Genomic DNA, 68,308 nt, shown 5'->3' on the forward strand with positions numbered 1-68,308 from the left:
TGAATCATATCATATAAATATAACTCGCGTTTCAGACAGACTGATTGTATATGCAACAAGTCCGGCAACTGCAGGTGTATTTAATACTTTAACAGCGCTGTTGTTGTAGCACTCGTGACTGTGTGATGGATAGGGAAGTAAAACCCACATTCCACAGACACAGAATTCGTTGCCATGTTACTATGGAAATAATCAAATTTCGTAGTCATGTTACGCTGGAAGAAATCACATCCGTTGACATGTTACTCTGAAAGTAATTACATCCGTTGACATGTTACATTTGTAAGCAATCCCAATTTGCCACTCTACATAATAAGTGTATCATTTTAGGAACAGGACATTTTGAAAAAGTAAGTATAAAGTGGGAGCACCTGTGCCATTTCTATATACAATTTACCCAGTAGTTAAACCTTTTGCTAAATCTGCTTGGAAACCCAGACACATGGAAGGGGAGAGTCTGTGAGTGGGTGGGGTAAGCTGCGTGAGCTGCTGTATACAGGTCATGGGGGCGGGGCGCATGTTGACTATTGCGATGTAGGGAGATATGCTAGCGTTGTCAGGTAAATGCGTTGTCTGGTGTGTAGCGGAGTCATTAACGCAACGATGTGTTGTCATGATTGTTGTCATGGATGAAAAGCGTATAGCTTCTTCTCTTATACATATTACTTTATCTTTATCTTTGCATTAATTATCAGTATTCTTTATCAGGTTTAAAGATCTTGATAAGTACCCGGTGTACATTTCGAGATAAAGCCAGGCATATTTGTTGAAGGTGTTGAATTGATGTACGTATTTTAGGATTAAATTCAACATTTTCATCCCACCTGTGTCCCCCCTCCATCCCACCCTCATACACTGAATAAGCTTAGTCTGCGTAACCCCGCATAGCAAAACTCTTATATACGTAGGTATATTCGTGTATTTCGTTAGAATCAAGCCGCGTTAAATATTCTACTCAGGATGAGCAAACAGCGAATCAAATACTCCCGCTACGTGTATCCATCCGCTCGCGGTCCCGTGCAGCAGCCGTGTGGGCGAGCAGGGGTGTGTTTGATTGCATTGGCCTCATCTCGGAGAGATCTCCGTGACCTCGAGCTTTGTGCTCTGAAGTATCTTTCAAGACCCTTACGTCTAAAGACTATGTACAGTGAACAGGGCCTGAATCTAGTTTAGGTATTTAGGTTAGTCTTTTAAAGAGGCTCTATAAATAAAAGCGACAAATACGATCATGATCAATATATATAAAGTTGTTGTTTTTTAAAAATCTCTACAAACACTTGATGCAAGGCATTTATATACGAAAATAAATGAATCATTAGTTCAATATGATATGATTAATTCCTCCAACAACGAAAGAAATTGTCCTATACGACACTCAGCAATGGTACAAGTAGACTATCAGCAAGTCTATCGATGACTCACCTATGCATTGACATGAAAGTAGCACAGATGCCGAATAAAACGCAGCCGAACATAGAGCCGACAGATCACAGGCGAGTCGATGGCCCATGACTGATGTTGTCAGGTGGCTATGAAGACAAGTCGGCCATGTTCTACACACAGGATGTCTACCTGGCATAACGTTGTCGCCAGGGGGAGCTACAAGGGATCAACTGCGGTCAAACAACTATCATAGCTACTTTTCTATTTAGGATTGTCACGGTGTGCGTTGATAGGAGCCATTAACCTACTTACAAGAAATGGAATATTATCATAAACATCTGGCGAATATTTCTCTATGTGTGAAGCAAATTAATCTGAATAAAATCTAGATGTCTGTCAGTGTTTCATGCATGGATATGTGGAGGAAAATATGACATAGCAATACTGGGTTGTCCATAGCAGATCGAAGACATATCAGTCGCCTAGTGAATTACAACACGTGCATAAGAATTTTTTTTAAAAAAGAATATGAATACATGTATTTCCAGATTTGGTGTGGATCATCCTGCACAAATAATGTGTAACTTTCAGTGCATTACGTTCCACGGAATTCAACATTCCTAACAAACTTTATAGCGTCAAAATCCTATAATGAAAGAATATTAGGCTAAAGTCAGTGAGTTGGGTTTAGGGTATCTTTGGTCAGTATTTCACTTATATCATACTGTGTCAGCTCGATGTGATGGGAAGGCCCTGATTGCTGTACATATGAGAAGTTTACCACTTGGTGAACCCCACGAGCACGGGTATGGTGCTGACAAACGTAATCAAGGCGCATCTGGGATATGACGTCACCATCATGGAATTCCAATATACATAAGGGAAGAACACAGCACAGCGAATAATGGAGCCTTGACCCATACCACTACTTTCCAAAAGCGTTCAATTGAAAATAAATTTGTTCTAAAACATCCTGGATTATATATAAACATTATCTGGTGGACGACCTGAAACATGCATTGACCAATCAGTTCATGCAGGCCGCTCGTGGCGTCATCAAGGACATAGCCATCAAGGTTCGTTTAAAGACGTTAGAGGCTGCCAGTGCACGAGGTGCCCTGTCAAAGGTTGTCTATTCCAAGATGTTTGACTACATTGTTGATGAAATGAACATGTTTGGCTTCTCTCTTTAGAGAGAAAAATATATTTTTTGACCGATTGTCTGTCTAATTCCAGTTTTCAAGTGTAAACTTTCTTTTGCCGGGCAGTTTAGTTTACCATTGCCGCGACAGTACTGTGTATACACTTCCAGTTCTATATCATGTATAACAATTGTTCACTTGTCTTGCAGATTGACTTTTAAACCTCTCAACTCGACACAATGCCGTTTGGACTTGGAAGGAAGGGCAGCAGTGCCAAAAACCTCATGAAGACCAAGGTAACGACATAATATAGAAACAATCATGGCTTGTCTTGCCAACGACAGGGTGCTCGCACGCTGTGTTCACAATTCACCTCTATCGTGTTGCCTGTCCGATACATTCCGTCTACAATATTCTTCCACGTATCAGTACATCATATAGTCGACCCGTGAAGATTCCGGGATTGAATAGGTCTTCAGCAACCCATGCGGGATCGGGTGGTCAGGCTCGCTGACTTGGTTGATACATGTCATCGGTCCCAATTGCGTGGATCGATGCTCATGATATTAATTACTGGATTGTCAGGTCCAGACTCGAATATTTACAGACCGCCGTCATATAGTTGGAATATTGCTGAGTGCGGCGTTAAACAACAAACCAACCAACCAACAACATCATATAGTCAAATAGTGCCAGATTACTCTGCACTGACTTTGTTTGTGGAAGCTGGTGTTACGAAACGTTGTAACAGACCTGTAGTGTGCCATTTTGTAGTGTTAATCAGAAAATGAAGCCAAAACTAAAGACTCTATTCCAGAAATATTTATAGGTAGACGCTAGTATATATGACTATTAAAACTAGCTATTAAAAAATGTGCTGTTGTGTTCTCTAATATCACCATAGTGTAACTATGACTACAACTAGAACTAGAATTCTACTTAGTCTCACAGTACACATACTATCAATAATATACTGTCCAAATGGACATGGAAGAAGCCATGCATGCTAATAAACATCTCCAAAAACAGGCGAGTGTATCTGGTAGTTTAGATAATAAGATTTTTCCATGGAACTGAATGATCTTGATCTTGTTAAATGGCCACAATGAAGTCAGTTGCCATATCAGTCTGTAAAAAAGTTCTCCATACAAGGAAGTAAGTTCTTCAAATTCCATATTAATCTGTAAAAGAGTTTTCCATAAGTTTTTGAGTTTTTGAATAAAGATGTCAATGATTTCATCTATTTTTTGGACAGGTGGATGACCTTGAGTCCGCAAAGACCAAGCTGGAGGAGGATGTGGAGAAGTACAAGACGGAGGTAGAATCATACAAGAAAGAGGCTGAGGGCGCAAAGAAGCAGGTCGAAGAGGTGAAAGTCAAGGCCGAGGAAGAGATCAATACTGCCAAAGAGGAAGTACAGACCGTGAAGAAGGAAGCGGAGGAGACGAAAACTGGACTCATGGATCAAATAGCAATGTACAAGAAGCAGGCTGAGGACGCTCTGAAACAGGTGGCGGACCTCAAGAACAAGCTGGCACAGTTCACATCAGGGGAGGGACTCGGGAACATCAAGGTGAGTTTTCAAAGCTAAAGAGGGAGTATGTTCCACGATCTGGTGCCCATTTTCGGCGAGGGTTCAAATGCAATCAGTGCCTTGTATGAAAATACCATATAGCCTTTATACGATTAAGGTACAATGAACAGGCTAAATCTTTTCATTTTGTCTTTGTTCCCTGGATCTGATCTTAACTGAAAAATCCAGCTTCTGAATATGCACCTCTTCTCCAAAACAAGTGTTACAGAGTTATGTCCCTTCACTAGCTTTCGGATTGCATGTACTACTGCAGTGCGACACTCGTGTATATGAACTTGTTCTCGTTGCTATGTGGACGAAATAATGCCGATGCGACGTTAAATTTCAACTCACTCTCTCCTGCGAACTTGCTGTAATGTATAGATGTGGCATATGGGCTTCGGGATTATGACATGGCCTCAAATGTTGGAACAGCTGGTGAAAGCCAATTGGCAGATGCTGGTGTTCGTCATGGTGCATGTACCCAGGGAAGTTGTCGATGGTTGGTTACAAGGTCCATCGTAATGGAGACAGACATGTTGAAACACATGTACAACACAAGTTGACACGCCTTGATATAACTGGAGTACTATTCAAAGCGGCTTGAACCCAAACTCGCTCATTACATTGGTGTGTAGGAGATACGCAGAGTTCTATGTTATTGTATCACGTTCTTAAAGAGGACGCTTTGGTGAGTTAGCAGTTAAGACGTTTCAAGTTGTATGTTAACAAATGTGTAACGTAAAGCGTGTACATTGTGAATATATCTCCCTACTCTGTTTGTTCCAGGAAGCAGCAAGCGGCATGTTCTCACAAGGTGCCTCAAAGATTGGCTTCTAGTGTCCGTCATCTTACAGACTGTTGTGTCGCTTCAGTTTCATCTTCTCTTGACTTTGTGAGAACAATGTGACAGTTCACTCAATTAAATACATATCTGCATCTCTCAGCAGGTTAGCGGCAACAGAAACAGGGTCACATCTCCGGCGAAAACACACCATTGATTACAAGCTGCTGTCAAATATAGACGAGTTGTCTCCCTTCTATCATTCCCCGTCAATAGGTTTTGGGGAGTGTTTTGGTTCATAAAAGGGCGATTTATGACCCACAACCATGCTTAAAGTACATTGACTATGGAATAATAACTTGGTACTAGTATGCTATATCTAGTTATTATATACCATCATTCAATCACAGAACGAAGAACATAGAAGCTATAGATGAATGGAAAGCATATAATATGAGGTATTGATTCAAATGCAATTATTGGCATGTCAACAGATATATGAATGTCAGCAGCGTTTTTGACAAGATTAAAGTATTTAGGTGCCTTCTTCAATGTAGTGTTGATGTACCACATGGCAGCCGCAACGTTTGTCTGTTTGACGTACAATGTATTCGTCAGTATGTATCACCTGTGATCCCTGTGCCGTGAGGCTAACACGTTCTCGTAGAAAAAAACAGTAGATAAAACCAATACTTATATACCTTTTTTCAGATATCTTTTAAATAAGTGCGAAAACGTTTTAGGTTATGTCCTATATATATGCTTGAAAATATTGACATCGATGTGAATAATTGGTACTATATGTGTGTCGAGTCATCATTTTGTGGATCAAATCTTCTGTATAACACCTGATGATAATGATCAACCAGACCTTTAACTAGATGTTTTTGTGCCAGTATTAAACAGTTTATCTGGCAGGCATGAAGTGTCTCACATGGGGCGCCAGTGTGTTCTGATGCAGAGTGATTTGACCACAAGGTGAATGACAGGGAGGTATGGAGGGCAGCATTGTGTCGAGTTTGTTCTTGATTTCTGTGTTTGTGTTACTCGTAGTTGGAACCAGTTGTGATTGTAGTTTTCTCTACTGTATGTTACGAGATTAAATATTTGTATAATCTATCCAACATATTCTTGTTTGTTGTATTTAATTACATATATATGATGATGCTTCAATGAACAATTGTAACAACTGTCGTTTTTGTCTGAAAGAAACACGATGTCAAAATTAGATTAAAACTGCTCGTATGTATCAACACATTAAGACATCAACAATTACGGGATTTCTTAAGCCCGGCTTGGACTACGCCATGGAGAACTTTACCCTGAACAGTTCATGGTGACAGGACGTACACTGAACAAGTGGGGTGTATCATGGTGACAGGACCTACACTGAACAGTTAGAGAGTATCATGGTGACAGGACCTACACTGAACAGTTGGAGTGTATCATGGTGATAGGACCTACACTGAACAGTTGGAGAGTATCATGGTGACAGGACGTACACTGAACAAGTGGGGTGTATCATGGTGACAGGACCTACACTGAACAAGTGGGGTGTATCATGGTGACAGGACCTACACTGAACAGTTGGAGAGTATCATGGTAACAGGACCTACACTGAACAGTTGGAGAGTATCATGGTAACAGGACCTACACTGAACAGTTGGAGAGTATCATGGTAACAGGACCTACACTGAACAAGTGGGGTGTATCATGGTGACAGGATGTACACTGAACAAGTGGGGTGTATCATGGTGACAGCACCTTAACCTGAACAGTTGGAGTGTGTCATGGTGACAGCACCTTAACCTGAGCAGTTCGAGTTTATCATGGTGACAGGGCCTACACTGAACAGTTGGAGAGTATCATGGTGACAGGGCCTTCACTGAACAGTTGGAGTGTATCATGGTGACAGGACCTACACTGAACAGTTGGAGAGTATCATGGTGACAGGGCCTACCCTGAACAGTTGGAGTGTATCATTGTGACAGTAACCTACACTGAACAGTCGGAGTGTATCATGGTGACAGGACCTACCCTGAACAGTTGGAGTGTATCACGGTGACAGGACCTACACTGAACAGTCGGAGTGTATCATGGTGACAGGACCTACACTGAACAGTTGGAGTGTATCATGGTGACAGGACCTACACTGAACAGTTGGAGTGTATCATGGTGACAGGACCTACACTGAACAGTTGGAGAGTATCATGGTGACAGGACCTACACTGAACAGGTGGAGTGTATCATGGTGACAGCACCTTAACCTGAACAGTTGGAGTGTGTCATGGTGACAGCACCTTAACCTGAGCAGTTCGAGTTTATCATGGTGACAGGGCCTACACTGAACAGTTGGAGAGTATCATGGTGACAGGGCCTACACTGAACAGTTGGAGTGTATCATTGTGACAGTAACCTACACTGAACAGTCGGAGTGTATCATGGTGACAGGACCTACACTGAACAGTTGGAGAGTATCATGGTGACAGGGCCTACACTGAACAGTTGGAGAGTATCATGGTGACAGGGCCTACACTGAACAGTTGGAGAGTATCATGGTGACAGGGCCTACACTGAACAGTTGGAGTGTATCATGGTGACAGGGCCTACACTGAACAGTTGGAGTGTATCATGGTGACAGGGCCTACACTGAACAGTTGGAGTGTATCATTGTGACAGTAATCTACACTGAACAGTCGGAGTGTATCATGGTGACAGGACCTACACTGAACAGTTGGAGTGTATCATTGTGACAGTAATCTACACTGAACAGTCGGAGTGTATCATGGTGACAGGACCTACACTGAACAGTCGGAGTGTATCATGGTGACAGGACCTACACTGAACAGTTGGAGTGTATCATGGTGAACAGGTGGAGTGTATCATGGTGACAGGGCCTACACTGAACAGTTGGAGTGTATCATGGTGACAGCACCTTAATCTGAACAGTGGAGTGTATCATGGTGACAGGACCTACACTGAACAGTTGGAGTGTATCATGGTGACAGGACCTACACTGAATAGTTGGAGTGTATCATAGCACCAGTTTCACTTTGAACGTATGACCCACAGACTATTTGAAATGTAAATGTTAAACAAATACATGTCACTGCGTTACTAGGCAACCCAATCATAAATATGTGCTCTGTTTTGTGTGGAATTTATAATTACTGAAACTCGTTCAACACTTAATTAGGTGCACATGTTGCACGAAGTGCTTACTGACACTTGCTGAATTATAAACCCGTACCATAAACCAAAATTATATGTAGTTGGAAGGGCGACCCCGTATTTCTACCAGAAGCATATGTAGCGGGATGGGCGACCCCGTATTTCTACCAGAAGCATATGTAGCGGGATGGGCGACCCCGTATTTCTACCAGAAGCATATGTAGCGGGATGGGCGACCCCGTATTTCTACCAGAAGCATATGTAGTGCGAAGGGCGACCCCGTATTTCTACCAGAAGCATATGTAGTGGGATGGGCGACCCGTATTTCTACCAGAAGCATATGTAGTGGGAAGGGCGAACCCGTATTTCTACCAGAAGCATATGTAGTGGGACGGGCGATCCCGTATTTCTACCAGAAGCATGTGTAGTGGGAAGGGCGGACCCGTATTTCTACCAGAAGCATATGTAGTGGGATGGGCGACCCCGTATTTCTACCAGAAGCATATGTAGTGGGAAAGGCGACCCCGTATTTCTACCAGAAGCATGTGTAGTGCGAAGGGCGAACCCGTATTTCTACCAGAAGCATATGTAGTGGGATGGGTGACCCCGTATTTCTACCAGAAGCATATGTAGTTGGAAGGGCGACCCGTATTTCTACCAGAAGGATATGTAGTGGGAAGGGCGAACCCGTATTTCTACCAGAAGCATATGTAGTGGAACGGGCGACCCCGTATTTCTACCAGAAGCATATGTAGTTGGAAGGGCGATCCCGTATTTCTACCAGAAGGATATGTAGTGGGAAGGGCGAACCCGTATTTCTACCAGAAGCATATGTAGTGGGACGGGCGATCCCGTATTTCTACCAGAAGCATGTGTAGTGGGAAGGGCGACCCCGTATTTCTACCAGAAGCATATGTAGTGGGATGGGCGACCCCGTATTTCTACCAGAAGCATATGTAGTGGGAAAGGCGACCCCGTATTTCTACCAGAAGCATGTGTAGTGGTAAGGGCGACCCCGTATTTCTACCAGAAGCATATGTAGTGGGAAGGGCGACCCCGTATTTCTACCAGAAGCATGTGCAGTGAGAAAGGCCATTCTGAGTTTCTACCAGAAGTACTGGCATGTGTAGCGAGAAAGAACAATCTGAGTTTCTACCAGAAGTACCGGCATATGGTGTGAGAAGGGCGATCCTCTGTTTCTACCAGAAGTATATGGAGTGAGAAGAGCGATCCTAAACTACAGTTAAGGATAGTGACAAATGGCCTTCCGAAACCTGAAAGTAATAGGCACTGCTGACCAAATTGAACCTTGCTTGCCTTTCGCCAAGGCACCCTTTCCAACCCGTGTTCAGCTTAACCGCGGTGACATTCGGAAAGGCCCTGGTTGTACAAGCATAGTGCAATGTTTATTTCTGGTTAATGTCGCTCTCAGCAATATACGGATCGTCAATGCAAGAGAATAACCAGGCTTGATCATCCGCCGTAACAGATTAAATTTGACGTAAAGGGCAAAATAGATGTGACAAGTATATGAATGCACCAATGAAAATCAGTAATGACACCAGGTGTTCCCGAAAAGCTTATGTTATGAACAATGAAACCACGGCTGACCACGGGTCCGTGTGGTTGCCTCTAAGATCAGCATAGGTTTGTGGAGGCATGTTCTTTATGTAATATCGGAATAACCACAGGGAGAGGACAGAGTAAGAATAAACTATGTCCTTGTTTAAAGCCATGTTCATTTCGGAGGAGAATTCACCATATGCGTATACGGGAAGGGCGTGGTTGGTCTGGATCTTGAAGTGGACTGATTTATATAATGAGTGTATGATAGGAAAATATATAGCCGGATATTCTCTCTGATGACAGATATTACGGACACCTGATGTACATTAATACATGACGAAATATCTGCATAGGCGTGCGCCACGCCTACTTGTAGAACAGTCGCGACTGTTCAACATAGAAAACCACATACAACCATGTTCCGCATACCGTCCAGCATTAAGCAACGGCGACTATGAAATTTTGTGACACTGTATCTGATCCTAACAGTCATGGGCAATAACTGTCAATGAATCAATGTAAAAAATAACGCTAAAAAGTGAGTGAATGTGTGAACGACGAAGTTGACGACAATCTCAAAGAGTAAAGTTTTGTAGATTATATGCTTTTGCTGTAGGGCACAAAATAGAATTACCATGAACTCTTGTGGTATGTATTCGTTCACATTTAAGTGTGTTTGTTTTATTGTAATATAAATATGCACTTAGCTGCTTCTCAGCTATATGAAAACACCCTTTAAATATTCCGGACCAGACAATACTGTGATATTATTAGCAACAATCCGCGCCGTCGTGTTACGCGGACACAGACAGCGAACCGGTGACCACTCCATCCATCTGGTACCTTTTTACGACCAGCAAAGTTGTTGGTCACCTATTCTGACCTGGCATCTCCACGGGGCTATCACATACGCGAAATTCACAATCCTTTTATATTTTGTATAATTCTACAAATAGCTAGGGATACTACTTACATATATATTAATGTTAACTAAACTTATTTTAAAATGTCTCAAAAGTGGGTTAACGGGTAGTTCTCCAAGGTTTCCAAAGTGGAAGTAACACCCTAATGTTGTATTTAAGTCATATTTACTCGATTCATGAGTCGTGTTTCTCATCATTTGTTACTACCATTTTAGTTTCGCTCCCCTAGGTCACTGAAACAGAGTATAAGTACTTGTAAAACATTGGAGTTTCATAATCTTAAGTCATATGAAAGCATAAAGAAGTAATTGTGGAGTGAAAATCAATTTATCTCGCATATGTCAAGGACTTGGTATGTCCTAAAACGTGTCTGTGCACGTACATTGTTTTATACGTGTCTTGTATCTATCTTCATGTCTTGACTGAATCTTGTTGTGATTATATAGAAATGGTTGTGATTATACAGAAATGTTTGTATGAGCTAAACTTGGTTGTGATTATATAGAAACGGTTGTGATTATATAGAACTGGTTGTGATTATATAGAACTGGTTGTGATTATATAGAAATGGTTGTGATTATACAGAAATGTTTGTATGAGCTAAACTTAGTTGTGATTATATAGAAACGGTTGTGATTATATAGAACTGGTTGTGATCATATAGAACTGGTTGTGGTTATACAGAAATTGTTATGATTAAATGGAAATGGTTGTGATTATATAGAAACTGTTGTGATTATATAGAACATGTTGTGATCATATAGAACTGGTTGTGATTAAATAGACATGTTTGTGCTAATATAGAACTGGTTGTGATTATATAGAAATGGTTGTGATTATATAGAACTGGTTGTGATTATAGAGAAATGGTTGTGATTATACAGAAATGTTTGTATGAGCTAAACTTGGTTGTGATTATATAGAAACGGTTGTGATTATATAGAACTGGTTGTGATCATATAGAACTGGTTGTGGTTATACAGAAATTGTTATGATTAAATGGAAATGGTTGTGATTATATAGAATCGGTTGTGATTATATAGAACATGTTGTGATCATATAGAACTGGTTGGGATTATATAGAAATGGTTGTGATTATACAGAAATGTTTGTATGAGCTAAAATTGGTTGTGATTATATAGAAACGGTTGTGATTATATTGAACTGGTTGTAGTTAAATAGACATGTTTGTGATATTATAGAAATGGTTGTGGTTATATAGAAATATTTGTTATTTTACAGAGATGGTTTGTATGATATAGAATCGGTTGTGATTATATAGAAAACCTGTGATCATATAGAAATAGTTAACATTTTCCCCTCTCCTATGTAGGAACACCGTGGCGATTACCGTGCCGATCACGTATCCACAATACATGCATATGAATACAAATTGGTAGTTTGGCTGACTCAGTATATAAAATAAAGTTGAAACTGTGTTGTAGTGTCGGTGTATATTATCGGTATTTAATGTTACTACGAGATTATTCTGTTTGAGGTTTTTTCGTTGGGCAATTCGCTGTGCAGAGGTTCGTCAATAAACGATACCAGGATCCGCTGATCGTGGGGTCGCGTCCAATTTCGCTCTGTGGATTATCATCCCCAGTTTATCAGCACCACACCAGTGGACACTGGTTGCATAAAAAATGTGCTTTCTTCACATTAAAATTGGTGCGTCGTGATGTGACTGAAATATTATTAAATGAATAATATTTTATACCTAATTATTAGAGTAAGTGAGTCAGATTTAACGGCCCTTTTAACAGTATCCCAGTTATATCACGGGTGTCAGCTTAATGTGGGAGGAAATCACGAAGTGATGCAGGTCTCAGACGATTACCAATTTGGTGAATCCCACGATCACGGGTATGGTGCTGACAAACCTAGAAACATAATCTGGGCGAGCCGAACCCACAATCAGAGGTTTCTGCCGCGCCCAAGGGACGCAACTCTATTTGCGGCGCATCAGGCGACTGGGCCATGCGCGAATGCGAAAAATAACATCGGTCCAAAATGTCGCGTTCTGGAATGCTCGGGTTATAATACATTAAAATAGAAAATCTATTTACAGAAAGGACGTTTTGTTTTGTTTTTCAAATTACCAGAACGCAAGACCATGGTACAGCAAAACGTCGTTTATCAGGACAGCAGATTACCACATTTCAAGAGAACCGAGCCATTGTCTTTAGGGGATGTAGCTTTGCATATTTATATAGACATCTGCTGGATCTTCGGCCTTCGTGACAAACCCAATTTAGGTTCATATTTGAATTACTTCAGTGGTCCGATTTTCGCCGACAGTCATACAGATAGAAGGATCATATTAGTTGAATTTTAAAGTGTACTAACTAGCCTACGTTTACGGGATTTACCTGACACTAATAGCTTTTAAGTGTTATTCTGATATGACTACAGAACTTGTATTCCAGACACACGATCAATCATAAACTATACCTAGTATCTACAACATGAGGATGTCTCTTTGCAGAGGGAATTAACACACACAAAATCAACACTACTCATTTGAAAAAGCTTACTCGTCCATTTTCACCAAACTCATTGTTAACCATAAATTGTATTCAGCATCACTGAACGTGATAAGAATAGTGTCCTTGTCACTATGGTGACCAGCTGGATGGGTGTGTCAGTCACGACGGCATATAAGGACATACATCCACTGACTGCAACCACTTCACACAGCTGTTGGGAGACTTGGAATCACACAGTACTGGCACCATGTTTTCACTGCCGACGGTATGTACCTTTCTTCATATTACGTTAGGTATGTTCTTATTCTTCTCATCTATATGTGGTGTGACTGCCGCAAATGACATTGATAAGGGAGCAGACGGGTCTGGATGTTGTGTGGGACTAGCTGTGATTTGTTTGTTGTTTAACGCCGCACTCAGTAATATTCCGGCTACATGACGTCGGTATGTAAATAATTGAGTCTAAACCAGACAATCCGGAAGAGGATCTAGAGGTTGTGTGGGACTATCTAGAGTGGAAGAAAAGGGTAAGCGGATGAGGAGGTTGCGTGGAGGAATGGGTAAGCAGATCCTGAAGTTATGAAGGACTATGTAGGGTGGAAAAGAAGGGAAGAAGGTTGTACAGGACTATTATTTAGGATAAAGTTTAATAGGACTTTGTGGATTTTGAGGTTAATGTTGTACAGCATGGACTCTGTTGATCAATAGATATTATCAAGATTACAGTAATTATCAAGTTCCTGATATCATCACTATTTGATAGTGATTGATATACAAATGCTCATGAATCGTACAAACGACTTTGCAACCATCGAGATTTACTATGAATTGTGAAAAGGGTTTTGGCGCTTTCATTTCAATCCCATCTTATGTGTAACAATCAACACTAACATGCTGTTGGTTCTCTCGAACTAAATACTTTTGCAGGCAGGATCGGATTTCCTTTTCTGTGAAATGCTTCAAAAATATCATTTGTCCTCAGGTTTTAGCCAAAATAATCTTACATTTAATATGAAAAATAAAGTGCCGTGGGTCACCAAAGCACTGTTTGTCTCCTGTTGTGGAATTCGTACAAAATATGTCCCTTGTGTTCCAGGTCTCTAGTGTAGGGGAGGTTGTGAAAAATGAAGTAGAAAAGGGCGTTGAAACATTGAAAGAAGAAAAGGATATACTTTTGGCAGGAGAGAAAGAGTTAGAAAAGAAGGTGGGGGAAGAAATAGAGGAGGTAAAGGAGGAAGCAAGCGAGTTAACGGAAGAAGTTAAGAAAGAAGTGGAAGAAGCGACGGAAGAGGTAAAAGAAGCGGGAAGAGAAATCAAAATAGAGGAGGCGGTAGAAGAGAAGGGAGCAGAAGAAATCAAAGAAGAGGAGGCGGTAGAAGAGAAGGGAGCAGAAGAAATCAAAGAAGGGGAGGCGGTAGGAGAGAAAGTAGCAGAAGAAATCAAGAAAGAGGAGGCGGTAGAAGAGAAGATAGCAGAGGAAATCAAAGAAGGGGAGGCGGTAGAGGAGAAGATAGCAGAGGAAATCAAGAAAGAGGAGGCGATAGAGGAGAAGATAGCTGAGGAAATCAAAGAAGAGGAGGCGGTAGAGGAGAAGATAGCAGAAGAAATCAAAGAAGAGGCGGCGGTAGAAGAGAAGGTAGCAGAAGAAATCAGAAAAGAAGAGTAAGAACAACAGAGATCGGCAAAGTGAGTATTTCGTGGTAGCAATGAATCCAGGAGAGTGTTTTAGGAATCTATGTATTGGTGCACGTGGTTGTCCCAAAACCCGAAAGAAGCGATTCAGAATGTGGGTCTTGTTATGTGTATCAACATTCACTGTACTCATTGTGTCAGTTCCTCTATCAATATCTCAAAAAATAAGTTAAATGTAAGGCTTGGAAGTTTCCTTATCAATGAGCAAGTTTTAAGCATTAAATAACATTGATTACAGTGTACTAATCCAGTTGCTGAAGGCATGAATAGGCAGCAGTTTAAAATATGTCTAGATATGACAAAGCTATTTATTGATATGTCAACCAGTGTGTTGCTGGTAAGACTCGAAGCATGTACTGGTAACCTCTTGTTGCGGTTGTATAATGTAACCAGGCCGAGTAAAATTCTACTGACAATTATTTGAATTAACTTAATACGTTTCTTATCCATGTAAAGTTTGAGTAAAATTACTAATCGTTAACAAAAGTCAGTACTCTGATTTAACAAATATGAGGAAGTAGAAAATATGTATTCATTGTTACGACAAGAAAATCCTGTACAGTGGTGATAGTTTTATCCTGCTTTTCAGCAAGGGATGCTACCACCCAGAAGTAGCCAGCCGCAACTGTGTGTAACAGCCGCCATGCATGTCTCGATGCATGTACGTAATGAGTATACCTGAACTGATGTGCCTTTGACAGCGGAAATGGTCATATGAAAAATAAAGTGCATAAATAGATTTGACGTCTTGATTTTGACTTGCCACCAGTATCTTATACTGGTTCACATCACATAAAAGGACTCAACACCAGATATGTTCTCGTAATACCATGCCCAGTCACGTTATAACACGCTAATAACAGAGTGAAACTCAATGAAAGTAACTGCCCTTTCCAAACCACGTCCCCTTTACTTGGGCTAACCATATAAGGAGAATGGTCCTTGGGTTAACGGTATCAGGAGACTGGTCCTGGGGCTAACAGTATGAGGAGACCGGTCCTTGGGTTAACGGTATGAGGAGACTGGTCCTGGGGCTAACAGTATGGGGAGACTGGTCCTTGGGTTAACGGTATGAGGAGACTGGTCCTGGGGCTAACAGTATGAGGAGACCGGACCTTGGGTTAACGGTATGAGGAGACTGGTCCTGGGGCTAACAGTATGAGGAGACCGGTCCTTGGGTTAACGGTATGAGGAGACTGGTCCTGGGGCTAACAGTATGGGGAGACTGGTCCTAGGGATAACGGTATGAGGAGATTGGTCCTTGAGATAAAGGTATGAGAAGACTGGTCCTTGGGATAACGGTATGAGGAGATTGGTCCTTGGGATAACGGTATGAGGAGATTGGTCCTTGGGCTAATGGTATGAGTGAGTGAGTGAGGTTTTACGCCGCTTTTAGCAATATACCAGCAATATCACGGCGGGGGACACCAGAAATGGGCTTCACACATTGTACCCATGTCGGGAATCGAACCCGGGTCTTCGGCGTGACGAGCTAACGCTTTAACCACTAGGCTACCCGACCGCCCCCACTTACGGTATGAGGAGATTGGTCCTTTGGCTAACGGTGTGAGGAGATTGGTCCTTAGGCTAACGGTATGAATAGATTAGTCCTTGGGCTAACGGTGTGAGGAGATTGGTCCTTGGGCTGACGGTATAAGGAGACTGTCCTGGGGCTAACAGTATGAGGAGATTGGTTCATGGGCTAACGGAATGAGGAGACTGGTTCTTGGGCTAACAGTATGAGGAGACTGGTCCTTGGGCTAATGGTATGAGGAGACTGGTCTCGGTGCTAACGGTATGAGGAGATTGGTCCTTGGGCTAACGGAATGAGGAGATTGGTTCTTGGGCTAACGGTATGAGGAGACTGGTCCTTGGGCTAACAGTATGAGGAGACTGGTCCTTGGGCTAACAGTATGAGGAGACTGGTCCTTGGGATATTGGTATGAGGAGATTGGTCCTTGGGATATTGGTATGAGGAGATTGGTCCTTGGGCTAACGGTGTGAGGAGATTGGTCCTTGAGCTAACAGTATGCGGAGATTGGTCCTTGGGCTAACGGTATGAGATTGGTCCTTGGGCTATCGGTATAAGGAGACTGGTCTTGGGGCTAACAATATGAGGAGATTGGTCCTTGGGCTAACGGTATGAGATTGGTCCTTGGGTTAACGTAATGAGGAGACTGGTTCTTGGGCTAACAATATGAGGAGACTGGTCCTTTGGCCAATGGTATGAGGAGATTGGTCCTTGGGCTAATGGTATGAGGTGACTGGTCCTTGGGCTAACAGTATGGGGAGACTGGTCCTTGGGATAACGGTATGAGGAGATTGGTCTTAGGGGCTAATGGTATGAGATCGGTCCTTGGGCCAACGGTATGAAGAGATTGGTCCTTGGGCTAACGGTATCAGGAGACTGGTCCTAGGGGCTAACAGTATGAGGATACTGGTCCTTGGGCTAACGGTATGAGGAGACTGGTCCTGGGGCTAACGGTATGGGGAAACTGGTGATTGGGCTAACAGTATCAGGAGATTGGTCCTTTGGCTGACAGTATGAGGAGACTGGTCCGATGCCAAGGTGACAACATGTAGGTTCCATGGCGAATCGGACACCATGGACCGCATGTGCAAAAAGAATTTGGAAAAACTGCTCCACAGCGATATTTCAAATGAAAAACTAATTTCTTAACAGTGCTCAGATAGAAAAAAAATATTACTGACTGGAGCTATTTTGGAGGTGTGTCAAAGGACACAATGGCCACCTACAAACAGTTATGTTACACACTGCAACCCCATCCTTATTGTAATCGGTCCTTTGACAGCTATTTATTTGTGGATTGCATGAATGGAAATGTCTGCATCCCAGTTCAATAGTCGGCTCAGAGTCTGAGTGGGTTATTCATGTCAAACTGATGCATGGTATCTCAGTTGGCTAGCACTATAAAATCGTCATTATTCCGGACTAGTACAAGCAGATACACACACACACACACACACACACACACGCGTGCATCCACGTAACTGTTTAAGCGCAATAATCTTGAATGCAACGTTTAACCCCATTTCAACTCACCAGACAGGGTAACAACAAGTAGTGATCTTTTAACGTCTTTGGGTATGACACGTCCGGGGATCGAACGCCGGACCTACCGCTCTCTGGGAGGACGATCTACCACTAGACCACGGAGGCAAGTCAGGTGGTGTAGAACAGCTATGAAGATGCAGACCTGGGATTTGCAACATGCGAATATATTTTGTTGACTGTGACACATTTAATTAGAAAAGGGAGAAACACAGGCCTCAGAAAGTCATCCAAACAAATATTGGTATGTACCATATGAGTAAGTTTTATTTTTAACGTCGCTTTGAACAGTATTTCAGTCATATCATGGTGGATCAGCTTGATGTGAGAAGAAACCCTGAAAAGTGCTGCAGGTCTTACACTTTAGTGAAACCCACGAGCATGAGTATGGTTCTTAAATAACAGCCATCAATATCCCCCGACACAGCATATCTAGTTCTGATTAAAATGCAATGAATATGAGAAAATATATGAATTCAACAAGGAAAGATTGGGAAATGCAAGGTTAAGAAATAGTGGAAAAGCCACAACTAACAAGCTCACAATCAAGTATACACAAAGCCATGTACAAGGCAACTGTGAGATAATCAGTTCCTGTAAGAATGTCGCTCACTGTACGGCAACAAAAGGCCAAAAAGTAGATTGTTTTCACACATCTTTTCAACGACCCTTTCAGCATACAAAGACTCTGTAAAATATAAAATTTTGATGATGCTTTTTGAAATCTATCAACAAAAATGTTTATCCTTGTAAGGACAATATGTGACCTTTCAGCCATAGTTCCATGACCACATCATCCAGAAATAATGTTGGATTTGCCTGTTCTTGTAAGCGGACACAGTCCAACACGATGTCTGATGTACACACACTAACATCTCTGCACCAATACAACTCTCAGACGTGGAAATACACCCATATGTGCACCTAAAACTTTCATATTGAAAATTCTTTTTTTAAAACCTAATAAAATACCTTCTTTTTTTGAAACTGATAGCAGAAATCTAAATGGTACACATCGTGGACATTAATGACTTGGTAAATGCGAAAAGGCAGCTTGATGACAGAAACGTTGCATGTTTGTGGTGCTTTTTCATTTTACAGTATGGAAAATAATGTGCTAAAATTCCATACTATTTGATATACAGACTAAAATGCAACACTGCCTGTCAAAATTGAAACACACCCTTTTGCATTGGCAGAGGAGCATTCTCGTTCTTGAAAGTAAGCCCTGATGTAAAAATGCCACAAGGGTTATTGGTGGAAAAGAATTGAACAGAATGCAAACTAGGTTGAAGGCTACAGTATTTCAGATGTAACTGCTTACTGTTGGAAGAAAGCACAATGGATCGCATTTTGTGAATGGTTACCACTTCCGCGAAACTTTGGTTTCATGTAAAGCCTCTGACAGGAATGGATCTGCTTGCCAACAATTCATCAATCGAACCAATGCACAAGGATTAATATCTTATTAAAACCTATGTACAGATATGCATTGTACATGGGTACAATGTGTGAAGCCTATTTCTGTTGTCCCCAGCGTGATATTGCTGAAATATTGCTAAAAGCGGTGTAAAAACATACACATTCACTCACTATTGCCTATGTGTGTACAGTATTACATACCTTGGTATATCCAATGTATGTATAGAGATGCATACCTTGTCATATCCACTGGATGTACAGAGATGCATACCATGTCATATCCTATGTATGTACAGTATTGCATACCTTGGTATATCCAATTTATGTACAGTATTGAATACCTTGGTATATCCAATTTATGTACAGTATTTCATACCTTAGTATATCCTATGTATGTACAGAGATGCATACCTTGTCATATCCAATGTATGTAGAGACATACATACCATGTCATATCCTATGTATGTACAGTATTGCATACCTTGTCATATCCAATGTATGTACAAAGATTCATACCTTGGTATATCCAATGTATGTAGAGAGATCCATACCTTGGTATGCATACCTTGGTATATCCAATGTATGTACAGAGATACATACCTTGGTAAAGTCAATGTATGTACAGTATTACAAACTTTGGAATAGCCAATGTATGTACAAAGATGCATTATCATACATCATCAGGGAACAATGACCCACAATCAGCCAACTTAGAGACTGACCACCAGATCCCAACTCTAGCCAGCTATAAGCATGAGAACAAGCACTAGGCACCAAATTTGAGCCAGAATCCTCATGGAATATAGTCAAGCCTGTGAGCACTTTTCAAAGTTCACGAAAATGGGCCTAGTAGTTAAAATGTCAAAATTTACAACAGTCTGCCACATAAATGTTACAAAACTTCTCATAAACTTTCATTTCAGTCAAGCTCAAAATAATCTGTTGTGACCTCACGTACAGCAAGGGAAAAAAAACACATCCCATAACAAATAAAACAGCTGTGCAACAGTTATAACAATATCTTTGTGCCCCATTTTCTTTTTCAAAATAAGTTGTTACAGTGAATTCAGCAATTCAAAAACACAACAAATGAAAATTTATCATTCATCATCACTATTTATTAAATTTCAGCAACAAAAACAACAGTATCAATAAATACTTGGAAACGCATAAAAGATGTACCTATATTTACCACACCATACAATATAATATACAAAATAAGGTCAATAAAGTGTTTACAAAATGTAACTTATCCACTAACAAATGCAACTGTTTTTAAAGGTGACTCTCACCTATTAAGGTATCTCAGTCTTCACTTTCATCAGCGGTATGTTAATTGTGCAACCGAAACGCTTGTAAGTGTGAAGTCAATGATACAGATATCTTTATTAAAATAATATATTTTGAATAATAGCAACGAAGAAATGTTTTGCTTGGTTTTTGTAAGCTGGTTTACAGATTTCACCAAGCCTAGCACAAAATGAAAAGTGACCAAAAGAATAAAAACCAAAAAGAAATTTCTTTGATACGTTGAACTATTATAGGTTACCATAGTGGTGAGACAAGCTTCACACTGCATACATGGCAACATATTCATAAAACATTTTGAAGAACAAAAAAATAATCATTTCTGTTTTCACTTTATATTTAATACCAATTTTTCACACAAAAGTCTGTAAGTGTAAGCCAAAAAACAACATTCTGGTCCATATAAGATCATGTGTAACACAACCATCCAATTAGCATGTTAATATAAGTGACCTTATCTTGTATGTAGACACAATTCTTGCATTATATATTGTCATCTAAAAGACGAAAGATATATGTGAAAACATATAGTAAATCTAGAAAAGCATCCGTGAATTTTACTGAACAGCTTTACAAGCAGTAGAAATTAACCCTTTTCAGTCACTTATGTCGATTTATAGAAAAAAACTTCAAAATGTTGAAAAGTTCAACTATTCTTATTGAGCATATTGGTGCTGACTAAAGGGTCCAGGGCCAGTTTCTAACACTGAATATGTTCCCGTTGTTTGGATCCGAGTGAACAATGAAATTTCTGTTTAAATATTAGATACTGCATCCTTTAATGTAACGTCAGCTCTGGTATCACATTCACCTTTCAATATTATCACAATCATCTATCTCACCATGTGTAAGTACCATGACTAACTCAAACCTACAAGTGGCAGACTTTCAAAGGACTAAAACATTTACCGGTATGCAAGAAGATTTTGAAGTAATCAGGAATTCAGTCATCCAAAGAAATATTACCCACTCGTGTATATAACATCCTCTTCAAAACCCACTTGATAATATATTCAACAATATAATATGTTATAGACTTGACTTTGTGGCTTGTGATACTTTGGACCCTGACTTCCGACCAAGGGCATTGGAGATAAAACTCCCAGCTTCTATTAACTTGTGAATGTTGACCCCCTGAAAATATAGAAACAAGTAGTATCAAAGTAAGTGAGTGAGTTGGGTTTAACGCCGCTTTTAACAGTAATACATTTGAGTTATGTCATGTCAGCATAATAAGGGAGGAAAGCCCTGAAGGAATGCAGGTCTCAAACGTTTACCACTTCGGTGAAACCCACGAGCACTGGTATGGTGCTGACAAACCTGGAAACATAATCGGGGCGAACCGGGATTCGAACCCACAATCATAGGTTTCTGGGGTGCCAAAGGCGACGCAACTCTTCACAGTGAATTGCGGCGCCTTAGATGACTGGGCCACCCATGCCCCCAGTAGTCTCAGAACATACATTCATCAGCATTCGGGAGTGCCACAGAAACAGTGAAATAGTCAATACTAACAGCAACAGAAACTAACAGTTTTAGTCCACTAGTCCTAAATGATACATACAGCAAAACAAGGGCCATTTTCTACTAGTCCTTACGATACCTTAACTACTGGGCAGTCTCGCAAGGAAAATAGGACAAGTGCCAATTGCTAATGCTGACTAACTTGATATATACTACTATGTCATGTACGTAGTGGTGGAAACTGAGACTGATGCGTATGGATGTGAAGTTGGCTAGTTAGTGATACTATCTACTACTAATTTCAACTGCACATACATGATTAATTAAAACCTGAATTATTATTATTATGTTGTGTGACAACAAACTTAATTCAGCCGTAAATTCACATTAAATTTTGTATATAATGAATGTAATCCTCAGAGCTCCATTGAAGCTGCACATTTGCATAAAATACGCAAAATATTTCACCATTACCCAATTGAGTTGCTTGCATCCAAATACACACACAAATCTTTTTTAAACCCAATAGTATAATAACAATCTGTGTAATTACCCAATATATTATATTCGCCTTGCATAGATGCATGCATTACACATACATGAACTTTACTGCAGTGAACAATGCATAAAATGCATCTTGCCCATAGAAAACTATCAATACTCAATGTGAATGAAAACATGTATGTAAATACTCAATGGCTAACAAATTATCTGGCACCCTGTGTTCTGTGCAATAATTACAGCACTTTATATGATAAGCAGCTTCTTTAAACCATCCTCCAACCATGTAGAAATGTGAGTAACATTATACTTACAGTTTTGATTGCCATTCCATTCATCATATAGACCACATCCTCTGTGGATACATTTCCACTAGCACCCTTGGCATAGGGACAGCCTCCCAGCCCCGACACGGAACTGTCCACCACACTGACGCCCATCTGGGACAACAAGAACCTCATTAGTAAACTAGTGACATCTTTTGATTGTATGATGCTTTTCAATTCATACTTTTAAAAGCTTTGTAAATCTTTCTTAAATTCTGAAATCTAAAACATGTATATGTAAATTGGAATAACTAATTATACTGAGAAAACACAAGCATTTATGGTGTTTACCAGGACATCACACAGTAAGATACCCATTTCAGTATTACAGAGGAGGAGCAGAAGAGAGAAGATGTATGGAGTATATTAGAACAGAATATACCGGTATTATTAGACCCATGTAAACAGTAAAGAGAGGATGTATGGAGTATACGAGGACATCACATGGTATTTACCTGTGTCAGCAGAAGAGAGAGAGAGTGAGTGAGTGAGTGAGTGAGTGAGTGAGTATGGTTTTACGCCGCTTTTAGCAATAATCCAGCAATATCAAGGCGGGGGACACCAGAAATGGGCTTCACACATTGTACCCATGTCGGGAATAGAACCCGGGTCTTCGGCGTGACTAGCGAACGCTTTACCACTAGGCTACCCGACCGCCCCAGCAGGAGAGAGAAGATGTATGGAGTATACAAGGACATCACATGGTATTATACCCATGTCAACTGGAGAGAGAGGATGTATGCAGTACATTAGAACAGCATATACCGGTATAATTAGACCCATGTAAACAGTAAAGAGATGATGTATGGAGTATACAAGGACATCACATGGTATTATTAGACCCATGTAAACAGTAAAGAGATGATGTATGGAGTATACAAGGACATCACATGGTATTATTAGACCCATGTAAACAGTAAAGAGAGGATGTATGGAGTATACAAGGACATCACATGGTATTATACCCATGTCAGCAGGAGAGAGAAGATGAATGGAGTATTCAAGGTCCTCACAAGGTATTATACCCATGTCAGCAGGAGAGAGAGGATGTATGCAGTACATTAGAACAGCATATACCGGTATAATTAGACCCATGTAAACAGTAAAGAGAGGATGTATGGAGTATACAAGGACATCACATGGTATTATTAGACCCATGTAAACAGTAAAGAGAGGATGTATGGAGTATACAAGGACATCACATGGTATTGTACCCATGTCAGCAGGAGAGAGAAGATGAATGGAGTATTCAAGGTCCTCACAAGGTATTATACCCATGTCAGCAGGAGAGAGAGGATGTATGGAGTTTTCAAGGTCATCACATGGTATTATACCCATGTCAACTGGAGAGAGAGGATGTATGGAGTATTCAAGGTCATCACATGGTATTATACCCATGTCAGCAGGAGAGAGAGGAGATATAAGACAGGACAGTACATGATTCTAAAAGAACTGTCCTGTCGGTGTCAGCAACAGAAAGAGAACAAACCTACCTGTAATGCAGCAAAGATGTTAGCCAGAGCCTGGCCGTAAGTATCATGGCAATGTACAGCTAGTCTGTCCACGGGAACCTTCTTGCTGACCGTTGCTATCAAGTTCTTCATGCCTCTAGGTGTTCCTACACCGATGGTGTCCCCTAGGGATATTTCATAGCACCCCATGTCGTACAGACTCTTGGCAACCTAGGCACACATATATACACCATGTCAAAAAGTCTTTTCATTAGCGGCGACTATCCAGGGCATATTTGCTATCAGTGCTACTATCGCAATAGATTTCCGTGCATTATCAATCATTCAAAATAGTGACAAAACAGAAAACATCCCCCAAGTCAAAGATGCAGCTGTTTGCCCGGAAAGTTGAAGCACATAACACTGATTATTGGCTGAAATCATATTATGTCTATCGATACTATCAATAGTGTTTCGTCATCAATGATAATTAGGGGTATTGATATTCTCACTTGTCATTGATGTACAGTTGCGACACTCCGACCTATCATATACATCTTATGGAACAAAATACAACAAGACTAAGGATCTTAAACTGTAATTTGAGATTACATCACCACGACCATCAAATGAATTCAAGGTATAAACACTAGTAAAACATCAGAGGAAAAGAAAAACATTTTTAATCAAAGTACATGATTGCAATATATATTTCTTCTAAGAACTTACATCAGCCACTTTCTCTGGGGGAACATCTTTCTCATACGGACACCCCAAAACACAGGAAACATACCTGCAAAAAGGTATTCTCGTAACATTCCAAATATATTGAAAACATTTTACCCTTGGGGTACATATTTGTTTGGGCAAAAATGAACCTGTTAATTAATAGACAAGGACTGTACGGTATACCAGTACACTGCCATATGCTTTTTGAAAGATACATGTTGCAAATATTTTATCCAGTGTTCCGGCATATTGGGTACAAAAAATGTAACAAGTTTCCTTATCATTTGTATCATATTACCTAAAATCTACCAATAAATTCATTCACAAATGATGCCTTCTTTATAAACAAGCCATGTTTACTTTTGTATGAAGATAACAGGACCTGCATGTACAATCAATGCCAATCAGTGTCAAACAGTTTATCTACCAATACACTGCAATACATATCGCATTAGATAATTGTATCACAATATAATGCAATACAATTTTTTGTCCAAAACACAGCCGAAAGGATACAGCACCAATATCTTTAACCGAAGCATGACAGTAAAACTATCTTGTAATACTGATTGTTAAAAATCTAAATGAGTCATAAAAAAAATCATCTAGAAATGTTAACACCAACAAAAAACAACGCCCATTAAACTGACTTTTGTCACCTGAAGAGTGAGTGTGTGAGTATGGTTTTACGCCGCTTTTAGCAATATTCCAGCAATATCCGGGCGAGGGACACCAGAAATGGGCTTCACACATTGTACCCATTTAGGGAACTGAACCCGTGTCTTCGGCGTGACGAGCGAACGCTTTAACCACTAGGATACCTGACCGCCCCTTGTCACCTGAAGAAATGAAACTAATAACAAAAATAAGTTTGTATAATACTTACCCTCTGACAGGAATGTTGTGTTTCTTTGCCGCCACTGTGACCTCCTCAAACCTCTGAAGACTTTCAGCAATGGAACAATTGATGTTCTTCCTGTTTGTAAGACATGAAACACAGTCAGCTTCAGGCAAAAGAAATAACAGAAACGTCAGTGGAGTTATGTCCCCTACTGATTATTATGGATGGTACTGTTCCAAGTAAAACCATCTGTATATACATTCGATTCACCGAATAGCCGAAAGATCACATCCAAAACGTGAGAGAGATATGACATTCGGTACAGGTAATCAACATAAAAATTGTGAGAATATTCAGGAAATACCTAACGTAACCTCCCTGGTCATAAAATGGACTTGTCCAACATTGCCACGGTCAGATTGTATTCAGGGAGCCATCATTATTTAAATATGGGTAAATATTTTTAAAAATTGTACATTTTATTAACATCCTTACTGAGGCTGGACAAAATGTTGCTATCTCATATAAGAACTAAACAAGTCGTTTCTTGTCCAATAAAACACAGCACAGATAATATAAAAGCAGAGATTTATTCTCCCTGCAGTGTTTCATTGTACCACAAACAACTTCCACTCATCGTATATTTTATTTTATTAATAGATGTTCCTTAGAGTATGGGCAGTAAGGCAGTAAGTTCTTGTACTGACAAGGTAAATTTCATTTCATTTCATTTCAATCTTAAGAACTGTCTACCCATATGACCCCGCAGGACTTATGTCTAACATGTCTCATAGTAGGTTTGAACCAAAGTGTAATTTGATCGCCTCCGTGGTCTAGTGGTAGAGCGTCCGCCTGGAGAGCAGAAGGTCTGGGGTTCAATCCCCGGGCGTGTCATACCAAAAGGCGTTAAAAGATGGTACTTGTTGTTACCCTGTCTGGCGCTCGGCATTAAGGGGCTAAAACAAGGACTGGTCGGCTCGGAGTGAGTGAGTGAGTGAGTGAGAGTATGGTTTTACGCCGCTTTTAGCAATATTCCAGCAACATCACGGCGGGGGACACCAGAAATGGGCTTCACACATTGTACCCATGTCGGGAATAGAACCCGGGTCTTCGGCGTGACTAGCGAACGCTTTACCACTAGGCTACCCGACCGCCCCAGCAGGAGAGAGAAGATGTATGGAGTATACAAGGACATCACATGGTATTATACCCATGTCAACTGGAGAGAGAGGATGTATGCAGTACATTAGAACAGCATATACCGGTATAATTAGACCCATGTAAACAGTAAAGAGATGATGTATGGAGTATACAAGGACATCACATGGTATTATTAGACCCATGTAAACAGTAAAGAGATGATGTATGGAGTATACAAGGACATCACATGGTATTATTAGACCCATGTAAACAGTAAAGAGAGGACCCGGGTCTTCAGCGTGACGAGCGAATGCTTTAACCACTAGGCTACCCGACCGCCCCTCGGAGTCAGTATACTGTGTCTGAGTGGGGTATTCATGTTAAACTGCGGCATGGTATCTCAGTGAGCTAGCACTATAAATCGGCATCAGTCCGGACTAGTACAAGCAGCCACACAAACACACACACGTACACACGATTTATTTTTCTTCATGTATATTGCAAAGTCTGCTCCCCTTGATCAGCATGTACAGGCATGTAGGAGTAAAACCAGTTACCATTCCTTCCCAAGGTTAGATTCAGTATTACAGATAAATTTATAAATTATCTGTACTCTTGACAATAAACATAATCTATTATCTAAAAACATATAGCAAAACTTGTGTGATATGAATGACTTGCACAAGAGAGCATGGGAGGAAACTGAATTTTGAAGGTAAAAGATGAATGTGGTGCAGCAATAGAACTAACATTTTAGTCTACTAGTTCCTATAATGATAACATATACATGTATACTTAAATATGGCAAATTTCTATTCGTCCTTATGATACCTTAACTATTGAGCAGTTTGGCCAGGAATATAGGATAAGTGCCATTTTCTAGCGCTGTGATGTGTCCAATATCCATCCTAAGAAACCACAACATACTCATTTTAGTCCAGCAATAGGACCATTGTCTGTAAATATTCGCATTTGAACCAGACAATCCAGTGAATGACATCAGGACATCAATCCACCCAATTGAAATACGATGACATGCATCAGCCAAATCAGCGAGTCTGACAACCTGATCCTGTCAGGCGCCTCTTACGACAGGCATGGGTTGCGAAGATATGCCGTCATGTGATGCAGGACCTGCACATGATTTTAGCAAGCAGATTTTACCAGAGGGTTACTTACTTGCTGAAAGACTCAGAGGCAGCGCCAAATATGGCCACTTCATTGGCCTTTGCTGACATCTGTATAATAACAAGAAATAGAGCATAAGGGCTAAACTACTGAGCAATCATGTGGAATATCTAGGATATCCTAAGAGTTAATAAAGTTATAAACATGGTTTTCAATGTGGAGCTATGTTAACTGTAGACATGATAAAAGTGTTTAATTGAATTTCGAAGAGTGTTGTGTGAGGTTTCAAACACCAAATTTATCACAGTCAAATCCAGAGGTAACAAAGGTCTACAGTGAAGACAAAATGTTTTTCTTCATTCTACTATGACAAAACTAAGCACAAATTTTTTGCTGTTAATAGAAGATAAATTAACCTGTTAAGCGGCATAGGATTTGTCCAATAAAACCAAAGTTTTGTGTGGTTTGCAGATTTGAATAAAGGAAGCACCAGTAATCAAAGTATGTCACACCATACACTCAAAAAGTTTTTAACTTGCATATATAGAGGCACTGAAAGTGTGTAGGAAAGAAATTATAAAGTGGGCACCCCTCAATAAAATGAAGTAAACCACGCAAGGTTTAGTTCCATACCACACACCACTTGATGTCACAACTTATACTTTGACACAATAGTTATGTCACATAGATAGGGAAGGGCCAAACTTCTCTGCTGCCCCTAATATTTGTAACAGACTCTACACTTTCTGTTGTGTTTTCTGCCCCATTAGTATTACTCTACATATATGTAAGACTCTATGGTAGGACTCTGATCCGTGGCTGATTCTCAGATTTATGGCATATTCTACAAGTAGGGCAGATATTGGCGAATACTCATATCCATGTCAGATTCCACATATGGGTATTGGCGCATACTCAGATCTATGCCAGATTATCATATAACATTAATAATTGGCAATTTCCATAGCGCTAAACGTTGTATACATGCATATATAGCAGCAGACTATGGATGATCAATGTTGTGATCTTTCTAAATGATTTTTATCATTTCCCCTTTGGAGCAACATTGTCAGGTGGAAGCATTGCATATTAGAACCTTTCTTAAAAACGTTCCCTAAAGTTCAATTATAGTAATAATTTTCTAAGACCTTCAGCACCATTCCCCCATTTGCCAGAGTTGATAAAATCCTGAATATTTTCATGCTTCCCAACTTCGGATTCATATTTTTTTTAAATCATTTGAATATCTTTCTTCTGTCTTCTTCATACTGGTTTCTTCCTCAGTTGGGATCAATCCACCATAAGAAAACCTTCATTTTCTATAGTGTCCAGTTCAATTGTTTTGGACTGATCACTGTTTCTATCAGTAATGGATGTTAAACTTACATGACATCATCACAGGCAAGGAGTCATGACATCATTGCAAGCATGACATCATATAACAATTGAACTGAATCTACATTCAGGGATAAGACATCATTGCAATAATGACATCATGTTACAATGAGAATTCAACACAGATTAGAATCACACCATGGATTTGAGTCCTACACATATGTTTTAGGAACAGCAACTCTGGTGTTACTGAGTTAGTAACCTACAATTGCATGTATATTTATTTGAAAGCGTCTAACGACAATGATTGAGAAAGAAGTAAATTCCTGTAAACATTAATTTCTGCAGTGATGCGGCCATCAAAAGAGGTTGTTATTGTGATCTGAAACCTGCATTTAACCTATCAGAATCATGTATTTTCCAGTTACATGAAAAGTGTTATTATGGGAGAACATCAAATGCAAAGCAGGTCGTAGATGTGTACCTCACAAATGAAACCCAGAAGTTTTGTGTATCAAGATGTATGGTGCTGACCAACCAAGAAACATCATCGGGGTGAATCTGAGATTTGAACCAATGACCCATGGAACCAGGGCCCAGTTGCATTAAGAGATCAAAGCCCATGGGAAACAAGAAATCAATTTGAGCGATCCAACCCTTAAGTGGCGCATTAGTGTTTTATTGTACTTTTGAATGTGAAACATGTTTCTTCTTTAAAATTAAATGAAATGGAATCTTTAGTCATATTTGCATATTTTCTGTATCTAAGCCTAGGGGTTAATTTTGGATGAAATATTCATTTCTTAAAAGGTGATAAAACCAATTATAGGGCCCTAAGCTTGACTATGTGCATTCCAGGTCCTCATGAACGATAGTACTGATAACAAAAGGCAGTATGTCAGGTACTCACAGCAGCATCAAAACCCTTGAGGTTTGGCGTGAGTACAGTGTAGACCACACCATCATGCCTGTGTATTCCCTCCATCACTTCAGAGTGATCAGCCATCTACAGAGGAAACAAATGGTCATTGCAACAAGGCATCATCTAACTTTTGAAACAAATACCTGTTCTAGAACGGTACAAGATGAAAAAACATTTGGTTAATCAAAGACCTTAAATCCATATATATATATGTACTGTATTCAATATCCTTAGCATCGCCTCCAAGATGTGTATTCAGAGAATAAAATCAGCTGTTTATGTGTTTTGAAGCCTCAGTTTAAAGTTTCCAATGGGGGTGCAGGGTTGGGCATCCCCTTTTTGAAATTAACTAAACATTCATACATTCGGATTTGCAAACATATTACATCACTTTATATATTTGGTTATGTTTTCAAACAAATGCAAATTGCTTTGTGCATGATTTGGGTTGCTAGCATTTATCTAGCAACCACATATCAATTTGTGATCACAAATGCACAGATCCTCACCAAAACAGCTATTTTTTTCGCCTTTTTATCATGATAACAAATCCCCATTAATATTTGTTCAGTTATTTCACTATCTCTTTCTTATGTAATTCTTTTTGTCAGATATATAATGTCCTTTTTCACACAGATCAGTCACCAGGAAATGTCAAACATTATACATTACTGACAGTTGTCAATGACCTCATATGGACAGTGTTCCCTGGTTTAGTGGATTAAAGCTAACATGAAAAAACTAGTAAAATCCTAGATAAGTTTTTATAGTTGTATACTTATCCTGCATTATTCCTTAATGCATTTACTGCTTGTTCTTGACAGAAAGAAGAGCTGTGAGAGGTCTTGCTGAAGAAGAAGTTGTTCCAAATGGATGTGTGGCTAATCCCATCACACAGCTCCCACGTGACCAAGGAAAGTGAGGATATACACTCATATATACATACATCACATGACTGCTAGATTGTAACATCTTAAGACATCTAGGAAGGCAGCTCTGTGACAGGTGGGCCACTTTAGACAGAGTAATGCAGGATAAGTATAGCGAGGATTTTACTAGATTTTTTAACTTATCCTGCATTACTCCTCAATGCATCTGTAGACATGATCTTTAATAAACTCTCCACAGACTCCCACCAAGCAGCAACAGCTATGTCCGGGATCAAGTGACCATTCCTGTCAGCAGGGAAGGAGAGAGTCAGGTATGTGTGATGTCCTGGTATCATTGCAGTAATAAAAATTAAACGGCGTTTAAAGTCTAGAACTTACGTACTGAGCCAATGTGTTCAGCATGTAACATTCTAGTCTGGGGTGACGCACCGGAGACGTCGAAAGGTTGGCTCCGGACATGTGGAAGCATCAGCAGCACCTTGTGGCAATGACCTGCTGGGCAACCACCAAAGGGCCGACATCTCGCAGGTAGTGTCTGGTGAACGCCAGCAGCAGCCTTTCATAATGGCACGGGTGGAGCAGTTGTGAAGCGCCATGGTAGAGGTGTCCTCCCAGATCTCATGCTGATTGTTGGCTTAGAGGATCCAGTCCCACAGCCTCATAAGCTGAAGTATGATGACGCAAAGCCATAGGGCGATCATGTTGCGACTGACTTACACCTGCAATGTCGTAGATACCTTGGGGTCAACCTTGTCCCCTAAGATTCTTGGAGACTCGAATGAAGGATCGCAGCACCTGCACCATCATGGTAGAAGTTCCTGTTCATCTTCAACCCCCACTATCAATAAAAGGAGCAGGATGGTGAAGGATCCATCCTGTTGTCCTGGGAGTTGAATCTTGGCTATGAAGTCTCAGCACAACCCCAGATGATCATCTCCATGCACTCTACGCTCAAATCTAACACGGGTGATGTAGTTCACTCACACATGCCGCTGTTGCCAGAGCCAAGAAGAAGACCGTTGACTTGGTGAGGTTGTAATAAGACACTAAGTGGAGCGGCTCAAAGGGGCGTGCCTCTCAGCAGGGTAATTACCACATTCAGATCTGAACTTGTCCGTCTGGTCTACCAGACGAAAGGAGCGTAACAAAGCTTGGAGTTGCAGAATCTTGGTGATCTTTCAAACTATCGAAAGTGCCAAGACGGAGTTAAGGGCCACAAGGTAGGTTGTGATGGTGCTGTCCTTCAGGATACACTTGTGGCGCAAAAACAGTCCAATCTCAGTCAAGAATTGTGGTGACGCAGAGGTAGGGTCCTGGTGTTTCTCCTTGCAGAGACTCTCAAAGGAGTGCCACTTGTCATCATAAAGGCCCCTGGTAGAAGGACTGCGTGCAAAAGTGATTGCCTTCGCCGCCCTTGCTGAGTGACCCTTGGCACTTACAGCTCTTCGTAGATGGACCAGCCATGAAGATGTAACCTGTCTGGAGTCGGGAGGGGACATTTGCTGTGACTGTGAGAGTGGATCAGCAGGTTTGGCCAATCTTGTAATTGGACATGGTCGAACAACTGATGCCTAGGCATCGATGTAAGGGTAGGGGAGGCCGAAGCTGCATCCAGTAGATATGGCTGAATATATAGAAAACTTTGGTCTGTAAGATCGTACCAAACAAAGTAAGGTGATCATTTCTATCCCCTGGTCGTATGGGCACTCCCGATCTTATATCGAGATGATGATAAAAGGAGGTGCTTCGTTAGATCAGGCTGAATGTATAAAATTCTTTTGTCTGAAAGATCATACCAATGAAAGTAAGGTGATTGTTTCCATCACCTGGGCACTGTATAAGCAATCCCATTCTTATACCGAGGGACGATGAGGCGTGGTGTCTCATAACTGCGCATGCTGGCATCAAATGTCTACTGTAGTTAGTGACTCGATCACATTGATGTACAGCAACAGGCGTCTGGTCGAGTGGTTACAGCATTACGTACAAGAAAGCATGTAAACCAATCCTGTGTTGTGAACGATGATCTTGAGGTGGGTACCCCGAAGCATATGCCGATTCTGTCAAATGTTGAATCGGTCGAGAAGTTGTGATCTTCAACTTTGGTGCAGATTATGTTTACCTGGAGAGACAGGAAGGAAAATCTTCGAGAGTACTATCGTCCTCTCCATGGAATCGTTCAGCCAACATTGATAGACAGGGAGAATGGGTGGGACCTTTCACAGAACCCTCACCACGAGGCCAGGCGCTGCCAAGGGCTTGAGGAAATGTTGGACTTCCGTTGTATATAAAAAACATTTGCATGTCCAGCGACCGCTCTGAGGGTGTGAGGATTGATGGCCCTGGGGATGTAATCCAGTGGTCTCATAAGCCTGTAGAATGAGAGCATGTAACCACAGGGAGATTGTGTTACGGCTAAATTCTGTCTGCGAGGTCATCCCAGGTGTGTGCTGTGTCTGCCATCTCCAAAGCATGGATGGGATCATCGTCCTCCCTCAACCGAGGAACCTTGAAGTTTAACGGTGTCTTGTTAATTCACACACAGGCCAGCTTCTGCTGTAACATGGACTGCATCATCTGCAACCAGGAGGGATCCATGAGGCCAATCTCTGAGTCGGTGGTGCCAAGGATGGTCATAGAATCCCGGAGGAGTACTGTCGTCTCGGGAGTAGATATCAACGTTGATAGAAAGATGCAGGAAGTCTGATCTTAGAGGGGTAGACGCTGGTATTTCCAGCCCGAAGAAGATGTAGTAGCTAAGGAAAATGGAGATGAAGTAGTCCCAGAGGAATAAGACATCTTCATATTAGCTTGTCCACAAGCTTACTGTGAACTGCACTTCCAAGAGACCCTCAGGTACTTGGAGAAGGCTCTGTGAGAGAGGTGTATGCAAAAGCTACATTTGTAGCTGTTGAACATAATATTAATATCAGAGCAGTCCAGGCACAAAGGGTGGGGGTCCCAGCCATTTGTTACCGAGGCACGGAGTACTACAGGACATAAATCTGCAATGAAGCAGAAGGTGTAATCACAATGCGTACCCACCATGATTGTGTATGTATGTAATATTCTTAATCCCAGAACACAGAGGTTAAGGGATAAGATTATGCAAAAAAGGTGAATAAAACACTTGGATAACACTTTGGGAAGCAGAGGTGTGACAAAGTATAAGAAGTATCAAGCAACACAAAGACTACAAATGCATGACATGAAAAACTTGACCACGAAGTGTATTCAAAATGGCAATTGGAACAAAATGCCTGATATTTACCGTGACCAAAAGTCACCATTCAGCGTTAAATATTAATGCAATGGTAAAAATCGTATGTAATATATGAAGACACAAACCATAGGAAGGACACAATTTACACAAAACAATAGTGTTATAATAACACACAAAGGATTGTAATGGATAAAGCTGGCAGTTCAAAACTAGTGTCTGTACTCTCTGAGTGACAGCAGTAATGACATGATACGTGACTTCATCACTTCTGTGGGAGCTGTGTGATGTGATTAGCCACACAACCAGTTGGAACAACTTCTTCTTCAGCAAGACCTCATACGGCGCTTCTTTCTTTCAAGAACAAGCAGTAAATGCATTAACGAGTAGTGCAGGATAAGTTAAAAAATATCATGCATTTGAAGCAGATAAAGCAAAGCCTTCAAACTTTTTCTTAAATATTTTGTCAAACATGGAGATATCAAATGTTGTTATCAGTTTTCAAAATTAAGGTGGGTTATGGGTCCTTGAGGTCTCTTACAGGGTTTAAATCCAGGGACCTTGTATTCCTAGAATATTAACATAAGGGTCATGACAACAATGGAGAAGGACCCCTTAACATCCATGGACCTAGTATCATGATAAGGCTCCCATATGTTAACATTTCCATTCAAATATACTAAAGAAACATATCAAACCTGAGGAACCCATTTGGGAGATACAAAACTTGTAACTTCGATCACCGGAAGTCCAGCTTCTGACAAACGATTGACAAACTCAATCTTGGTTTCAGTTGGAACAATTGTCTGTAAAAATAAGAAAGCATGTGTTTGTTTTTATATGATAAAATAACACATACAGCTACAGATGATCATCAGTTACTAGTTAAGTGGTCTGCTACTAATCTGAAGTAGAAGAATTTAATTTCGCCAAGTAAGCATGGTAAGCCTATCGATAATCATGAAAATGTCTAAAACTTGTCCATATATATATATACAAAAATACACAAAAATTTACCAAAAATGAGATCAATAACAATAAGGATGCCTTTACTTTAATGTTTAATTTTAAACATTGTTATACCATGTTATACTAGATATATACATGTAATATATGAACATTAAAAACTCTTAAATGCTTCATGAAAATGTGTTGCCCTTTACAAAAATGTGTTGCTGTTTTCATTTCTAATGTATAGACAAAGTTGTTGCCATTTTCAGAGGCAAATCATGGAAATCATACCATAAAAATTGTGACATTTCCAACATCACTTAAAGTGGCAGAAATTACCATGATTACCTTATTTATGCTTGACATGATATACATTTGTACTCTTATCACTGACCTGTTGAACATTTCAACCTTACACTGAACACATCTTGTAACATGTGTAAGCTAACTTAACACAAGTTCATAATCAGTGACAGAAACTAACAGTTTTAGTCCAATAGTCCTCATAATAATAACATATAACACAACCCTTTTAAAGGGCAAATTTCTACTAGTCCTCATAATACCTTAAGTATTTGGCAGTTTAATTGCCAAGGACTGTAGGACTAGTGCCAATTTCTAACGCTGATAATGATAAAAAGATAAGACAGATTGAACATGTAGAAACTGAAACATCTCCATATTTTTATAATACATTTTCAAACCTTTTCATTTTGAAGACCATCTCTCGGCCCAACCTCAACTATTTTAACAAAACTTGGTAACCCAGCAATCTGAAGAAAAAAATAACATGGTACAAGTTATCAGTTTTTAATTTCCACCAAGCATACTGACATTGCTGATTTCAGCTGCATACATAAATGCATTTTAAGCATTCTGATGGCAAGATATTATATTTTTATTTGTTCATAACAACTACGAATTCATGAGACCATTTGGTAGACTACAGTCTTGACTTCAATTTTTATTTCACATCATGTTCTATATCAATTATACCGTTAACCAGCACTATTATCTACAATATACACATTATAATGTGTTTATATAAAATATACAACCAACTCTGGCATGTAAGACTAAAAAGTGGACATACTTTTTTCGGATTTCAATTAACTTGAAAGTTGATAAAAATTATTCAGATACCTAAAGCACATCTAACCCTAAGGATTGTATTTAGGGGCACCTAACCCTAAGGAATACATCATAAAGGGTTGTCTGACTGGCAATAAGTGCAAGGGGTGCCCAACCATCAGGATCAAAGAGCCATGCATTATCTGTTGGGCACAAGCCACAGCCAGCAACCTGAGCCAATTGGGGCCATAAGCTGCATCCGGTAAACAGCATTGTTGCCCTGTTTTGTCATGTAAGTTACTGATTTATTAAACTAACTTATGATTTGATAAAACTTTATGACATCGAGGTGCTTTGGAATGAACACTGTAGCTTCATACTTCAGTTTTTGTCAATGCTAAAGAACACTGTGACAAGGTCAAAATATCTATCGCAACTTCAGATGAGTATCAGGTGATCCTCTGTATACGTCTTTGGTTTACGTTTCTACGTGAAAAAAATTAAACAAAGAGGACATAAATTATCCCTGGCAAGTTTTCTTTTCCATGGGCATCTTCATTTGAAATATAAAGTCAACTAAAGCTCGATTTGTTGACCAAAGTGGCTAGCGTACGCCCCGTAAACTGCAATTTACACGAACTGCTGATGACAAAGAAACTCACTGAAACCTGAGTTAAATGTCTACACATGTGTTTCCAAATCCCTAATGTTGATTTGACAGAAAATCGACCTGCGATGGAGGCCGCCATATTGGCAGAACGCAGCAAATAATTCGCAGACGAGAATCTTTTAATTGGCCAAAAATCATACAGGCAAACACAAATTCTGGGTACAATTCAGCACTTTTTCACCATAACAGAAAACAACACATTTCCAATATCGACTGGCAATAGTTTTTCGCAGCTCCATTCAAAAGTTTACAGAGCAGTGTTTAAAATAGGAACTTCAAAGTGAAACGAAAGAACCCCTGCCAGATTCGCAGTTGAAACAAAGGACGTTCCAAGGGAAGTGTGTGTTTGTGTTTGCGCGCGTGTGCGTGAGCGTGTGCGTGTGCGTGTGTGTGTGTGTGTGTGTGTGTAAGTGCAGGGTGACTACTGAAATATGTATTATATAAATATTTGTGAATACTTACGCGAACTGTTCTTGTTCTTCAGCAGACGTGTTACATGCATGCTACTTTCATTGGACATAAATAAAATGGCTATATGATGTAATTGCATCCTATGGGACTTTATTTATATTCACTCTCAATAGTTATGCTGATTGCGTACTATACAGCTGTTGTTTCACGTTGCACTTATTAGTTTCCAGCTATTGGTTTGGACAGCTGTCCAGTACCACACCCAGAACTGTGCCTGTGACGTTACCATCTCCAAAGCTCCTAACTTTAACTTAGCACAGAATTTCTCTCGCCTTATATGTGCGTATATACACACACATATATAGCGAGAGAAATTCTATGCTAAGTTAAAAAATAGGAGGGTTGGAGATAAGGTGTGTGTGTGTGTGTTCGTGTGTGTGTGTGTGTGTATATATACACACATATATAGCGAGAGAAATTCTATGCTAAGTTAAAAAATAGGAGGGTTGGAGATAACGTGTGTGTGCGTGCGTGCGTGCGTGCGTGCGTGCGTGTGTGTGTTCGTGTGTGTGTGTGTGTGTGTGTTCGCGCGTGTGTGTGTATATATATACACACATATATAGCGAGATAAATTCTATGCTAAGTTAAAAAATAGGAGGGTTCGTGTGTGTGCGTGCGTGCGTGCGTGTGCGTGCGTGTGCGTGCGTGTGTTCGTGTGTGTGTGCGTGTGTGTGTGTGCAATTAAAATACAATGAAGGTGATAAAATCAAATCGTATAATTTCTTTATATATTTTATTTTGTCGATATTGTTTCAGTATTTCAACATCAAATCGCACACTTGTTTCAATGCTTTTGAGATTTGTGTTAAATAGTACTCGGGATTCGGGGTAAGCAATGAGACACAGTCTCATATTAAATGGTGTTGGGCATTTAGATGAGGGGTGGACCCCCCTCGTTAATGGCACTTTATAAAAAATTAATACAAGAACACAATTATTAGGTAAAACTTTATGAATATTTGGTATCATTCCCCGTGACTTTCCCCATCGCTCCCTGACGTTGTCCAGGCGTTCCTCGGCGTTAATTAGTTGGACATGAAATATTGTTAAACTGATTTATATCGCACTGGCATTTTCCCGCTTTTACTCAGGGTAGCTTTTTCGGTATGGCCTAACACACTGTTTGTCATCAAATCATCACAACCACTATCATACTTTACGGTAGTATTCGTTTTTGTTTTATTTTAAATATTATTATTGTTTTTATTATTGTTGTTGTTACATTTTTGATACATAGTTAAAACAATATGGGTACGAATATAATTCTTGTGACAAGATCGCAGGTATTGATAGGAGTTTTTATTTATTTATATAAATACGCGTAAATATTGTTAAAGCTTGTACACTTTATCATCGTCTTTAAAGAGGCTGTTCATAATGTTGATATCTCATATAAGAAACGACTCGTGGTCGTTGTTTTATAGTACAATAAAACACCGCAGGGAGAATAAACCGCGGTGGGAGCAGCGGTGTTTTATTGTAAGATAAACAACGACCACGAGACATTTAATTCTTAAATATATCAAACAAACATAAAACATCTAAATGATACAAAGAGGCTAAATGAAAGTAATATAAATATACCAAAGGTTTGGAACATATGGCACTTTTATTTATCTTGCATAGGAATACAGTTTTACGTGTAGGAATACAACGCAAAAAGTTTATAATGTTTATGTGTGAGAGGAATGTGATAACAACTATTTCAATTCCATCCTGTGATCAGAGACCATATACAGGTATAAGATCTAAGCTGTGAGTCACGAGACAGTCCCTGAGGCTATAATTTGTCGTCTAACGTTTGGTATTATCCGCAAAGGAAAGGAGAAAATATTTGTATCAATATTCTACGATGTCTAAAGATAAACTTCCCAAGAAGACTGTCGACACCCTCACATAATGCCTGTATCATGTTCCCCTTCCTTCTTTTCGATGTGCAGTTCGTTTCAAGTTCTTTTCCCTACCGTGATGCGTTCAACTTTTTGTAACAACTTTCACTCCGCGTGATACAGAATATGGCTGCCTCCTTGCAAAAGTAGAACTTTCGGCATCTGCTTACGTGTAGAAGTGTCAGCTGTTACAAGTTGCGCAGCGCTTTTTGAATATCCATTTTCTGATTGTGTCAACAACCAAGATAAGACATAAGTATGACTTTTAACGCATTTGTAGAAATAACTCCTTTGGGGCGCTCTTAAAAACCCTCACCTGGCGAGAAATTCAATGGATGCCGGTTGATGTGGGTCGCTCCACTCGTCCGAGTTTCAGATACCTATCCTTTCTCTTACCCATGTTTAATACACACTAAATACCACAGTGTGTATTCAAAATAGTTATAGTTTGTTTATTCATACAATGTAAACATTTAAAAGTCTGTCGACTAGAGCTTTGCATAACATGCCGTGCCATGTGGATGTTTGGTGACGTCACATGGAAGCTTGACAATGACGTCAGAGCAGGATTATTTTGTGCCCATTCTCAATCAAAACAAACTTGTCATATTCTTATCACATAAGGATATACTTATTTATTTCTCAAATAAAGACGTAATAATTCCTGCCCTTGAGAAATGAAGGTCTTTGTTAAGATTTTCTCTTGGATTTGCCAAATCAAAACTTTGAATAGTCAGTGAAGAGTTTTGGGGGTTGGTTTTTGGTAGTTTGTTTGAAATTGAAAGTTAAGCATATCTACATTTTGTATTGATAATCTGTTACTACAAATATTCCGTTATTTTACATGATGAAGGCGATAACCGTAATATTAACACTTGAGGACCATGACGTCACTTATCAATAATGTTAATCATCCATAAATGTCAATCTAAAGTTGTATCATTCTTTAGAACATCAGTCATGATTTGAGCTTCATTAGTTTGAACTGCAACTTTTTTCATGTTTTGTTCAGGCATTTTTCTTAACTCATAAATGTCTTGCATTTAGTATGAAGTATTTTTTATATATTTTGTTTCTAAGATTGATTTATGAGTTAGATATGACTGAATGCAGTCTCAGTGCACACCTATGTTATTTTGAGAAATGATCAATATTCATTTGAACATGTTGAAGACTTTAATTTTATTCTGTTATGTTCTGTTGTGTAAAATGTTTGCGACCCAAGCATGTCAAGTGTTTGATGGGTTATTGATTTATTTAACAGTTACCAGTTTTATGTTTATTTCTTATGACAAGTTACAGTATTAACAATCTATTCAGTGCATTGAAATCATAATTGAAAAGACACTGTCTTTCTCACTGAAAAATTCTGCCCCGTGTTCAGAGCCCTGTCATGTTTGGAAGTTAATTAAACTTTTAATATATATGTAGCATACTGACAGTGTACCTGATGCAGTGTTTCAAGTAGTGTTGAGAATCATTTTAGATTTCATCCCTGCTATAATATAAATGAATAGGATTCTTATTAAATGGAAATGTAATTTCATTGTGACCTTGAAATGTACACTTTATTGGTACACCATCTGAAGGCCCATGGATAGGCAAAGGGCTGTTGACCCCTGAAAACATTTAGTTACCAGAGAACCAGATGGTCCTATGTCAACATTTGACCAAAAATGATGTTTTTACATTTTCTTTCCAAGTGGGTGCTTTTCTAACATTGTTGTAAATTTCATGAAGCCCCTGTTGCTGGAAATTAGTTTTTCTGTGATTCTGTGTCCTAAAACCCATAAGTTACTTAATACAAGAATGTTCTATGTCCATGTCAATGTGTCCAATCAAATTCTTGACACAGGTCATGTGACAAGATAGGACCCCCATAGTTCCAAATCAATTGGAGATAGCACCATTTGGTTATCATTTATCAACTGTAGAATGTGAACATTTGGAGTGAATTTTGTGATCTGTCAGTGATGACTTCATTACAATAAGCTGTCTCAAGTATTTCACCTCTCCTTTGAGTGGAAACTAATCAGAATGTGCCAGTTGGATTTACTGATAGAAATAGAAAAGTATAGATCTGAAGACAAATGTCCTAACTTCTTTGGTACTCTTACAAAAAAATAACATATATCTGTAAATGAGAAGATGGATGATTCCCTTTGCTTTAAAAACACGTAAATAAACTTGTATTTGTTTGTTTCATGTGAAATAAATGCATGTTGTTTTTTAGGTTAATCTTATACAGAACTTCAAATTTTCAAATATCATTTACTCAAAACCTGTAAAAGTGGAGATAGGACATTATGGTTCTTGGACAACTAATTTTCTTTGTAATATCATAATACGTAGGGTTTCACATCGGTTATTTTTCTAGGACATTGACTTCAGTCTTTCAAAGTGTTCGTAGTTATATAAATCTTGTTTACTTATGATATAGAAGAATGGCATCAAGAAGTGAGAGGAAAGTTGTTGAAAATGGCTTAATATAAGTTGTACCACTATCACAAGTGGTACATGTGGTTTTGTTTTTTTCGTCCCTGCTTAGGTTTTATATCATGAGCACAAGGTTTTTATACCACATGAGCACAAGTTTATATACCACATGTACCCCAAGTACATGTTTTAATCTGCCATTGTGAAAGAATTTAGACAAATTAAAATATTGATACAAATCAGCTGTTCGATTGAGCTGAGGTTAACTTGTGCTATGTCACATAACTTCCATTGACTCGACAAAGGCGTGCGTACAGCTTTTTCTTCGAAGCGGGGTATAAGGGATTCATTCTCTCGCTCTGAAATCCATCTGTAGCTCTTCTTCTTTGTAGTGGGGCATAAGAAAAGTATTCTCCTGCCGAGAAATTTATTTCCCTCTGAGATGAAATACACAGGGATGTGAAATATCCGCGGAAACGCGGAAAATCACGTTTTTTAAAACAGTAGTCCTCGGGGGAAAATCATCTTCCGCGTATTATAGATTGTAAGTTGTAGCAGTATCATGTGGGGTAACATGTGGTATTATGCATCCCGCATCCCGCATTTGGTTTTTACCACAAGACTTTGGCTTGTGGTATATTATCAAAACAAGGGATGCTTAAAATCACATCTTCCCCTCGTGATACTGCTACAACAAATTTATCTTAGTATTCTTACCGACATGTTTTAATCTGCAATTGTAAAGGAATTAAAACAAGTTCAAAAGATCTCATTCTGGAGGTATGATAATGCCATTTGTCCCCAGCAAAATCACTAAATAAGTGTCACCTTTGCCCAGTAATGCTGATACATGGCATTTCATTTTCACTGGTAACCAGACACGTAAGTATTCACATCAATCTGAAGCTTTGAGATTTTTATCCAAAATCTAAGAGTATTTCCACCTTTTTCAGCTGAAGCTCCCAATCTTTATTCATCGTCCATCCACGATGTCAGAGGCTGACAAACAAGCACCCATCAACGACAATGAAGTTGATGACCGAGAAGAAGAGGTGAGAGATGAGAACCAGGAGAATGAAGAAGGAGGCGGTGATGGTGATGGTGATGGTCAAGCTAAGAGGGGGAACCGCAGACAACGGAGGAACCCAGGAAATCGTCGAAGGAGAAGAAACACTAATGATGAGCCTGAGGGACCCATTGAGCCAATCGAGATCGGGAAAGGTAAAGCACTACAAAGTGATAACATGTTTCCGTTTGACGGTGTGCTGGTATTTCTAACATGTTGCCATGTTCAGTTGTAGATTAGTATCATGCTGAACAATTTACATTGACATACCTTAGAAACTATAAAGTAATGCATCCTCAAAGCAGTTATGAATTTTGCAAAAAAAATTGAATTCTCATTGCTCAAAAACTTGAGCTAACATGGCTAATGTCAAGTCCCTAATTCTGATATACTCCTAATAGGGCTTCAGTACCAAAACAGTGGTATGTGCTTTTTGTACTTATTTCATTACTTGTTTTAGGTCATATTCAGCCTCAGATAGAAAGGATCAAGGTCCTGGATGTTCAGGAGGTTACCAATTTCTTACTATTTGTTGCAAACATTATAGGAAATTAAGAATTTCACAAGATTTCATTTTGTCTTTTTCTGCTATGTGGGGTTAGAAATTTGAAAGACAAATGGTATTGGGACATTGTAATGATATCAACTTAAGTTATATAATTCTATATCGGTACCCAAGTTTAAAGAAATCTAAGCATTTTTAGATGAAAATCAGTAGGGATCAGCTCTTGGTAGACTTGTAGTAAGGATATTTCAAAGCAAAATATCAGCCATAACAAGATTTGTAGCATGTAGGACAATGTGTACTTCAACAAGGAATGTGGTGAAGTGAAGTGAATTGAAGTGGGGTCTACTTTGATGTTTCGTAAAATGTCCTATCATCAATACAACATCATTACACCGGTCATGAGCTGCTAATTAAAACATGGAATTTCATCAGTTATTCTTCGTCATGTTCATATATAAGCGTGGAAGATACAATTGCTTCCTTTTGGTTGTTTCAACATTTCTCTATGGATTTCTTTCAACGCTAGCACCATGCATCAGAATGGGTTTCACCTTTAATATCATGCTCAGATGTCACCCATTGTAAATGTTTGTACATTTGTGATTTAGATCCATTGGAAAAGCAATTTACTGTTTTGTCCTGACACTTTTGTTAAGTATCAATACAATCTGACTTGTTTTCTAGCTGTCAATTCAAGCTAGAAATTGTTTCTTTTTTGTTCTTTTGTATCTCCTTTGAAACTGCAAGGTATTAAAGCCTGAAGCTTACAAGTCCAGTTTAATGATATTGAGATACTGGTGTTGAAACTTTGCTGACCAAATTATCAGGCGATAAGAATGGTCACTTAGGCCAATTTAGAAATGTACAAATTGATCTGTAGTCTGGTGCCCCAAACTTCAGGTGAGCTGCTGTTCCTCATTGTCTGCTTTATTCATGTCAAGTATTAATGTTGCACTGATGATGCCATCTTGCATCAGCCTTCAAATGTCCATAAGGGTTCTTCAACAGGCTTCAATTGCTGATACTCTGCCTCTCCACTGTGAGGAAACATGGTGTCAATATTGTGAACATTTAACATATATTCTTTACTTTTCTTGGTTGTTGTCACCGGCCCTTTGTCATTCATTCCTGGAATCAAATAAACATTCCAGTTTTAATGTTTGCATTGGATTGGTTAATAAGTCTGAGTGACCTACAACATACTTATCTGTGTATATATCAATGTTTTGTTGCTGTTTCATGAATTGTCTATCATCTCTGATTCACATGTTAAACTTTCCAAATTCCCATGTCACTTATGTTTACCAACTGTGAATCATATGCTTCACATGCCATGTATACATGATTCCCTTTTCACCAAGTGTTTTTCCACCCTAACAGGTACTGGTCAAGGTAGGGATCATTTTTTTGTGTGGTGATGAGGCATCTTTAGTTAGTCTTTCTTTCCTCTTCTTTCTGTACAACATTAATTGCATCTTTCATTATGCATTCTTACTATGGTTACCAGCGTATTTGGTTGGTTGTGGCTTGTAATCAACTAAAAAGAACATCTGGATACATACAAACTTGGTTCGCTGGTCCATGCAATTACAATGTGTCACATTGAATTTCATATTGAATTAGTTGTTTGTTTTTATTCTGAAATATTTTTGACAGTTTTCTGTTTTATTCAGTCTTTGTTGGTTATTGTTGTGATTTCTGGCAGTGGTCAGATAAGAAATCACAGATCAAAATTGAATATCTTTTGTTATCCACGGTAAACTCTAGCTGTAGCAGTAATCGACAAGTTTACCCAAATGTGCTTAAAAGAAATTCTAGTTGTAATAAAAGCAATATGGGCGCAGGTCTGGGCCATCATCAATTATTCCAGGTTTAGTTTTCCCAGAAATGCATAATAGTGTTTCTCCACATTTGTACCAGAAATATAACAATTTAATATAAAGCATATTTAAGTAAACAAAATTGAATGTTGCATGCAATGAGTGACAATTGCATATAAGAGACTATATATAAGAATACTTCGGGTAAAATGCCAGTATTCTAGTCCATGTAGTTACATCAGTCATAATACCCTTACCTGTCCATTATGTGTCCTTTTTATGCACTTGCTGTTGTAACTGAATCCTTCATTAATGTCAGGCTCAGGCAGAACACTTCACTTTCACTTTACCACATTCAGTTTAGCTGAGAATATTAAAGCTATGCAGTCATACACTGCGTCATAGCAATAATGCTAATCTCAAATTGGATTAACAACATGATAGGACAAACAAACTTTAGCTTTACAATGCTCAGATAATTCTCATACATACATATAAGCTTTATGTACTGTTATCAGGTTATTCAACTCTTAATATTATCATAGTAAACTTGGAAACATTTCCAAAGACTTGGATAGTATCATAAGTATTTTTATATGGATCTTCAACATATGCAAGTATGTGTAAATACATGATCATTGATTTACATATATGTCTGTGATACATTGTTATTTTGCACATGGTATTCTCAACCAGATATTCTTTATTCAGTAATGGCACATGCTGAATCAGGTTTTCTATTTCAATGATATATGAAAGTGAAAAGGTATTGGGTTATACTGGGCTGCATGTGTAGGGTGTCCTATTGTAGTTTGTAGTCTAACATATTATATTGGCCTTAGTTTCATATTTCTTAGATCATATTGATTACCTAGGATCTTGCATACTCCAATAGATTATCTGATTGGGAAAACATGGAGAAAAATGAACAGCAATGATTCTATAGACCATTGATCGGTTATTGAATTATTTGTATTCCTTACCTTAATTGCTCCAATTCCAAATTTATGTTCAATTGTAGATTATGTTTTGAGAAATGTACAACTCTGGCCTAACTTGTATTGGTTGCTCACAGAAAACATATGGTGTTAACCCAGATCCCCTTTGTTGCCATAGTTACACGATAAGCGTTGAACAGTTTTCTATGTTTCCAGCAGTGTCACAAATTTATGACTTGTCTGACTTTACATACTTGTTGCATTGCCATCTCTGATGTTTGTATTATAATAGTAAAATATTATAAAACAGAATGACAATAGAATTAATTCTAGTAATAAAATATTTTAGCTCTGGTGGCTTTGAAATGATTAAACAGCTGAGCTGTAAAGAAATAATAACAGGTCAAAATATTGTCTTGAATTATTTTTTCATGATCTTTTTGTTGTATATTTTACTGAAGTAACTTCTGCTTGTTTGGATTTCCTTCTTTTTTTTGGCCTCTGAAAATTGTCACATTGACCTTCAAAAACTTTAACAAAAGTAATATATTTGTAGCTAATAAACATGTCTACATACCTCTGTATACACTAGAATGAAAGATGACAGTAGTCCTTGACCATTTCAATATCATTTCAAGATTTTAATTATCAACTAGCTATTATAAGTTCTCACCTAGCTACTATATGTTCATAGTCACGTTCAGTTAATGCATGCCTCTGAAGTTGCATTTAGAAATTTAGACTGATTTAGGCGATGAAGATTTCCCCCAAGTTGCATCAATTTAATCAAACAAGTATTTTTCATACCTTTTGTTTTGTGGTATTAATCATACAGGCAGGTCTGTATGGCATGTTTCAATCTTGTTACAGAGGTGACTAAATGGAGCATTAGGAAACAGGTCTGGGACTTTATTGAGGATCACAACCTGGCAAACTTCCCCCGACCAGTGCACCACAGGATACCAAACTTCAAGGTAACTAACCATGCTAACTGGTTTAGGAAAATCTGACATGGCTCTTCTCCTTCAAAACATGGTCATAACACTGTATACTGTAATATGATGTGCTAATAATAGAGTGAAAAATGAAGCGGATCATTGGGCATCAAGACATGATTACTGAATGTTTAAAATGTATTCCTCATTCCTGTCTAAAATTAAAGGGGAATCCTTTATGGTTTTTATCAAACGTTTTGTTGGTTTCCTGTTACATTATTTGAATTGAGGAAGGGGGGGGGTTGAGGTGTGTGTGTGTGTGTGTGTGTGCCTGTTGCTATTGGTCACCAACCAACCATTGCGACTAGCAATGTGAAAACGGTTCTGTCGGCCAAGCCCATGTTCTTCTGGTACACTGCTGACTGGAACAGTGAGGGCTATGGCTGCCAACACAGCTAAGTCAGGGTAGATATCATCGTAATCACACATGATTACACAACAGGTTTGGTATACACCCGTAGTACCAAGGCCATCTGTGACATCATTATCTTATCAATATCCACAAATTATGTTGCTTGGTTCATATCCGCCTATTTGCGTCAGTCACCTTATAGAAGTAGTAGAACTTCAGATATCTTAGGGGAAGTCTATTCCTAATCCTACCACTGGCTCATATACCGGTAATGTACAAGTTTGCTGAACCCAAAGTTCCTTGGCTAAGTCAGGAATTTTGAAGTCTGTTTGAAGTGCATGTTAGAATTGGTCTTCAGCTACTCATGCTTGTGGTAAGAGGCAACTACACTGATTGGGTTGTCAGACTCACTAACTTGGTTGATGCATGTCATCATATACCAATTGTTTAGATCGATGCAAGTCCACAGCCAGGTCTAGCTTTGTGGAGGGAGGATAGTTCAACTAGTTCTGCCACAAAGAGTTGTACCAGTCAGACTACCCAGTAGGCGACAGACTAATAAAGTTTTGGCAAAATGGTCAACAATTAGTAAAAGACCTGTAGGTCAATAGACGGGTAAATCTGAGGCAGCATCCACTGGTTCCCACCTGGGATGGTTGACCACCTGGAGAAGTCGGACCTGGTCCCATCTGTCACTTCAGTTCATATGAGGCCTGTTCAACAGTAAGGGTCTCCTTATGGTTCCAGTAGAGGGATGACTGAAGATTCAAGTTTATTATATACTTCAGTGTGAAAGACTGAGTTTTCTGAAGTTTAGAAAAGTGATATTTTCATTGCAGTGAACATAACACTTGATATTTCACTGCAGTGAACATAACACGTTGACGGAACTATGTTGGCCTGCACGAAACAGCTCGTACACAAACTGTTGATTTACGTCAATTTAACGTTGACAAGTCATATAATGACAGATGGTCATTTATGTAGTTAATACCGATTCTTACCGTTTGTTATTTTGTTGAAAATGAATTGTATTAAACTGTGAATTTCTCTTCTGATTTATCAGTCGATACTTTACGTTTCGCAAAGTGCCATTTTGTTACTTGAATTGCGTGTATTCTTTCGCTTCGAACAACTGTCTCATTGATTTGAAATTTATTTTTTGATGAAGTTGAATTTGTATATAATCATATCCAAATGTATACTAAAAAATTTTAGTGACATCAAATATTTTTGTTTACTTTTGTTTATATTTTTTAAGATTTAGCAAAGACAGAACTACATTTTTAGTCATACTTACAGGGGTTGGAAAACCGTCCATGTGTTATGTAGGGAGAATTTACGCCTGATGGTTTTACATTTGTGGAAATAATTTAATCTTCCTGCAGACAACTACACCAAAAGTAAATAATAAATAGGATATTTCATGTGTCGAGTGAAATATCATGTTTCTCTCATCTCGTGACGGGGTGAAAGGAGATATTTTAATATTTTAAAATATCTCCTTTCCCCCGTCACTCGGTGAGAGAAACATGATATTTCACTCGACACATGAAATATCCTCTATCTATTCTACAGGTTCTCAGTCATTGTTTTTAGGCCATGTTTTGCAGTGTCTGCTAGGATTGCTTTATAATGCTGTTTCTTAGTGTTGGTTACATTCTCAATGTTTTATGTTACGAATTCATTGTGTATTTTATACATGGTAGCTTTTGTATTGCATTCTGTCAGTTTTCATTGGTAGGCCTGATACATTCACTGCACATAGCAATACAATACCTGTATTCATGGTATTTGATGTCGGTGTTTATATTTTGAAGGGAGCAGTAAATGCTGCAGAGAAGGTGAAAGACCTTGAAGAGTTCCAGGTGGCCAAGGTTGTGAAGGTTAACCCTGACAAGCCTCAGCAGGATGCCAGATTCTTCACACTGGAGGTAGGGCATCAATTTATGTTTCATGTCTAAAAGTCAGAAGACGAAGTGAATTTCGCAAGGATTGAATTTTCAGCATGGGTCATTGCACACATCAGGGAGGAAGATCTTGTTTTAGAGATAGATGCAGGTAGTGTAATTGACTAGACATTTACATTTACCAAGGTAGGCAGCAGTTAGCAGTTAGACTCACTAATTAACAGCAAGTTGCAGTATTTGTAGTGGACAGTATTTCACCTTATATCAAAACCCCTGCCAGCTGTTTCCATAGGATGAGGAATTACCACAGGATGAGGAATTACCACACACTTGGGATCGATGCTCATGATATATATCACTGGATTGTCTGTTCCAGACTTGATTATTTACAGACTGCTGTCATATAGCTGGAATATTGCTGAGTGCGGCATTAACCAACAAATAAACAAACCACACACTTGCACCAACTTATGTTGGTCGTATGAGGCAAATGGATCATGTGGTCAGACTCGGTGTTTATTGGATGTCATCATACTTTGATGATGTTGATTCAAACCTTTTTCAAATAGTAGGAATATTGCTGAGTATGGTAGTTAAACAACAAACAATTGGCCTATAATCAGTTCCCTAATAATAATCCCCACTCTCATTCTCATCCAACATCCCATTCCCTCGCTCAATTGCCCTACAGTCATTACTCTTTCCTACACTATTCTCTCATTCACACACCCTACATCCCATACATTCACTCAGTTGCTCTACAATCCATACACTCTCCCTCCAACTCATACTCTCATTTGCACCCCCTACAACTGATGTGTTTCAGTCGGAAAAGACACTGCTTGTGCCCACCCCAAGGCTTAGAGAAGGACTGTTCAACAAGATAACTCCTCCAGCTGACTGCAACAAGGAGATCCTGAGAACATGCTCTACCTCACAGGTTCGTAGTCATGGTACATATCAAGGGCCAAGCCATTTTTAGTGCCACTTTTGAGATATCTGTGAAAAGAAAATTAAAGTAAAAACAAATGTCAGCTGAATAAAGTTCACTGCTAGTTTCACTAACTAAGAATTGAAACATTTACACATTGTCATTAACCTTGTAAACCAAAATGTTCCCTGTAAGTAATTTTTCAGAAACCATTCCAACCATAGCACTGTGGCCCTTGTTTTGCCCATTTGTCGTGTTGATATATTTGATACATTACCACTTGTAAAAAAATGCTGTAGGGCAAATGACACCCCAGTGCAGTGTAGGTACTTGGGCAGGAAGAACAGTGGACATGTTATGTCCTGCTGAAATGAACAATGATGACACTGCTTATGATTTTCTTTTGTAGGGAGTTCGTGAATACAGCACACCTATTGGACTTGATGATGCTGTAAAAATCGATCTGGTCATCATTGGCTCTGTGGGAGTGTCCAGGGAAGGTGAGATTTTGGGTGGTGGGCACCAAAGACAGGCAGTATTTTTTGCCTAGTGATTGAATCATTTGCCAGTGCTTACCGCACACAAATAGGTACCATGAAAAAAGCTGTGGGATCTGTTGCCCACCTTGTTTAAATTGTTTGTATTTGAGGTAGGGAGCTGAAATTGGGAGTGAGTTAAAGTGACTTAACTTACCTTTGATATTGGCATACCAGCTACATACCACATTTTGAAAGAATGGGTGCCAAACACATTTGCTTTGCAATATGGACTTGCCTTGGAAATATAATAGTCAGTTTGAATCAGGCATATGATTGCACTTTTGCAATAGGATCTGTTCTGTTCGCTTGAACTACTTAAGTGACCTTTATGTTAGTGAATGAAGACAAAAAGGAGAAATTGAATTACACTTTTGGTTGTGTTGAATAGTATCTCACTGGTTTGGTTCTGTTGCTAGGTTACCGTATTGGAAAAGGAGAAGGATTTGCTGACCTGGAGTTTGCAATGATGAAAACGATGGGTGCTGTGAATGAGAATACAGTTGTGGTTACCACAGTTCATGACCACCAAGTTATCAGCATACCTGAGCGCCTTGTGGAGGAACACGATCTGACAGTTGACTACATTGTAACACCAACAGAGATCATCAAGACAAACTGCACCAAACCAAAGCCAACTGGCATTATTTGGTCCAAACTTGATCGTGACAAGCTGAATCGAGTTCCCGTGTTGAAACTTCTGAGGAAGAGGGAGCGTGAACTGGGCACCGATGTTAGGCTGAAGGTAGTCTACTTTCGTGATTTATTTCCCCATTCCTTAATATTCCTACATTTTCATGTGGTTGATTGTGTGTCTGTGTACTATGCTGGCATGGATCATATCTCAGTCTGTGAGCCACTGGTTTGTCTCTTCTTGACTTAGTAATATACATGCTGCATTGATATAGCTGCAATATTGCTGACATCAGCATAAAACAGCACTCACTCACTCACTCACTCACTCACTCACTCACTCACTCACAAATGTAGAAATTTTACCTTATGTTTATCTGATCTCAATTCCAAAAAGGTAGTGGAAACTTCATTGTGCTGGGACCCTGGAGAACAGAAAAAAACTCATCTTACTCAAAGGCACCCTGTTCCAGAACCATGCGTTCAAGCTGGTTGACTGGTCACTCTCTCATTTTCGCATAAATGAGCTGGTTGGGAACTTTTTATTTTGTGCTTTGCAATCCGAGCCATCCTTGAACTTCCTTCTTTGCAGACTGTCAACCCTTTAAAGAGTTTGTCTTCCATGCCGTTTCTTCATGCCATGGTAAAAGTCTACAGGCCTGTGTGAAGAAGAAAGCTCTTCTTCCTCTTCATCAAAGTCGGCTCCACCCACTCATATCTTCGCGAATGTGATTACTTCTACGAAGCCCATTTCTGGTGTCTCCCGCCGTGATATTGCTTGAATATTGCTAAAAGCGGAGTAAAACCATGCTCACTCACTCACTATTTATGAAGACCATTAATTAATGCTTGGATTACAGATAGTCTCCCCATGTCTTTGTCTGGGATTCTTCCCCCACTGATACCTATCTGGACACTTTAACCATCCCACCGATTAACCAATTTCCCAAGTTGCAAAGAACCTAGATGCTTCCTTTGCCAGGGACTACCAACTCATGCGATGCTGAGAAGTTGTCCATGCATGTCATGTCGCCATTTCTCCAAGCTCCGGGAGTTGATAAGGACTTTACTATAATGTACTTGAAGAGCAGAACTTATAGGGTAGAAAATAAATAGCTAGGTCAGCAGGATACCACCACTATAGACATAGTCCAGGACTCAAACGATCAGATGTTAATCAAGTCAATTCAGACCATAAACTCTATCATAGTTTTTGTATGAACAATCTATGCAGAGAACTTGGCTCAAGAGTCAGTTTTCTGGAATCTAGAAAGCCAAAAACATGCATGTTCCTTCCACATGTTCCAGAGAAGGCAAGATGTCTGCCTGTCATAGACCACGTGACCAATCCTGTCGTGGCCGAGGACCCATTGGTTCCCGTGCCAATCAATGAAGACTGGGAACTTCCATCCCCAAAATACCGGAAGAAGAGGGATATCCTGGAAGACACCTTCGTATCGAACATTCTCAGGAAGGATAACAGTCCAGCTGTACCTCCCTCCCTCCCTCCCTCTCTTTCTTTCTTTCTTTTTGATATGGGACTTCATCGTGAAGAGTCAGTTGTCTGGACAACCTGATAAACAATTTCATGTTCCCACAGTCTCCTCCATTCTTAGGAGCAGAAGACATTGAAGACAAGGAATGCTTCATCAGAAGTCTCCAGAACAACTACCTCCTTCTGTATAAGAGCTGTTATTCTCAGAGCCTGTAGGGCAGCAGGGTTAGTCCCTCCTTCAGCATACAGCCCTCACAAAGTCAGAGCTATGGCTTCCTTCATGGTAACTGCTCCATCCCAATCATTATGGAAGGTTGTTTCTGGAGATCTGACACCGTCTTTGTAAATTATTATCTCAGAGATATCACCACAGAGATATCACCACAGAGATATCACCACAGAAGATATACCAACCAGAAGATCGATTACAATACACTCGCCCTCGCCCTCGACTTGAGAGTCCATGCTCCCCTGTTTTACTTTGTAATTCAAACATGAGTGATAACGATTTACATCCTTCTCTTGACACTAGAATGAGGGAAGCGGGAATTAATTTTTATCAAAGTCTTATCAAATCCACAAAATCATTAGATTTGCTCCTTTTCACCAAAAAGGAGGTGCTGCCCCACCTGGGCAGAAGAACCAATGCAATGTCTTACCTCCTTCCCATAGGGTTTACTGAACAGGTCACGACTGAATCACACGTACTGGTGAACCCACCACCAACCAGAATAAAGTATTTAGTATGAGTCGGGGAAAAGGTCAAATATGTATGTTTTAGGGTATAAATACCGTTATGCTAATCCTGACTCATACGCTAGAGTACCCTCCCAACCTTTCCCTCTCTCCCCAGATGTGTTTCGAACGTTAAGTAAGAAAACGGAGAGAGTGACAAGTCAACTGGCATGGTCACGTTGTTCCAGTGCGCATTTTGAGGTACGGCGGTGCGTTGAGATGGGGTTTCTTCTGTTCTCCGGGAACACAGCACAGGAAGTTTTCACTACCATTTTCAGAAATGAGATGAGATAAGCTATTAGTATGAGTCAGGATAAGCATAAATGATATTTTTTACCCTCAAAAATACATTTCCTTATTTGACAGTGCCTTTTTCTCATGAAGACTATAGCCTGTGTAACTAACCCATTTTTTTATTCAGCAGTTGTGATGTAGCTAGGCATCTGTGCTATAGCTAAAATAGTGTAACAGGTAGACATAATTTAGCTAGAATTTTGTATCATGCATCTTCCTTCCATGCCCGGCAAAAGACATTAAAAGATGGTACTTGTTGTAAACCTACCTGGCTCTCTGCATTAAGGGGCTAAAACAAGGATTGGTCGGCTCGGAGTCGGTATACTGTGTCTGATTGGGGTGTTCATGTTAAATTGCGACATGGTATCTCAGTGGGCTAGCACTATTAAATCAAAATTAGTCCAGACTGATACAAACAGCCGCAAACCCACATGTGCAGTAATCTTGTACGCGATGTTAAACAACATTTCACCTCACCATCACTCCATATGTCTAGAATTTTATAATGTGCATCCATAATATGTTGTGTAGGTAGAATACTGCAACAGTCAGTCATGATGTGGCTAAAATTTTGTAACAGGCTGCCGTGATGTGGCTAAAGCCCATTGGGTACCAGGGCTAAAACAGGTTAGGCAATGAACATTGCTTGTAAGAAAGTTGATATCTTCCACTAGTTTGACCACAACTTGATTATTTAGATACTGCTGCAAACTAGCAAGAATGTTGCTGACTGCAGTATAAGACAAACAACTTACGGACATAGCTTGCAATTATCTTCAATCATTAAAAGGTTAATGTTTGTGTGCAGGGTCAGGAAGAAGATGATGGTGAAGACTATATCAATGATGAACCAGAGGAAGAAAAACGCGAAAATGATGAGAACTCCTACCGGCGCCGTGGTCCACCCAGACGTCGCTACCGCAACAACTACCGCCGCCCAAGGCGCAGGAGCAATGACGTCAGGAATTCTGAATCAGAAGAGCAGACAGAGGAAGGAGAAGGCCAGGGTCAGGGTCAGGGTCAGGGAAGGCGTCCTCGTAATTCAGCCCGAAGAGGTCGTATTAATCGAAGATCACATGATCCATCCATCTATGTAGGTGGGCTACCTCGGTCACTGCGTGTGAGTGAGTTCAAGGAGAAGATACACGATCGTAGCGTTCAACCTCTGCGTGTTGTATGGCACGGTGGCAGTGGCCATGCTTTCCTCCAGTTTTCTAACATCGATGTAGCAGAAGAAGCCATTCAAGCTTTGAAAGACCTTGACCTTGGAGGGCGTCAAATTAAGGTGGAGCTCGCAAGGAGTAATCGTGGTGATGAGGACAGTAGAAATGAGAACGAAGCTGATGGCGAAGTGAATGATGCAGGCAGCGACTAAAACGATTGATTGTATGTACAGTCGATTCTTTACTCATGTAACTGTTAATGGATCCAAGTTTTAACCACTTGGACAGAATGTCCTTTTAATATGTTGAATTCAACTGAAGCCTCATTGAATTATTTTAGATATTGTATCAGGAAAAATAGCTTGTCATATGTCAATGAGGTATTTCAGAAAACTTTCCTTTTGTTGAAAAGAGCCAGTACCACGATCCTTGACAGTTATATTTTCAAAGAAAGGTCGTTTTAACACTCTTGAAAGAGGATCTGTTCTCTTTATTTTAGATTATGGGCAAAGGTTTGATATCTTGTTTAGTGAGTTCTAATGAATTGTTTAGCACTGAAGGCTTATGTAGTTTGATGATAGGTTGAAACCTGAAGTTGGACAATAAGATCCAACATCTAGAAAGCTTCACTCAGATGCATTGCAGAAACATTATATATTCTTCACTTAATGTTTTCTAGGGTTTATGCCTTTGGAAGGATGGAGAGAAAAGTGTATTATGTTATTTCCTGTTATGTTTTTTCTTGCATTTGTTGAAGCAGAAAATCTAGCTGTTGCATGATTCTATTTGTCGGTTTCAGGGTTTGGCCTGTGTACAATATATTGCATATCATATGTTGCAACATGTTAATGGACATTTTTCAGTTTGTAGAATTTAAAATATTATAGTTACCATACCATGATTACATAAACTCAGGTAAGAGTTTTACTTGTATGTCGTTAATTGCAGATATTGCCATTAACGAAGTCACTGCATAATTTGCACACATACTATTTGCGTGTCATGAAGTTACGCTATATGCAAACTTAGAAAATTATACAATATTTTGTCAACTCCATTCCAGCAATATGTACTTCATTTCTTTATAACTTAGTAATTTCATGAGCAGACTCTTTGCTGACAGGAATTTTTTTAAGAAATGGTTAAAATATTCACGTGTTTATAAGGTTAATATGTTTACCTCTCAAACAAGATTTTGATGACTTCATTCTAAATGGCCTGATCTACATGACACTGATGCACAATATATGCTAGTTTTTGATGGTTCTGGGTCAATATGCATCCTGGTTATGTGAGTGTGTCTGGTTTGTTATAAATAAATGCAGTACAATGAGAGTGTGGAGATGTTTGGAATCTGATCATTTAGCAATGAATGAATTTCATAATTTATGTTGTTGTTAAACAGTTGTGCTTGTTTACATATTCGTCATGGATATGCCAGCACATTATTTGATTGTTTGTTATTACATTACTAAACGTGTGTTCATAGGCATTTTGTTTCCCCTGACCACATGAATGTCATAGAATCACTTATCTATAGACATGATAGAGGCCAAAAAGAAAATTTGTTTTAGGTGCCTCTGAAGGATTTTCTTACAGTATTTGAATGTATTGTTGAATGTGTTTAGTTCCAATCCTTTTCAAAACAGGGTTGTTGTTTATATGTTCAGTTTGTGAGATAATGTTTGTAAATGAGACAAATGAAATGTAAAAATGTTAAAGTTTTGAATTAACATGTTTCAAAATTTTATTGCCAAGATATTTTTTGAGAAAGGTAGCATTCAAACATGCACAGGAACTGCTCAATTACTGTTTACATATCCCAATAAACCTACAGAAATTTATATTTGGAAAAATCCATGGATATTTTAAATATTTTTTTCTCTTCAAAAGGATTATCGAAAACATGTATGTCTAATAAAATCAGTGCTGATGCCTTCATCATTAGTTACAAAATAATTATGAAATAAGAGTAAACTGTTTCACAATGGTATATGGGTCACTTACAGTGTATTACCTTTTTTCTGTTCACTCATGGAAACCTGTCATGAAGTCTCGAATATGTCACTGTCATCACTTAGAAATTATTGGTCACAAGTTTGCCATGATATGGAAGAAATTATGTCAAGGTTGTTTATCATATTTGTTTTAAATATGACCAATTGTCTTCCACTGTAAAAACATCTGTTTGCCTTAATCAATTAAAATTACTTTAGTATTTTTCAACCTCACTTTTCAATGCAGTGCATTTTTCTCTAAGTAGGGTGATAGATGGAGGCTTCAAGTTACATTTTTTCACATTGGCAAAACCTACTTAAGCTTGTTTGGGTTCACTTGTTTATCTTGATTGCTGAAACAGTTGCTTTGCTGAGAAATTGTTTGTTGAAATAGTGATCCGAAGTTGTATCATCCCCATCTACCCTGTGTACTAATTGTGTGTTCACAAAATGTGGTGCTGAATATGTACTCAGTCATCTGACGTTCTCTTCAATTGAGACTGCATCTAGTTCGATGGGTAACTACTATCTCTGAAGTTCATGCTTTGTGACCTTCCGATTCAATTTAATCTGTATTCAGGTTTTTACTAATGTCAGTATGAAGTGTCTATGCTGTGGAAATCTCCTTATTGAAGTGTGAGATTGTTGAGTACATAACAAAGTGCAACTATCTTATAGGCAGCCCGGAGGCAGAATAACATACATACATTTTCTCATAGACAATTTGCCATCATTTCAGTTTCTTCGGGTATTTTGAAATGACTATTCACCCTACTCTTCAGTGCCTGACAACTACATTTTCTTGGTGTTTGTTGTGGACTTCTCATGTCAGGACAAAATTTCTTTTTTGGATAAACGAAATGTACTTTTCAAAATCAACATATTTTGGACATGGTGTGCTAGTTTGAAGAAACTGATGTAATATTAGAGAAATGGAAGCTGAAAGGCTTCAAGTTTGTTGGAATTTCTTTACATAGATGCATGAGTTGTGAATGTTGACAATAATCAACCATAGTCCTTCATGTAGAACCAATTTGAGAAGCTTTAACATTAGCTGAGTGAACAGATATGATGTAACCAAATATTTATTTCATGGTCATTTTAGTTTATTAACCTGCACTGAATAAGTGTTCATTTCTCAACTTTATGTGAATATATTTTACAAAATTGCATGGTTTGATGTGGCTAATTGCTTATAAATCCTTTGGAAATTACCAAGAGCTCGATATTTTCATTTCTTGTTAGAGAATGATTACTATGATACAGTTTACACACTTTCTGACAGTATTTGTTTGACATTCTTGCAACACTTTCAATGATCATTTGCTGCATTAAACTTTTAAGTATTAAATTAAATAGAAAATTAATAATTAGCTTTTTTATTTTCTAAAACGTTGGCATCGATATGAATGCCTTTTTGTTGTCCGTTATGTGAGACACACCCACAACAATCCAGGCTCAATGGTGATGATACTGGTCTGGCACTCAAGAATTACTGAGTTAACCCATATGGGTCTAACAACTTGTTTTAACAGGGAATTCATGTCAAGATTCAATGTGGAATAAATGGAAAGCATACGAGGTAGTTCTTGGTGGAGGGTCTTCAGACTTATTCAGTTCCATTTTATTTCCACACTGTTCTTCCCTGTACTCACAGTAATTGCTTGAATATCACTTTTGAAATTTTACATCAACACAGCTATCAGAAACCATGGGCACTGGATGGTAGAGGGCTGAGAACTATTATTTGAGAATTTACATTGGAATTGTTAATGCTGTACACAGGCTTACGGGAAAGAGAATGGTGCAAGTTGCAATCATTGTAAGCAATACTGTGTCATTTAGATGATTTTCTAATGTAATTGAATGTTATCTTATTTATATTTGATATCATTTGTGAATAAAGTTCCTTATTTTACCCTAGCTTATTTGTCACATGTCCACAGGCTTTGGATTCAGTTGTATGATGAGTGATATAAAGGTAACATACAACGATGCTGTGGTGGTTAAAGCATTTGTTCATGATCATTACAATGATGTCCTGGGTCCATGTATAAATATGGATCAGTAGGGTAGCACCAGCATTCAGTCATTTGCTCATCACACTAAAGACCTGTGTTTGATTCCCCTCATTGGAACAAAGTGTGAAGCTCATTCTTAGCTTCCCCTGCTGTTATGTCTTTACCCGCAGGAACATAAATATTGCTACTTTAGATATTTTTATGAATCACTATTTATAGCATGTGTTTTTTTTAGATCTAAATATTGATTATTTACTCAGAAAATTCAAAAACAAAAACAGCACAAGGGTTGTAATGAGTATGTGGTTCATCCAATCACCAATGATCATTCCGAAACGTCGCCAATAACCCAAGAATCGTTTGGTATATTTTAGAAAATACACAAACACAAACACTGAAGTGAACTTTCTATGCTGGATAGTTTACAAATCGTGTATGCCATTTATGAGATGCCTATTACATCATATATACTTCATCTGTGACACACACATCCCTGAATTATGCATACATTTAGCATCAAATTACAACTTGTCCTAGTCACTAATACAAATGGTTTGGATGAAAACAAGCCAAATTCAGTCTTCACACTCCAGTATTTTCTCCTGTTCACCTATTCATTGCATACATTGGCATAAATTTATGGGAAGGGTATCATGGCAAGAATTCAAGAATTAAAACTAGATATGTTACAATGGTTTGGTAAATTCTAAAGAAATTGGCCAAGTTCCCGCCGTGTGATGCCACAAATGACGCAAAATCGTGCATAACGACGACAGTCTACATTTTTCTCTAAATTTTTGTTACAATGAAACTCATAAAAACAATAGCACTATGCAGATTGTTTCTGAAAACTTTCATGACACGTGTATGTAAGATCCCGAAATCAAAGGAAGTACTGTACTCTGAAAATCATACATACTGGTACTGCTGTCAGTGATGTTATACGTCAACAGTGTTTTAATATTTTGTATTTTCTTTGAGATGGACGGTGAATGGAAGTACACACTATCATTCTATCCTACTGCTTATGGTTTAAATCATGATGTACATTTTGCATGTGTGTTCCATTTTTTTCCACAATTATACTATAGATGTATATTATTGTTCAGTATCATATACGTAGACTTAGGCCACAATATTTCTGAACCTTTCATAATCTGTTTGAACATTATTCACATAAGAATTTGACACATTTAGTGTCATAGACCCTATTTCTAACCTTTGGACAAATGTTAAAAGATGAAATGTAAATGAAACTGCAAAATGTACATATTTCCTTTGGAGTGAAAAATTCTATTTTGTAGTTTGATATAATGAACAGCAATTTTATTTTATCACAACTATAACTGAATATATTATTTTAACAAAACCGGATAATTTTACATACAGACTTGTTTTGAAATATTCTTTTGAGTAATTGATTTTTATCAAAATTGATGGCTAACAGGTGCACTTCTTGTCCAATCAAACTTCTAATCGTTTATCTGTGCAAGACATTATTTACATAGCAAAGCCAATCATTTTATGTTGAGGCAAAAAAAGCATCAAATTATGTTTTAAAAATCATGATTTGTAATACTATTAACAAAAATGAGGTGAGATATATATATTTAATATACCAATGTTGTCTTTCTCTGACAATGCCAAAGACATAATCAAGCCCTGACATCAAACAAGGTGTCAAATCTTTAGTAATTCATTACATATGATAAGGCTAGAACATCCACGTGTCAATAACTTCATTTTTGTTTGGTATGATTTGTCCCAAAACTACGTTGACACATGTCGCAGAAGCTTCAGTAACTGGTGTAGCTACTGTTAGCTTCACACATTCTTGACAACATTGGTGCATGCTGTTCATCAGGCATTGGAAATAACATTTAGGGATAAATTGCCTTTCTGTGAATAATCCCTAAGCCTCTCTGATTACTGTGCTGTACTCTGGATATTTCGAGTTAATGCCCCTGAAACATTTTGATGTGTCTGCTGGGGTCGTTGGCATAGATGCTACAGAAATGTACCCTGGGTAATAATACCTAACTGAAATCAAACTACATATGGCACCTGTGACAGAGTTTACGTGACAACCAAACTGAAAACTCGTTCCAGTCCCAGTGCTACACATATTACCAAGCTATATTTGTGGTATACGGAAAGGAAGATGGGGTGCATTTCTGGTGTACCTGTGTTGACAATGATACCAACAGCCTAAATGTGATGACTACTTCTTCGGGGGAAACCCATAATCATGGGTATGGCGATGACAGATCAAGAATCATAAACAGGGCAAATCAGATCTTCAAGCTCAAAATCATTTAACCCTGGTAGCTAATGGACAAACTCTATACAACAAATTATACCAGTGGGTCTAACTATACCTGGGGAGCTTCAAAGCATTTATTTACTAAAGCACAAGCATCCCTTCAGAATGAGCTTCTAGTCTCTAGTGTAGATGCATGTTTTGCAGACCCATGAAGATCCGGGGTAGAATTGGTCTTAAGCAACCCATGCTTGTCCTAAAAGGCGACTAATGGGATCAGGTGGTCAGGCTCGCTGACTTGGTTGATGCATGTCATCGTATCCCAAATGCATGGACCGATGCTCATGATGTCAATCACCGGACTGTCTGGTCTAGACTCAATTATTTTACAGACCGCCGTCATATAGCTGGAATATTGCTGAGTGCAGCGTTAAACAACAAACAAACAAGCATGTATTGCATGATGGTCTGCGAAACCACAAACATTCAAACGCTGAAATTCAACAAACTTCAAACTCTGAAAATTTCAGTTTATTGAATATTTAAAAAAATCCTTGGATTTGGTGAGTTAACAGTGTGTACCTTTGTCAGATTGGTGGTATGTTTCTTATACATATACAAATCTTGTATATTCTACACAACAATAAACACATTTACATAACAAAATGAAAAGAAAGATTGTAGCATATGCAGGAAGGTTGTTTAGGTACAGCATATATGAAATCATTTCGTTATATTGACTGGTGGTGTATTTTTCCCATTAAAAAATTCTACTGTGTTTATTATAAATATTTTTCATCCATTAACATGACAAGAAAGTAGTTTTGCTGTTCACATAGTATAGTTAAATATGCATGAATATAAAATTTTAGTATCCCCTTTATTGATTGTGTACCATTAGATAAACATTCAAAATACATGATTCTATAGAAAACATCCTAGAAACAATTCTTATAGAACATTAACATGACAAAAAATAACTACATACTATCTAGACAATCTCACAGGGATGCAAATACAGGTAGTCATGACCATATACTACTCCACATTTGACAGGGATATTTTTATCATTCTATGATATAAAAAATTATTCTCAATGTCAAGTGAATATTTATATGGAATGACATATCTGATTATCACTATCAAAAGTTGAGAAGTATATAATGGAAATTGCATAGTAACACATGAGATGATTCAACTTTCTTTCCTACATATAACCTTGGAAAACTTATTGTATTGCTAAAACAGATGGCCATTACTGTAAAGAGATTTCTTTTCCCCATTACCTGCCTAATTATGAGTGTTCTTCCTGACTTCAGATGTATTGCAAATATCTCTCCATATTGTGTAAAACGAGCCATGCTTGGTCATTAGTGTCCCTGTGATACTACCACACTTACTGTCTGTCAGTACCGGCATCTGATTGGCTAATCTTTTGTTATTCATCCAGTGGTGTATAACTCGCACATGTCTATATCAAGTACTCGAAACCTGACCCTGATTCCCCAGATTAATCTGCAACAAAGTTAACTTAACAAGACATAAACAAATAAGACACATGACAGTGACACGAGAAGCAAATGTACAGTTATTGAAATACACAGCAATGATATTTGAATCCATGTGTGAGGTAGTGCTGACCATGTAACACATACAACCTACAATTGTAGGACCGGACCTGTCAATAGAACTTTACCATATGCAGGGATTGATCTAGAAATGAGTTTGAGATGTGGCCCTCAATCGGCAACAAACATCAGTAAACATTCCGAAATTGGAACTAAACATTTCGCAACTGCAGTAAAGTTATGGCTTTGTAGAGGTAACTTGTATTTTAGTGACAACAGAGCCAGAAATGGTATATGGTTGTTTACTAACTTCTGCATCATGCAAAATTTCAAATTTAAGAAAATACCTAATTCTGAAACATTTTTGTTATTTTTCCCCCCAATTTACCCACCGAGGATACATAATCTTAAAATGTAAATTCTAAAACATTCCTAACCCTGCACACTTTTCTTTTTACCCCCAACTTACCTGCCAAGGGCACGAAGTTTGAATTCCTAGATAAATCCCTGCAAGGACAAATATCTTTTTACCATATGCACAGCTTCTGTACTGTTGAATAATAACAGATTGTACTAATGAAGATTAAATGATCTATCAATAACAGACATAATACAATTATTGAGTAAGTCCGTCATGTATGAATTGTAGGTAGCTGTGGAACGTATTGAGCAAAATCTTAACCCTTGTCAACTCGAATTAATTTCTCTGATCTTTTCGCTAAAAAACATTTAATCATTCAATAATATATAACATTATCACATATATTAATATCAAGGTATATAGTATAAAATACATACAAAGAATTGTGTCGTAAGTTCATAAATTCAGATAAAGTACATTATTCATGTTAGAATGTCCTGCCATATGAAACATATAAACCAATCAGTATTACCTAATATTTTCATTGTCTAACTTCTAGATTTTAGGGGAGATTGAGTACCTATGTTCTGAAAAGATATCAGTGATATGTCAAGTAAGCTGGGTCAGCAAGAAGCAGCATTAGATATACTTTCCAAGATGTTTACCACACTACCCCAGGAGCATAAGCATTGTGTTGACAGACCAAGGATCCAATCTGGGTGAAGCTGGTACTCAAACACCATATCAGAGGATCCTGTGCCAGCTAAGGGAAGCAATCAGGAACCTCGGGCCTCATGTCCCAACTTCAGATGAAGTCAACTCAGACAATACAAGCACTGACATACAGTGTTTCCTTGCAGCACTACTGTATTTATAACATGTCCTGTCTTGTATCAAACTTAAGATTCAAGCTTCGGATTGGCTATGGCTTGTTAAAACCCACGCCAGACAGATGTCTGGCCAATGTGGCGAAAAGGTTGGCATTGTGCCTGTTAGAACGTCATTAGAAGGTTTTCATGAATATGTCAATTGTTGAAATGGGTAGTATAAATAGGACTATAAAGGGAAGTAACTCTTGAGGCCTACCTTATAGGTAACAAGACATAAGTACAGTACTGTTACACATGACTGTCACCAAGTAGGAATTATGTCTTCAGTGTAACAATATTTTTGTCATGTTTCACCATGGGGTTGTGTGGGATTTGCAAGGTATTATAAGTTGTCAACCGATCCCTCGGGGCATATGGTGTGATGTACCCTGTGTGTAAACTTATGTACCCCTCGCCATCAATACAGACCCGGAATATATGTCTGAACTTTCACTGAGTACAACGATTTGATTCAGCCAATTTTACAGCGAGCAGACAATGCATACGAACCGAGTTACTTCCCTTTACCCAATGCATTCTGATAAACATTGGTTCATTTCAGCTTAAACGATACTAATGCGAGAAAAGCAAGTTACCTACCGTGTGTTTTCACTGATTGGGGTATATGAGCGGGCTACATAAGAAATAAAATAACTGCCCGCTCCTTAGCCAGTGAGACACTAGTATTTTAATGTAAGGTGAGATAAACGTTCTTGTACCTGCTTCTGTCTTGGGGTGTACAAGAGCGTTAGGAACACAAATTCCATATACCTCACTAATGACATGTCACTCATATTATGACATATGATGGAAGCGAAATTAAGGACTCTCGTTACAGTATACAACAATATCTTAGTATGGGATGAAAAATTCCCCTCCCTCATGCCGCAAAGGGTTTGTTCCATTAGTTTTTCGCCCACTCCCAAACAAAGTGTCAAACTCTGTCTTAATGGTTATTATTGTTTTACTCATAACAATGAACACGATCTAGATATTATTGTTTCACTCATAACAATGAACATGATCTAGACTGAGACTACTGTGTTAAGTGTTAGGAAATAGTTGTATTATCTTTACACAACTAGTTAGTATTGTGTATTCATTGTAACAAGTCTTGCATTGCATGACTATAGCCATTTCCATATGCTTTCCAAAACAGAAACATTTTTCACAAAGGAATATTGGCAGACCAAATTCAAATTGTTGTCAAAACACAAAGTTCTTAATTTGAATCCCAACTAGAAGATCATCTTCTACCCAGCTCTTGCTACAACACCGGTCAATGTGAGCAGCAACAGGGACACAAGCTGAAGTTGACAACTGCTTGCTACATCCCTCACATTACATTACTTTATATCCTCTACATTACTTTACTTCCCATACATTACTTTACTTCCCCTACATTACTTTACATCCCTCTTACATTACTTTACATCCTCTACATTACTTTACTTCCCTTACATTACTTTACATCCTCTACATTACTTTACTTCCCCTACATTACTTTACATCCCTCTTACATTACTTTACTTCCCCTACATTACTTTACTTCCCTCACATTACTTTACATCCCCCTTACATTACTTTACATCCCCCTTACATTACTTTACATCCCTTACATTACTTTACATCCCTTACATTACTTTACATCCCCCTTACATTACTTTACATCCCTTACATTACTTTACACTCATGAAATGTGGCTGAAAAGTGGTTTGGTCCATGAACATGCATGAATTGCTTAAAAGCTGAAAAAAAATATAAAAAATTCCGTGCCTATTCAAAATCCCATTTTCAACACTAATGATGGTGGTGACCTACCGGTACACCTGATCTTTCATTGTGTCGACAGCTGATCCTCACAGAGCAGCACTACAGCAACATAAAGTATGAACTATTTCAAACTGGCACTCTAAATAGAGCGCACACAAGGGAGGTCAAAGTAACTGCCTGACTCATCATGCATCATGCCCCACTGAGGATAGTTCCTCCTAATGCCATTCACATGATCTTGCCATTTTACCATCTGAAGGAAAAAATCAAAATTACTGGAAACATGATATATTTAATGAGTACCGCTGCACTTCACGTGTCATATATACTACACATACAAAGCATATCTTGATTCATAATTAACAGTACCTTTGCAATGCAATCAAACACGTAAAGATTATTCATTTTTCTGTGGCTACATGGGTATAGATGAGAAGCACCCTACCTAATGGATTTCATAAATGGCTACAGCTATTCCAGGATCTCTCTCCCTTCACGCTCACAGCATAAATACCAATGGTAGTAGCCAAGCATTATTTTGGTTCTGTGAAATTAGAATGACAATGTCTTTGGTTTGTGTTTCTATTCGCAGTTGTGTAATGATAATGTGAGTTAGTAGAGACTAACGGCATCACTAACAGAACTAGGATGATGGGGACACATAAACATAGACCTACAGGGCCACATTTATGTAATAAACTCAGCTCATTACCTGCTTGCATGACATTGTCGTGGAGGGAGAGCTGCCATAACAATTGGACATTTCTTTAGAACTTTTCTGATCGTCAGCATCTTGATTTTCTCATACATTTCCCAAAATATGTTTGCATAGAGGAGGAAAGGAACGGAATGGAACAAAAAACATGGTCGCTGAACATAACCTACTGATTTCAAACCTTTTCCCTGGACTCACATTATCTAAAGTTAATTTTTCTTGTAAAAAAGAAATAGCCATTCCTCATGTTAACCTTAGCAAATCATGATTAATGTGTAGCGATTTAGTGATGTTTAACTGCCATGATTGACAGTTTAGTTACAATCTTTTACAGATTTCACAGATCTTTTACTCTAGTAAGATACCTCTTGGTGTGAAGATTTGACAATCAGTTTGCGTCAGATGAACTTTCCAATTAGGTAGCTTATCAGCTAATCAGCATCGCGGCTTCTTAATTCTTGGTACAGGGAGCGAAGTTATCAGGGCATCATGTCTGATTTTGTGTCTCAAAACAAGCAGTTTTGAATGGAATACATGAAAGGCAGCACTATTTATGTTGTGGATATTTATATACCCTGAGCGCCATGTCGTCTGCACCAAACAGGGAATACTATCAATCGTATATTTGTGTTCTTTTCGTTGAGATCAAAATTCCCCGAAAAGGGAATAACAAAATTACCAGTTCTGAATGTAAATAATAAAGTCTGTGCTCTTACATTGTTGTGTGTATTTTATACACCCTCTTGTTTCTGAGTGCCATGCCATCCATAAAAGGGAGTACAAATAAATGTTGTTTTCTATGGATTTTATTTGGTAAAAAGTATTAAAAATGTTGAATCAGTTGTTAAGGTTGTAAAAAAAAATGAAGCTGAATAATGTTGAAAAGTTGACATCTGATTGGCTCAACCCATGGAACTTTCACTTGATTTGGAAGTCAAAGCTAATTTTTTAATGCAGAAAATTATTGTATCAGAGTAAAAAATCTGATTTGATGAGATTGGAATAAGATTAAAACTATGACTATGGATACCCAACATCGTAGTAATGGAAGATTACAAAAACAAAATGATTGATGGAAGAGATGTTTACATATACAAGTATAGTGATCTGTGCATTAAAAGCCCAGTAAACATCCGCTACTGCCCATGTCTAACACTCTGCCATGAGATCTGTTTCAACCAGATTTTCAAATGATTCATTTGATTTATCAACAAATATAACAACAGGTGCAATATATTAACAATGTGAACTGGTAGCAAGCACGCTTTGGGACCGTATCAACAAGTTTCTAAACATCTGAAAATATAAAATTTCACAGCAAGGTGGAACAAACATGTCAACTCAACAGAGCAACAGGCAGGTGGAATGTTGGAGACAAAGAGCAGTGGTCTGAGGTTTCATTAGACT

At 38.7% G+C, this 68,308-nt stretch overlaps 4 protein-coding genes across 5 annotated transcripts in view; 3 read left to right on the plus strand and 1 right to left on the minus strand.

Moving 5' to 3' along the window:
* The window catches only part of LOC139461758 (axoneme-associated protein mst101(3)-like), an 11,392-nt gene extending 5,386 nt beyond the window's left edge, over positions 1-6,006 (plus strand). The window contains exons 2-4 of the mRNA XM_071243253.1: positions 2,735-2,821; positions 3,781-4,098; positions 4,888-6,006. Of these exons, the coding sequence (XP_071099354.1) occupies positions 2,765-2,821; positions 3,781-4,098; positions 4,888-4,938 (426 nt within the window). The 5' untranslated portion in view covers positions 2,735-2,764 and the 3' untranslated portion in view covers positions 4,939-6,006. The remainder of the gene's footprint in view (positions 1-2,734; positions 2,822-3,780; positions 4,099-4,887) is intronic.
* A 7,460-nt stretch (positions 6,007-13,466) lies between these two features.
* Positions 13,467-14,697, plus strand: LOC139457120 (uncharacterized protein PF3D7_1120000-like). Its single transcript, XM_071238554.1, has 2 exons — positions 13,467-13,475; positions 14,128-14,697. Exons 1-2 carry the CDS (start codon positions 13,467-13,469, stop codon positions 14,695-14,697), a joined length of 579 nt encoding a protein of 192 aa, XP_071094655.1.
* A 5,616-nt stretch (positions 14,698-20,313) lies between these two features.
* LOC139467638 (hydroxymethylglutaryl-CoA lyase, mitochondrial-like) lies at positions 20,314-37,244 on the minus strand. The gene is made up of 10 exons (XM_071249165.1): positions 37,158-37,244; positions 36,129-36,197; positions 35,172-35,279; positions 30,352-30,447; positions 28,158-28,216; positions 25,884-25,973; positions 24,998-25,061; positions 24,311-24,499; positions 22,806-22,931; positions 20,314-21,660 (listed from the first exon to the last, which is right to left on the minus strand). Exons 1-10 carry the CDS (start codon positions 37,242-37,244, stop codon positions 21,556-21,558), a joined length of 993 nt encoding a protein of 330 aa, XP_071105266.1. The 3' UTR covers positions 20,314-21,555.
* A 2,379-nt stretch (positions 37,245-39,623) lies between these two features.
* LOC139461850 (methenyltetrahydrofolate synthase domain-containing protein-like) lies at positions 39,624-59,252 on the plus strand. 2 transcript variants are annotated; one of them, XM_071243364.1, is made up of 9 exons: positions 39,624-39,781; positions 42,915-43,182; positions 44,916-44,927; positions 47,164-47,267; positions 49,461-49,574; positions 50,377-50,490; positions 50,891-50,981; positions 51,437-51,762; positions 54,983-59,252. In XM_071243364.1, exons 2-9 carry the CDS (start codon positions 42,951-42,953, stop codon positions 55,547-55,549), a joined length of 1,560 nt encoding a protein of 519 aa, XP_071099465.1. In that variant the 5' UTR covers positions 39,624-39,781; positions 42,915-42,950; the 3' UTR covers positions 55,550-59,252. The 2 variants fall into 2 exon arrangements, with proteins under 2 accessions (XP_071099465.1, XP_071099534.1); XM_071243433.1 differs by lacking the exon at positions 44,916-44,927.
* The last annotated feature ends 9,056 nt before the right edge of the window (positions 59,253-68,308 follow it).

Source organism: Haliotis cracherodii, unplaced genomic scaffold (genome assembly GCF_022045235.1).
Source record: "Haliotis cracherodii isolate W230 unplaced genomic scaffold, xgHalCrac1.p SCAF_1, whole genome shotgun sequence".
In the NCBI taxonomy this organism is placed as follows: Eukaryota; Metazoa; Mollusca; class Gastropoda; order Lepetellida; family Haliotidae; genus Haliotis; species Haliotis cracherodii.

Excerpts from the sequence above, each read along its gene's own strand:
- LOC139467638 (XM_071249165.1), bottom strand. The coding sequence starts at position 37,244 with ATGGCGGCCTCCATCGCAGGTCGATTTTCTGTCAAATCAACATTAGGG. Across the intron at positions 28,217-30,351 it reads TCAAGGGTTTTGATGCTGCT|ATGTCAGCAAAGGCCAATGA; the intron begins GTGAGTACCTGA and ends GTTATTATACAG. Across the intron at positions 25,062-25,883 it reads CACAACATTCCTGTCAGAGG|GTATGTTTCCTGTGTTTTGG; the intron begins GTAAGTATTATA and ends ACCTTTTTGCAG.
- LOC139461850 (XM_071243364.1), top strand. The coding sequence starts at position 42,951 with ATGTCAGAGGCTGACAAACAAGCACCCATCAACGACAATGAAGTTGAT. Across the intron at positions 47,268-49,460 it reads ACAGGATACCAAACTTCAAG|GGAGCAGTAAATGCTGCAGA; the intron begins GTAACTAACCAT and ends TATATTTTGAAG. Across the intron at positions 51,763-54,982 it reads GCACCGATGTTAGGCTGAAG|GGTCAGGAAGAAGATGATGG; the intron begins GTAGTCTACTTT and ends GTTTGTGTGCAG.